Raw genomic sequence first — 72,089 nt, forward strand, 5'->3', positions numbered from 1 at the left:
TAACGACCTCTTTGGTCTGTGTGGTATATGAATCTTATATTGAAAATTAGGTACAGAAAAAATTACAGGTTAAAACAGGAAAATAGGAAAAACAGCCATTATGTGGTAAAAAACATAAGACATTTTACATCGGGCTTTACTAAAACCGATGTAAAAAGCAGTCTATTACATCGGTGTAAAATTATATCCGACGTAAAATGTGGCTTATGTTTTTCAAATAAAAAATTTCAATATTTTTCACATCAGACATTTTCCCTAAACCGATGTGAAAAGCAGTCTATTACATCGGCCACGTTTAGAAACCGATGTAAAAGGTTGCGTATTTTTTTTTTAATAAATTTTTTTATTGTTTTTCACATCAGACCTATGAAATCAACCGATGTAGTATGATGACTTTCACATCGGGCTCTGACCCGATGTAAAATGTCTCAGACTTTTTACATCGCCTGTGTTTACATCGGGCCTAGGACCGATGTAAAAAGTCATTTTCGCCCGATGTAAAAACTATTTTCTGTACTAGTGTAACTGTAGAATTTGATTTGTCTAGTTGTAAATGATAACCACTTTATTAACAATAGAAATTGATTTATCTAGTTGTAAATGATAGTCACTTTACTAACAATAGAAATTGATTTGTCTAGTTCTAAATGATAATCACTTTATTAACAATAGAAATTGATTTATGTAGTTGTAAATGATAGTCACTTTACTAACAATAGAAATTGATTTGTCTAGTTGTAAATGATAGTCACTTTATTAACGATAAAAATTGATTTGACTAGTTATAAAGTAAAAATCATTTAACTTGAAGGGACTTGGATTTGAGACCTCATAGGCAAAAATTTATGTATAGAATTTGTTAATATTAGTAGAAATAATGGAAATTACTTGTTTAAAAATTACTTTATATGAAACAATTTTGGCTTTTTTGATATTATTCATTGATAACTGTTTAAAAATGAAATTAAAATTAAAAATTAATTTAGTATTTAAAAAAAAATCCAACGTGTCAGTCCAATTACGGTTTAAAAGTATGAAAAAAAAACCGGTTTAGAAGTAGGAAAAAACCGATTTGAGAAAAATATTAGCAGAAGGACTAATATGATCTGGTTAAATTTTGTAAGGGATTAAGTTGGGTCAATTTTTTTGTGAGGGACTAATTTCACTCATGTAATATTTGTGAGGGACCAAAATGGGTCTTCACTCTATATTTTTTTGGTTATTATAAATTATTAAATTTTGTTTTTGGTTCTTATAAAAAAATGACATGTTTTGGTTCTAACAAAATTATTATACACATAATTTTAGTTTTTGCTGTTAAATCAATATGTATTTTTGAATGATTATTTTACAGACATATTTAGAACGTTATAAAAAATTATTTGAAGAAAAAAACTCAAAATTTAATTTCTAAATTGAGATTTACATTACTTTTATCATTACCTTCTAAAATTTAAAAATTCATGTTTAATTCTTTTCATTTAAAAAAAAAATCTAAAATTTGATAAATAAATATTTTGCAGTATTCTAAATATAAAGTCTCAATTCTATATTGACACTCAAGTGCACTTAAGTTCTCTAAAGCTATGTTTGGGAGTTTGGAGGGGAATGGAGGGGAGGACATTGGAAAATAGGAAGAATTTGGTGAAAAGGATAAAAAGATTTTGGGTTGGAGGGTTTTGGAGGGATTGAGTTTACCGACCAAAAACCCGATAAAATAGGGGAACTCAAAAATTATATTGAAGAAGGGTTTTGGAGGGTTTTGAAGGGCTTACATAAATTTTCCAAATATCTTTTAGGTTGTTATACTATTCTGAAAATTAAAAATTTAGTAATGATAATGACTATTTTATCATTCTAAACAAAATCATTATTTTCAAAAAATGTCAAATATTTTCCTATATTTTTTTAAAATTTCATTTTTGGAAGCCTTCCCCTCCCCTCCAAACTCCCAAACATAGCCTAGTTTGGATGGGAAGGGAGGGGAGGTTTTGGAAAATAGGTAGAATTAGGTGAAAAGGATAAAAATATTTTGGGTAGGAGGGTTTGAGTTTATTCATAACACCAAAAATCCTATAAAATGGGGGAACTCAAAAATTGTATTGAAGGAGGGTTTTAGAGGGTTTTGAAGGGCTTACATAAATTTTCCAAATATCTTTTAGGTTGTTATAGTATTCTGAAAATTAAAAATTTAGTAATGATAATGAGTCTTTTATCATTCTAACAAAATCATTTTTCCAAAAGATGTCAAATATTTTCCTATATTTTTTTAAATTTCATTTTTGGAAGCCTTCCCCTCCCTTCAAAACTCGCAAACATAGCCTAAGGGTCTGTTTGGCTGTTTAGAGGGGGAAGGGAGATCTTTTAAAAAAATGGAAGGATTGAGTTGAAAGGATTGAAGGATTTTGGAGAGTTTATTTTTATTCATAACACCAAAAAATCTCATAATTTAGAGGAACTCAAAATTTGTATTGAAAGAAGGTTTTAGAGGGCTTACATAAATTTTTCAAATATATTTTATGTTTTTAATAGTATTATGAAAATTAAAAATATAGTAATTATTAACATTCTTTTACTATTCTTTCAAAAAATGTCATATATTTTCCTTTTTTTTTTAAAATTCGTTTTCGGAAGCCTTCCTTTCTCCTTCTCTCTGAACTCCCAAACAAAGTCTACGTGTGTCACTTCCCTACCATAGGCGCGTGAAGATATATGGTGACCATCCCTGAGGCAATGTTTTAACTCCACAATATACCTTAAATGTGCATATTCCCAATACCAATTAGTCTTATTTAGTATCACAATGGATCCCCATCTCTTTCTGGAGGCATCCTCTCAACGGGCCTACCTCCTAAATGAAAATCATGTTTGGACCAATCTCAAAGACTTCTCCATTAACATTCCTCAAAGGTTCAATAATATTGAACTAATTACACGACCCAATCCAAGTAAAGCACTCCAATGAATGGCGAACATGCATATCTCCACTTTAGATCCTCGAACTAGAGCATGTCACCACCATCATTTTCATAGTTAATAAACATTTAACGACCTTCTACAATCTATGTTGAATCAATTGGGGCAGTTTGAATTGTCACCTCTATATAAGTGTGACTCTTATCACGTCCATGTATTATTCTTATTCCCACTTGCATAGTTTCACCTCTCTCAAAAATTGACTTGAGCGTTGGAGTATCAACCTTGCAGGTACCCTCTTTTTAATCACCTAAGACCTCAACTACCGTACCAAAAACTTTTTAAGATTGGTCATCTTCAATATCTCATATATTCTTATTTCAATATGGAATACAGACTATATAAATTAGTCTCAATATTATTTACACTTTATAATGTTTACTATCAGGGTGAGGCCTCGTGCATGTTTGAATTTATTATTTGAAGAGTAAAAAATGATTTAGAATAAAAATACTTTTGAGCGAGAATACGAGAATGCAAAGGTTTAGAGAGGGGGTGAAAAGACCTCCAAAAAAATAATTTGACCGATTTAAAAATTCATTTAGTTTGAAAAATCTAATTAGAGTTTAAAAAACAATTTGCATGGAAGAAGCAATATGCATGTAAAAATTGATTATGTTAATCAAACGGTATATACACAAACACCTTAATCAGTATATAATGATGATAAATTGGATCAAACAACTAACCAAATTAATGAAAATAGTATATTGAATTAAGATCAATCTACACAAGAAGTATAGATATACATAATCAAATCAATACAATTAGATTTCTAAGACCACGGTTTCTAGTCCCAATCAATCAAAAGAGAATTCGCAAAACCAATGTAACAAAACCTACACATAAACGATAAATCACTACCAAGGAAATAAACCTAAAATCATACAATTATATGAAAGCGATGAATACAATCTAAACATGCAATTCTATGAGATTAATATATATATATATATATATATATATATATATATATATATATAGAGAGAGAGAGAGAGAGAGAGAGAGAGAGAGAGAGAGAGAGAGAGAGAGGAGAGTATACTAGATATATTATGGTTCCGCGATCATCCTCGCTAAGCCAACTCCACTCTCCAATGGTTTTCCATTGAAATTTTAGGTCTTCCTCTATAATTTGTGACAAATTACAAGATGTTCAATATAATCACTATGCAAATAATGCTGAAAATATAAAAGCTCCTATTTGATTCCTCGATTAATTGTTGATAGAGTTTGAGAAGCTTTGCATTCTCATTGATTTGATGAAGATGATGATTAACAGAATTCTGTTACAAACTATACAATTGGTTACACAATGCATAAACCAAAAACTATCTTAGCTTATCCACATATATGCTATCCTATACAACAAGTGGGCCAAGAGTAAAACAGAAATGATGCAAAGCCCAATTACAAGAGTGGACCAGCCCAGTATATTCTATATACACTAATACTCCCCCTCAAGATCAAGGAGGTGACATTGACATAACCTTGAGCTTGTTTCGAATATCTGTAAATGCAGCACTTGGCAATGGCTTGGTCATAATGTCTGCAAGCTGAGCAGAAGCTGGAACATGTTGAACTTTAAGTTTATTGGCAGCTACCTTTTCCCTCACAAAGTGTATATCCAGTTCAATATGTTTTGTTCTAGCATGAAGCACTGGATTGTGACTGAGTAAAATAGCACTTAAGTTGTCACAGAGAAGAGTATGAGAGAAACATTTTACCTGTAGTTCAGCAAGTAGTGATTGCAACCATAGTAGCTCAGAAGTTGTATGTGCCAATGCTTTGTATTCAGCCTCTGCACTTGATCTAGCCACTAGAGATTGTTTCTTGGAGCTCCATGAGATAAGATTGGGACCTACAAAAATGCATGAACCAGATGTGGACCTTGTATCATTAATATCATTGGCCCAGTCAGAGTCACTATAGGCTCTAATAGAGAAGGCTTGATTCAGTTTGGCTAGAGACAACAGAAGTCCAAGGGTGGCAGTGCCACTGAGGTATCTGAGGATACGTTTGACCATGCTCCAATGACTATCCAAGGGATTATCCATAAATTGGCAGGCCTTATTCACACAGAATGCTATATCAGGTCTAGTTAGAGTAATGTATTGTAAAGCACCTACAATGGACCTGTAAAGTAAGGGATCTTCCATGATGTCAGTCCCAAATTTGCTGAGTTTGCAGTGACTAAACATAGGGGCTGCTACACCCTTGGCTTCTTCCATGTTGACTTTTCTAAGGAGATCTCTGATATACTTGGTTTGAGTGAGGATGAGTGAGCCATTAGATTGATATCTCACTTCAAGACCTAAGAAATACTCAGGTTTCCCAAGCTGTTTCAGAGCAAACTCATGGTGTAGCTTAAATATCACTTTGTGAATCAGAATAGGAGAAGAGTCTGTTACAAGTATATCATCAACATAGACTAGTGCATAAAGAGTAGTACCTTGGTAGCTGTAAATGAACAATGAGTGATCACATTTTCTTGCCACAAATCCAAACTGAAACAGTGTCTTGTGAAGCTTCTCATACCAAGATCTTGGGCCCTGCTTCAGACCATAGAGAGCCCTGTTTAATTTGCTTACTAATGTTTTGTTTTCATTCACAAAACCTGGTGGTTGGGTCATGTACACCTCTTCCTCAAGAGATCCATTCAAAAAAGAATTGTTAATATCAATTTGTTCTATTTCCCACTTGTAAGTTAGGGCAAGAGTAAAAAGTATCTTGATGGTGGCAGGTTTGATCACAGGTGCAAATGTTTCATGACAATCAAATCCAAATTGTTGATTAAAGCCTTTGGCTACTAATCTGGCTTTGTATTTGTTGATAGATCCATCAGAGTTTTCCTTTACCCTAAATACCCACTTACATCCTATAGCCTTTCTATAAGTTGGAAGAGAAGTCAATGTCCAAGTTTCTTTGGAAATAAGAGCAGTGTATTCTTGTTGCATAGCTTCATACCATTTAGGATGAGCTAATGCCTACTTGACAGCAGTAGGCTCAGTGTGAGCTAATGCCTGCCTGTTTTGCCTCTGGTAACCATAGCATGCCTATTGGTGACCATAACTGATGGTGGTATATTTTCAGAAATAGTATGAGGTATAAGAGTATTTGAAGGTGCAGTGTTTCCCAGCTGACCATGAGACTCAAGAGGACCAGAGTGAAGACTAGGTTCAGTAATATTAGGTGTATTAGTAGGATTGAGGGAAGTATCCATCAGTGGGTTGGAAGGACTGTCAGGTAATAACTGTTGGGTGTTAGTATAAATCCCAGCCTGTGTGACAGGGACATGAGTTGAAATAGGACTCTCTTGAAGGGAAGACACTGGTTGTGGTACAGATGTAGTTTGAGCACTTTGTGTACCAGTAGGAGACACATTTGTGAAATTGTCTTCTAGATAAAGCAATAATCTAGTAGTAGACACAGGATTGGCAGAGCTATTATGAATGCTTTTGGGTGAGCTATCTATGACAGATGAAAAAGGGAATTGAGTCTCATTAAAGACAACATCTTTTGAAATATATATTTTTCCTTCACTGCTAAGACACTTATGACCTTTGTGTTGAGGAGATATTCCTAAATATATGCATTCATAACTTCTTAGTTGCAATTTATGTTTGTTGAAAGGTCTAAGATGAGGAAAGCAGGAACAACCAAATGTCTTGAGTATGTTATAATTTGGTAGAGTCTTAAAAAGTGCATGAAATGGAGAAGTAAAGGTTGGAGCATTAGAAGTTGGCACTCTATTCAAAAGATAAACAACATGTGTAAAGCTATGATCCCAAAATTCCATGAACATTTTAGCATGAGCTAAGAGTGTCAGGCCCATTTCTACTATACTTCTATGCTTTCTCTCAACTGTACCATTCTGATGTGATGTATGTGGGCATGTTAACCTATGGACGATTCCTAGTTCATTCAGATACTTTGTAAATGGTCTAAACTCACCCCCAAAATCAGACTGGACAACTTTGACTCTAACATGAAATTGTGTTTGCACATAAGCAATGAACTGTTTAAAGACACTCAATGTTTCAGACTTTTGTTTCACAAAGTAAATCCAAGTGTATTTTGTAAAAGTATCAACTATGGCTATATAATATGAATAGCCTTGACTAGATAAATTTGGTTAGGGATCCCGTAGATCAACATGAACAAGTTCAAAAGCATTTGTATATACAGTATTGGACAGTGGAGCATGTAATCTGTGAGACTTGCCAATACTACAAGAACTACAAAATGTAGTACATTCTTTATTAGGTAAGGAAATGTTACAAAGTTTCAGAATAGACTTAAGAGCTACAGAGTTTATATGCCCTAGTCTATTATGCCAAATAGAAAGTTGATCGAAACAATTACTTGAAAAAGCTGAAACTTGACCTTTTGCAGAAATGCCACCATTGTTGATAACAGAAGAATCCACTGGCTGAGAGGAGAAACGATATAAGCCACTAGTATCCAGGAAACCTTCTAAAAGAATCTCCTTAGATACCTGAGATTTTACAAAATAATGATCAGCATGAAATTCAAAGAATACATTGTTGTCTTTGGCAAAATTTGAAACTGACAATAGATTTCTAGTTATACTAGGGACATGAAGTAAGTGTTTCAGGGTTAAAGTAGTGTGAGGATTCATAGCAGATGAGATTTCAGCTACTCCTACAGACCTAATTTTGAGACCTTGACCATTACCTACTAAGACTTGGTTAGACCCTTTGTAATCATGTACACTAGACAATCAATGTATAAAAGGTGTTAAGTGGTGAGATGCACCTGAGTCAGCAAACCAAGCTTGAGACTCCAAGTTGGTTGGTACTTCAAGGTCCTCTTGATGAGCTAAAAATGCAGAAGCTTGAACTGTATTAGCTTTTTGATCCTTCTTCTCTCCTTTGGAGCTTTCATTTGCTGTAGTTGATGATTGATTCTTTTGTGGAGCTGGTTCATAATCCTCATCATATCTGTGCCAACATTCCATAACTGCATGACCATACTTACCACACAATTGGCAAGTTGGTCTGTTGCCAGTGGAGTAACTTGATCTGGCTCTGCCACAGCCTCTCCCCCTAAAATTACCTCTTCCTCTCTGGTATGCTGGACCACCTCTGGTGAGTTTGTGGATGAAGTTTTCTTCAGTATGAGCTATGTTAGCAGTTGCATTAGTCACCGCGAGCTCTTGACGATATTTGTCAAGTTGTGCTTCTTGGACATAGAGTAAAGCTTCAATCTCGTATAGTGTTGGTGGCTCAATTTTCCCATTCACCATCATGATGAAGGGATTGTATTCTTTAGGAAGCCCTTGAAGAATAACATCAATCTGACCACGCTCAGAAATAGGTTCTCCTACAGCAAGTAAAGCATCAGAAATGGCACGAATTCGAAGAACAAATTCAGAAATGGAACGACTTACCTTCTTTGTGACTTTCAGCTCAGCCCTGAGTTGATGCACTCTTTCCTTCATAACAGCAGTGAAATACTTGTGAATCTGATCCCAGATTTGATAGGAGTGTTTGCACGATAGCACACGAGGAAGAACGGACTCTGAAATTGTTGAAAGCAGCCATGTGAATAGAGCTTGATCTTGGACAATCCAAGATTCATATTCTTCAGATCGAACATTGGCGCGACAATCATCTTCATTCTTGAACATTGGGGGAGTTTTAGGATTGACAACGAAGCGATGAAGCTTGTGTGCAATTATGATTCCTTCAACTTGCTGATTCCAGAGAAGAAAGTTCTTTTCTTGAAGCTTAATCGAGAGCTTTGGTCCAAACACTGTGTGATTGGACGCGTTTGCAAACGGCGAGGACTTTGCTGTCGTACGCGGTGAGTGTGGATCGGAGTTTGTTGGTGATGCATCCATGGCTGACACTTCTGAGAAGTGGAGTAAACGCTTCTTGTAACAGTTAGGTTAAAAAGGAAGAATTGGGAACGATGAGCTTCAAGATGAAGCTCAAGCACGAGTGGAAAGAAGACTTATGTTGATAGCGGAAGGTTGGTTGGATCAAGAGCGACTGATACCATGATAGAGTTTGTGAAACTTTGCATTCTCATTGATTTGATGAAGACGATGATTAACAGAATTCTATTACAAACTGTTACAATTGGTTACACAATGCATAAACCGAAAACTATCTTAGCTTATCCACATATATGCTATCCTATACAACAAGTGGGCCAAGAGTAAAACAGAAATGATGCAAAGCCCAATTACAAGAGTGAACCAGCCTAGTATATTCTATATACACTAATAATTGTACATAATATCCAAATATGAATCCTCATAAAATCTTTATTCGAAATCGTCTTAAATCTTCCATCCCAAGAAAGTTGCTCTAAAGTCACCATTATGTAACAATCTTTCTTTGATCCTACTAGTACATTGAGTCTTGACTTGTCCAATTATTGAGAAGAACTCTCACTTTGTATGTAGGCTTCCATACATCACTATTAAAGCAATTATAGAGAGAAGAACCTCCTTGTTTTTTGTTGGACTTGTCAAAACCAGCCACAACCATACACACATTGAAAACCTCTGGAAACTCGAGAAATTTTCAAAGAAACATTAACCACAATAACAAAATCTCCTAAAAAATCACACACACCTCAAAAGATGAGATTTAGATTCACACGAAAAATAGAAAAGGAATGAGGTAAAAGAAGAAAGAACTCGTTAACAAAACACTCAAAACAGATTCAAAACTCTTTTAAAAATGAGAGAACAAGTGAATTGTGAAATTTCAAATCAATAGTGGAAGTGTGTTCTTTCCAACGTTATGAAAGGTTTTGAGAGAAAAGTTATTTTTATATCTGCGGAAGATCTAACACAAAAATGATTGAAAATGGTGTTTGATTAGATTCATAAGCAAAGAGTATGATTCGAGTCAAAGGATCAGGTGATTTCAATCAAGAGCCAGGAATATATGAGAAACCTATTGTGTGATACGAGTCATACTTTATGCGATTCCAATCACATGATTCAAGTCATGGAAACATATGATTCGAATCAAGATTACATAAGCAAATTCAAAAGAAATATAGTCTTGTCTAATTCGAATCAAGCAGGCTATCATTCGAATCAAGAAGAAATTATTCAAATCATGGATGTTGTGATTAGAACAGTTTGATTTATGCCTTAAAAACATATTTAAATTTCAATCCTAAGATGCACAATTGTTGAAGAGACTCAATAAAAATATAAACAATATAAAAAACAAAAGACAAGCAATCAAAATATAAGCCCATAAAACCACGAGGCAGAGCCAATACAACTTAAAAAACAATAGGATTTGCAATAGATTTTTTATGCTAATGTAATATATTGTTTTTTAAACTTTTTAAAATTATCACACACATTTAGATATATAGACGCAACCCTCCAAAATCTTCTAATTTAACCTTTCAAAAATTAAATCCAAAGAACTTTCTAAAGTCTTCCTCATTTGTTATTCAATGCACACTTCATATAATAGATTTGCACCAACCAAATTTTAGTGAGACTAAAATTAATAGATTTTTCTGATATAACTCAAGATTGTTGTTAGTCCCTTTATCAGACATCATCAAGTCACACCATATCATTTAAGTAACAAACTACAATTTGGAAGCATTCATTCTTAAAATAATATTAGAACGTAATTTTGCTTAGACACAGAACACATGTCATAATTATTGTGTTTACACAAATCACCTTAGAAACCTTCACAATTTTCACATGTTCTCGACTTCATAATCCTATGTTTATTTATTCTTAGTCATTGTTTCAATCATAATTAGAAGGTGGAGAGGGTTTTGTCATGCCAATGTAAATTGACTAGGATATAAACTCTGACAACTGCATAGAATAATGGCATTACAAATTTGTAATGAAGAATTTCAGCATAGGTCGCTATCTAATTTATCTGATGGAAAACTATCTGACAAATATCGTCCGTAAAAACTGAGAGAGTTTTTAAGGCTTCACCAGACCAGATACCAGGCCCCCATATGTGAATAGTTGGCACTTAGCAATTTAGTGTTTCCAATACAAAAAGAGCAATGCTATTTCAACATCAAAATTTGACAAGGTATAGCCGACACCAAACAAAACACAATACAAAAATAGTGTTTTTTATAAAATGTTGAGAGAGAAAAATGTTACTAATACATTGTGTCTGTTTCTTTGATTTTGATATGTCTTTTCTTTAGGTTTATACAAAAATGACTGACAGATAACATAGATACAGGTATGGTCGAATGACCTAACATGTTTCCGTGTGCAGCAAAAAAGGTAGACTCTTGTGACCCAAAGTTGGAGAATGCCGCGTACTGTTGAGGGATTGTCTTACTGGAGTCGTGTATCTTCAGCTCATGACGAAGCACATGCTGCTCCTGTTCATACTGATGTAGAGGCGCATGATCCACATCCTGCAGCTGGACTTAATGTTGTCACACATACTAGTTTTTCAGAGGTCTGGAGACACTTCACTACTTCCTCTATATGCACATTATGTTGCGGTTTACATGTGTGTGTGTGTGAGTGTGTGAGAGAGAGAGAGAGAGAGAGAGAGAGAGAGAGAGAGAGAGAGAGAGAGAGAGAGAGAGGTAGCATAGATGTTTGATTACTCCTCTCAACATTTGTTTTAAACTAATTGAATTATCTAACATTGATGTTTTTATTTTTGCAGTAATGTGACACGTTCAAATGTATAACTCATAATAGGAAGATATCAAAGATGTCGTAGCCTGATGAACCATAGTTTCAGAAAATCTTGGAGCTATCTATATTGAAGGACTTCAGTAGGCGCAAATATGATTATATTAACTATGGTTCATTGTCTGAACTTGTTGAAAGGTGGCATGCAGAGACATCACCATTTCATCTTTCGATTGATGATATGACTATCATCCTTTATGATGTATCATGACTCATACATCTTCAATCACATGAAGATTAGTGGATCACTCTAGAATAAGTAGACCTAAGGCCCTCAACCTGGTGGTAACATAATTAGGGGTGGATTCGGATAAACCCTAAGGGGAGATAGAGGACACCAAGGGATATCATGCTAGATTTTCATTCCTATCATAAAATTATATTAATTGCCTCAATGCATTTAAGGGTATTTCGAGTGATGAAGCACATGTTGTCTATCATAGAGTATGTGCAATGAGGACATACTTCTTGATATTGGTTGACACATACATATTAATGGACGACCTATGTCGATGTTGTCTACATTAAATACTTCACGGACTTGGAGAGGATTCACGAGTACAATTGAGGGACATCTTATTTGATTTACCTCTCCTCCAAGCTAGTTTAGGGTAGTTATGGAAGACGAGACAAATGATAGGAAACAACTGTCTATTTCATGTAATTTACTTACACTCTTATTGATATTAATTTCACAATACTTGTAATACACACTATAGATATTTTATATGAACAATTTTCAAGCATGGATCTTCCTGTAATTTTCAAGAATCGTCAGTTCGAAGTGTGTTGGAGACTACTACAAAAATTTTCCACATGCGTTCTCGATTATCCCCTCAAGGATAATCTGGCGGCTAAGCCGTACGGACTTACTCTTGATCACATATTGGTGTACAATATCAATTTTACATCGTACAGTGAGCATCGTCGGACACGACTGTTGTAGGTGATATGCTTATACTTTGAATGGATAGCTTATAGGTCTCAATTTATGTATATGAATATACCTGAGAGTATTGTGTCAAAAGATGTATGTCGTGTGTCAGCTCCTAGTCCATGTAGTACGGTATATGGTTACATTCAATGATTTGATAGATGTTCCATCCTTATATGACATTGGGGCCAAAAAGGGATCCCCTAAGGCAGCTCATCACAAAATTAGAAAAGGAACTGACGTGGACAAACCAGTCGTTGATGTATTGTCGATATGTCATCGTATTGTTGCTATTGTGAGAGAGATTATAGCTCGGGAAGGGTTTTAGGAAGACATTTTGAGAAGGACACTCTACAGACAATGTTAGCAGAGGCACGACATGTATTTTGTAAACAATTCGAAAATTGTATGGTTAGTTGTATTTTATAAATGACGAATATATAGTTTACGAATGAGTTATGAAAATTTGATATTGATTATGACTTATTTTTATGTATGGTTTATTATGTGAGTAATGTATGCGATATCAAATAATATAAAAATTTCTATCTAGTTACTATCACAAGGTTCATAATACTATCACTCAATTGTTTTGAAATAAAGACCAAAGTAATTCATAAAATACTGTCAAGGGGTGTGCCCAAATTTTGAAATCCTAATTCACCCCTATAACACACAAAAGTAAGATAATATTGTTCTAAAAGTTAGTCCAAAGATTGAAATCTAGATGTATTTTATACTTTGATTGGGGTACATTTTTTATAAAGAAATTTTTATGTCTAATTAGTGTGTCCAAATTTCAATGGGGTTCAATATTCCGACGATGCACAAGGATATAATTGGATTTGCATAAAGTTAATGAACACTACATAAGGCTTATGTGGTGAACACCACCTAAAAATTAAAGGTGTATTGAACACCCCAAAAAAAATAAAAGATCTGTTTTCTTTCCGTCAGGAACAATACTTCCAGACAGGATCAGTTTTCAAACAAAGGTGGGGTACATGCAACAAAAGATATTGCCTGTGTTCCATCAATTGTGTGGGTATTGTAGAAAAGCTAACAACACACTTTATAGCATTTTTTCTTTCATGAATTGATATTTATGAGTCCCACTAAATCCATTTTCAAAATAGTGAGACAGGATTAAGTTAAACTTCAACCAATAGAAAGTTGAGTTGAAAAATTGTGTTAAAAAGTATTTTGCTAACCCTTTCTATTGGACTCTGAGTTCCCCCTAAGCCCTATTATCTTGTAACAAAAACATTGACCTGAATTCTCTGCTGTAAATGAATCATGCTGTTAGGAAATTTAAATTCATAGATTAAAGATTACAGACAGCTCATATTGTTAGAAATTGAAATTCTCAACCATATATTTTTTAATTGGTTATCTGATTGTAGTTACTTTTGATCGCACCAAATCCGTTTCCGGTGATTATGCTGCCTTCCAAATATTGAAAATTGGATTCAGGCAGTAGACTTGAAACGGACATGAAAAATTAAGAGAAAGAATTACATTATTGCTAGCTCATTTTTCCGGTTGATTACCTTACATCAATTTCATGGGTGTACCACGACTGAGGTGCAGAAGTCCTAGCCACCCATCTGTATAAAAAATGTGGGGGGAAGAATAAACAGAAAAATTAAGATGTAATTTGAATTTCATCGGAAAGATGATCAGGAGAAGTTTGGCCAAAGATGTCAGGACAAGAGTCCCAGTTTCTTTTTTCTCGAGCCTCCCAATACCCTCCCATATAGCGGTATGTCCCGCTTGCTTTATCCTTAGCAAACCACCGTGGTTTCCAACCGCTCTCTTGCATCTTCCGGGCCTGAATATCATTCAAGCAAATATATCATCAATCACTAATGAAAACTATAAAACTTGGAAAATAAGGATATGATATGGGATCTAGTTTCATTTTAGGGACTCCAATTTCCTCCCCACAAAGGCAACTAGAATTTGAAAATAGGGAATTGTCAACTTAACACAATCTACTTTGACAAATCCACAGACAAGGGGCATCATGAAGCACCAAGAAGTTTCAGATATCTCAAAGTACCAAGCAACAAATGGAACAATAAAAGCAAAGATATTAAATCACAAATGTTCTATGCACCTGCCGTTGTTGCTGCTCTAGCCGCAACTTTTCTGAATTTGCCATCTCATATTCCCCATTTTCTAAATACCGCTGGTCTGGTCTTAACCTGGAATCTGTAGGCGGCAACTTTTCCTGTGTACCACAAATAAATTACAATGAATGACCAGTAAAATGCCAAAACACAGGCAAACAAACACAGACGCAACAATACACAGAATGAAGAGGATGGATCTATTTTTTTCCTTTTGAATATTCTTGTTATTGTCAAATTATATGTACTTCACCTTTGTTACAGAAAAGGATTTGTTATTGATGAATCAAGTCAATTCCAATAATAGCACATGTATATGTACAGCACAAATTGCAAAGGAAACTTTTCTTTTTCTGGAATATTTTTTCTTAAAATGCATAAGATTGTGGCAACATATAAAACAGTATAAGTTAATAAAACAGACCTTCAATCCAGGGGTAAGTTCATTTAATGTGATTGCAAAGCGAGTGAAATTATATCTAGTGGGAAACATGGGAGGCTTGCTTCGCTTCCAGAGTAGACGGGCCTCTGACAAAGATTCATGACCTTTCCCCTTTCCAGTGTAGTCTCCATTAACATAACGCATGCTTTCATCCCATTTTCCAAACAAAGTTGATACTGTTTTTCCACTCCTATCTTGGACTATACCATGAACCTAAAATTGCAGGCATACCACAATAGTAAGAGACAACCCTCTTCCAAAAGTTTAATTGTTATTAAAATTAAATAACAAAATTTGTCACTGTGATGAAACTATAGTAAGATGTTCTTCTAGGGAAAACTATTAGATTGCCTATTTTCTTTCTTTCTTTTTTTTTCCTGAAATTGTTAGCCGAACCGAGCATGTGCATTTGAAGTCTATAAAATAAGACACTGAGCATTACACAAACCAGAGGGAAAGGCCAATTTAATATCATACATAAAGAATATATTATAACAAAAAATAAAATTTATGAAACAGAAATAAAGCACCTGATGAGGATTTCGATCAATTATAGACTGTTCCTTGAACTTCAGCTTACAAGAGTACTCTTGATTTCCCTCTATACGCATTGTACCATAGTGATCACAGTAAAGCTTTCCCAATATGAGATTGTATATTGATGTTGTAACCTGAAAGGGAAGGTCCATTTCGGTTTACTTGTTTAAAACCAAACCAGGGTATGACCGCCGCTACAGTAGTTAAAACATACCTTGCTCCACTGGAAAACCTCCCCGTCATCAAATTCCAAAGTCAAAATACCAACAGGGTCAAGCTGAATTGATCGGCCCCAAAATTTGCTTTTTAAGTTGCTATCCCCCGAAAATTTCCAACCTGTACCCTCACAGTGACATGCAACTATCATAGGGTGATGGCTGACCTGAGAGGAAGCAGAAATGTAAATAATTTCATATAGCGAACATGGACTGAATAAAGAAAAATTGCATCTCTAAATAAATAAAAAAAAATCATCATGTTAATAAGGTTGTATAAATTGATGGACTCAAATACACCATTTATTCATGAAAATCTCGTTTTGACCTCAAATGACAAAAGAAAAAGCACGCATTCATACAATAGCGGATCTATGGAAGAAACCAGGAACCCAGCCCCAGGAATTCATAAAGAAAATTCGAAGTCAAACTACCATGATTTTATTGACTTGTAAAAAAGTAATACATTTATAATATCATTGTGCAGGATTAGATTATACACCTTCTCTGAGAAAAAACGAAGGCCTTTATCTGGATAATTAGCTTCATATGTTTCCCCAAGTAATGGATTAAAAGGTTTGCAGATTCTTCCTTCTGTTGAAGCATAGGCAGATACAGCAAAAGCAGCGACATAAAGAATTCTCATGAGGCTATCACCCTGCATGAATACTCCAATTGGTTTAAAAAAGGGGAAGAACACACCAATATTACATTGAAAGAGCTAACAGGTAGAAAAATAAAATAAAGAATCATGAAACATTTTGTGAAATGTATTGAATCGCTCATATTTTCCTTAAATATGGCAGAATAATATAAATCTGTCCGCCAAATCCAGACTTACCCTTTTTCCCCATTCATATGCTTGGTCCAGCAGATATGAATACTCCATTTCTTCAAAACACTTTTGCAGGGAGGAGAGAGGCTCATTAAAGTAAACAGGCAGGCAAACTTTTGTTAGATCTTTCCCTATATTATCCTTGATCATTGACCAAAGACTGACACCTTTCTCTTTCTCTACAGGGTCTGGCAATTTCTTTCGCCTCTTAACATGAGGATGGTTGGTTCCAATATATTTATTTGAAGAATCTACATCTTCCTCTGATTCAAAGGTATCATTATCAGAAGAGAAAGATGATACTCTATAATCAGACCCATTACTTTTAAAAGAACTTGATGATAGAATATCACGGGTATCAAAAAAGACATTGTCATCTTCATCTGTTTCTTCCTCTGCAGCATCATTTCTTTCATTATCATCCTCAGATTCACTTGCACTTCCATCTGAATCAAAAATAGAAAATGTAACAAGTGTAAAAAGCACAGCAAGGTGATAACAATTGAATATAGAAGTGGAGAGTTTTCAGAAAAATAGTAGGGGAAGTTAGGGGGAGTCCGTGCATCAGAGACAGCGGCACACAAATACTTCATGTTTCAAGAAAATGAATGACCAGACCAATGACACATCTACATTAACCTTGCTGGCAATTAAGAAATATGTGAGGTCTTAACCATTTGCCAACATAAGGGGCTGCCTTAAAAACTAAGTGAAGACTACACTTAAACAAATAAGTGTACCAGAAAACTAATTCCTGATAAACAAGCCATTAAACAAAAACATACCACTAAATTTTTCTAGCATTAATCCATTGGAATTTTCTTGATCATTCCACTGTCTTTGGCTCTCATCAACTACTGTATTCTCCAGATCAACCTTGTCTGTCTGCAATAATGTAATAAGGGATAAAAGCTTATTAACATACACTACGATGAAAAGCTTATCCTTAATACGTTGAATTGAACGCACGAGGAAGCAACATGAAAAAAAATTGAAGAATAAGCAATCAATACACAAGCGAAACAATTTTGTTAAACAAGTTGAAAACCATGACAGCATTGAGTAATTTGGTCGATTTAAAGTAATGCGACAAGCCTATCGTCAACGCACGATTTAATAGGTATCTGATTTTAAAAAATAAAATAAATACAATCATCATATGTAGAATATACCGAATTCTTGACACGTTAGTCAAGATGATTCCTGGTCTGAGCAATATTGTTTGACAGGATAATAAACATTTTTTCACTTGAGAAGACAGACTTGCAAATTCCAAGACACAAATGAAGGGAGAAATAAACCTGAGTCTATTAATGTGTCTAATTGTTGAACTATTTGTTGAAGATACTAAAAAAATAGGTATAAATTTAGCATTAGTTGATCTGCGCTTTTAACTGAAAGAAAAATTTAAGGTCGTGATAAATTATACAAGAGTATGAACTGGTTTGGAGTAACTTCTAAACTTTGAAAACTTCTCAACTTAAAATGAATTTATAGGTCCCCATACGAATGTCTATAGAGAAGGTAAATGGGAGAGCTATTGATAAATCGAGATACAGAAGCTGATGTTAAAAGATATTCAGTTATTGCAAGACCCTTTTAAAATTTGATTTTCCATGTGTTTCCCGAGAGTGTACTTCAAACTGGTTCCTAGTTTGATGATAACAACTTATACAATATTGCAGAAAAGGGCAAGTTAAATGTGTAATTTGCGCCAGGGTTCTGATAATTCTAACATGGTCATTAGAAAAGAGTAAGGGAGCTTTGAAACTTCATAACAAAAACTCATTGACCATCATCGCATACCTTACAGTTTTAATATTTATATTTGGTGACACTATGATACCAAACTCCTACTTGGGCCACCTATATTAGTAACCATTGTCTCAATTCTGCACACAAACCATGAAACTGATTGTGTTCACAAAAAAGTTTTATGTAACAACTAGCGAAAACATAACAATTTACAAAAGGTTGCCCCTAAGGCTTAGACACCCAGTTGAATTTTTCAGCTTTGAATTAGATGATGTACCTCTAAGTGGCGTAAGGTATCAATGAGGACGGAGTGTTTCTGCTTAAGCAACATTAGTTGATTCTGTAACGCTGCAAATTCAGTTCTCATAATTTGTTCACTGTCTTGAATAGCTGCTTCACCCACTCCTTCTTCCAGAAGCCGATTTCTCAGTTTCTCAGTTGAAATCGTTACGTTGTCCACCGGAGCCATCAATTCACTGTTGGAAATTCGAGGAAACATATCTTTCACCGCTTGCAAAGCTTCCATCCACGCCACACGGTCTTCACGTGACTCTGCTCTCAAGTGGAGTCTCTTCATTCCCGTGAACACCGAAAATCGCTTATCATCTGATTTACTCTCCCGAATCGTTGAAACCTAACACATCAAAAATCACAGATTATTAAAATCAAAATTCAAATAATTGTGAATACTGATTCAAACAAAATTGAATTAATCAAATAGATGAAGAATTAATCAACTAACCTTGAGGTGGATTTCACCAAAGGGCTTTCGACGATTCTGATAGGGATGAGAATTGCGATTGCGATTGATCCTCCGAATCGATTCGTCACCGATAACCTTCGAACCTTTCTCCGTTTCATGGTTAACGATAATTTTATCAGGACCGTGAATTTTATAGTAGGAGAGAACGCCATCTTGAAGAACAAACCATCGAGGTCTCCATCCTTTCCCGTAATTCACCCACTTATACAGTATCCCGGAGATTCCATTCCCGACGAGATCATTAATCTTCACATCGAGAACCACCGCCGGCGACTCCCGCTGACTCCCGATACTCTGGCTCAAACTATGTCTCGGAACCGAGTCGGATCTAACGGCAACCACCGCAGACGGTGGTGGAGGAGGAACCATGGTGAAATCAGGAAAAGGAGACGGCGAGGGTTTCACCGGAGAAGCCTGATCGGAGATAGCGGATACACAGCAGAAAGGATGCATGTGGCCGGAAAAGCCGGAATAATCAGTTAATGCAAGGGAGTTAGTGTAAGATGAAGAAGCTGACGTGGCGGCGAGAGATTGCGGCGGTGATTGAGAGAAGAGGATTCATGCTATGGGCCCTTAGGGCGATCAGAGTCAGAAAAAGAAAAACGGAACGGAGGCGGGAAGCGGAATTCGCGTGAGACGATAGTTTATAAGAAAAAATAATAATAATAATAATAATAATAATAAAAACGGTTACGTCTAGGTAGGAGGAGATTTACAAGTAAAATGTAGAAATAGAAAAATAAATACAAGGAAAATGAAATGTGAAACTGAAATGGAAGAGACAAAGACAAAGTCTACGTCAGAATAATATTGTATTTATTAAACTTAATAAATGGAAGTATATGTTTTTTTAATATTTATTACTTTCGGAGAAAAAAATATAGATGGAGTGTTGGGAGAGAGAACTGATCCTGATCCTGGTCCTGATCCTGATCCTGATCGGAGTTAGTTGTAATTCCGGTGGATGAAAGAGAAAGAGGAAGGTCGTTACGGCGGTGGGAGTTAGGATTGAAAGTTTTAAAATAACAAGAGGTTGGTTTGGTTGTTTGGTGGTTTATGATGATTGATTCGTCTTACTCTGTGTGGATTTGGGAGGGTTATGATTGCCTGTGACGAGGATACAGTGGATAAGAGTTAAAAGATGCCGCCGGCACAATGAGAGAGTGACGCGTGGAGGGGGTAAAGGGTGACACGTGGAGGCTGCTGTGTAGAATGTGTTGACACTTTGACTATGATTTAGCGTTACGCTGGGTGGTGTGATATGGGTTCCACGTATTTTCAGGGGATTTAATTGAAATATTCGGATATTATATAGGAGCACAAAATTGAACGTACTCTGGCACATTGGAAGCTGCTGCTGCTGATGGTACTCATTTGCTGTTGTGTTGTTTGTTGTTGTTGTTGTTTTGTTTTATCGACCAGTTGCAGTCAAAATTTTCGAAATGGATGTTGAATTGATATTTTTATTATATTATGCGTGTGGTTATTACTTGTGAGTTTCTTATTTTTTGTTTGAGATATAAAATTTGTTTGACAAGAGAAAGTTGAATTGATCTTCTTTATATTTTGATTAAAAATAATTGTAATTTAATTTTCAACAACATAAAAATATATTTTGTATATTCACGGCACTAATTTAATCATCTACCCATCATTGTTAGAGTCGATCATGACTTGATCCACTAATTATCTTTGATCATTACAAACTACCATGAGCATTATCTAATCATTCTATATTTTTCTAACTTTGCATTTTTAATATTTTTTTAATAGTCATATTTCATTTACTCTATTTTGTTATTTTATATTTATTTTTATGAACATTGAAGAATCAAAATTAAAATAGAGGTGATCATGTCATGTGTATGGGTCGACCCACAAATCCGTTAACACAAACCGAACCAATCTATTAATTATCCGAATCTATTTATTTACGGGTATACTCAATTCAATATACAATAATTCATATAGTTTTGGTTCGAGTATTGTGTTTGAGTTTTGAAACCCGCGGACCCGTTAACAAAACTCATTGATGTGAGATTAGTAATTTCTTATTTATTATTATTATTATTATTATTATTATTATTATTATTATTATTATTATTATTATTATTATTATTATTATTATTTTAAATAAAAATTTAAAATTATTATCTTAATATTAACCATAATTTTTCCAAAAACACTGTATTCTCCATCAATAATACTACAAGATTAATAGGTTTACATAATTTTAAGACTAAATGTTGTTTCTTATTTTCTTTTGTATCATTTTCAACTTGCGTATTTTATAAAAATAATGTGTCTTGTGAATTTTTTACTATTATCCAGTGTTATGTCATGTTGATGAATATTATTAGATATTATATGATGTGTTTCATCCATTTTGTGTGTTAGGAATGAGTATAAATGTATTGAATTATGTTACAATATTTTTAAATTGAAAAAATATTATTTTTTAATTTGAAACACAACCCACGAATCCAATCCAACTCAACCCATAAATGAACGAGTCAGTTCGGGTCGGTTTTGATAATAAAATTGCGGGTTGGACGAAGAACCGAATCCATTAAAGTTTGAACGAGTTGGGTAACGGGTTAGGCCAAACCCAGTCAAACCGAACCCATGTACACTCCTAACTATATTGCACAAACAACATTAAAATTGGACCGAAAGTGATACTAAACCAAATCAAAATTGAAATCAAATCGAGCCAAAACTGAAAAATGAAAAACACTAAAAACAAATTTAAAATAAATTTTTAAAAAATTTAACAGTTTGATTTTTTAATAAATAATTCGGTTTGAGAAAAATTAACTTCTAATGGTTTGGTACAGTTCAGAATTTTGAACAATATATCAAATCAATGATTTTTATTTGGTTCGATACGGTTCAAAATTTCGAATAGTATATCAAACAAATAATTATGATTGAACCCCCAAGTGTTGGCCTAGCGGTGGAGGCTTATGTTTTTAGTCTCTATAAATACTTCAACTTTCATTTTTAGTCTCTGTTTAAAAAATAATATTTCTTAATTCCTATAAATATTTCATGCATGCAGTTTTAGTGCTTGCTATTTTCTAAAATTTTGAAAACTATTTAATTATCCTTAAACTTTTAAATTTTTGAATAATCTTTTTCATACATGTTCCGAATACAATAAAACATTTCTTTATCAAATTTTAATTTTTTTTTAAATAAGAAAAATTAAATATGAATTTTAAAATTTTTAAATGATAATGATAAAAGTAATAAAAATCTCGACTTAGAAATCAAATTTTGAGTTTATTTTTATCAGAGAAACTTTTTATAATGTTCTAAACATGTCTTCAAAATAATGATTCAAATATATATATATATATATATATATATATATATATATATATATATAGAGAGAGAGAGAGAGAGAGAGAGAGAGAGAGAGAGAGAGAGAGAGGACGTATCATATGAGAATGACATTTTTATATGAGAACATGAGAATGAATTTGAACCATTAGATTTTAAAATAAATGGTGGAGATTATATATCGATGTTTTTTTCTCTCTCATCAATCATTTATTTTAATAATAGAGGAGAGATAAAAAAAGATTTTCTCCTAATCTCCACCATTTATTTTAAAATCTAATGGTTCAGATTCATTCTCATGTTCTCATATAAAAATGTCATTCTCATATGATACGTCCTATATATATATATATATATATATATATATATATATATATATATATATATATATATATATATATATATATAATTCGCTAAAATAGTACAATGAAGAATTATTCAACACATTATTAAACATAAACCTCATATCATTACATTTGCAAATCAAAATCTTCATTAGCAACGGAATTCATCAATAACAATTATTTAACTCTTCAACATAAACTAATATCATAAGTATCCAAAATTAACATCAAACACCAAAATTTGTCCAACAAAGGGAGTTATACATAATGTTACTCCAAAACATAAATAAAACAAAAGTTGTCCCCTAGTGTATCATATCAGAGCATGACTCAACTTGACATAAGCAATAGAATGAGCAACACCTTCCAAGATACTCCGAAAGCGTACTAATACACATTACATGTACGTTACCCACATGGAGGCAACATTCAAACAGAAGGAATGAGATATCACAATTTTATAAAGGTATGCATAATAATTAGGTACAAATATATCATGCACAATCATACATTTTTTCAATCACATTGAGCAATTCACTCACAACGTCATTATATCATCAGATCAACAATTATCACTAAGGCATCATTTAATTCACCACGTTAACACAAACATCATTTAAGTCACAATGTCATCCAGACATCATTTAATAAATTATCATGCAATGACACGGAGGATGTAATGCACAACATTGACTCATGCATGTGGTACCAAACTTCACCTATGACATTAAGTAATCTACCTCCAAAGATCTCAACCAATAGAATCGGTTCCCACTTGGAACCAGATCATGTCTTATAAACGCACACTATCTTCACAATGGGATTGATGCCACCATTGGACCAGATTCCTATAAATCACCACTGAAGCAAATTCATAACATATGCCCAGAATGCATGATACACACAATGTAAAACAATACAACCCCACCTGGTCAAAGTGCATCATTATTCACGTGCTCATCGCAACATCACATTAACAAACACCATTTTTTACTTTAAATCATCATTATAATCTCCTTCCAGGTACACACACATATACATATATACATACATATATATATATACATATATATATATATATATATATATATATATATGTATCATCAAACATGTTTTTCATAAATATCATGCCTCAACATCCATCACATCCTCATAACAACACCTCCATAAATCATATTGATCATAAGAATAAGGAAACATCTCCAACCATTGGCCATACTAATTATTCACATTTTTCACAAAACGACATAACCTGAAACATACGGAAACGCGCATAACGTGTCGATGAGTTGGAATTCTAACATGAAAATAATTTTAAGTGAAATTACGTTAAATCAGCTTTCCAACAGTTCGAACGACGCTTCATTGAGACATTCCTAGCTCGAGTTATGATTTTTTAAAGTTTTCCAAAATTCGTTTCAGCATAGTGGTAACAGATATATCACATAATATCATAACACGACATAAAAATTCAGTTACTGAAACTTAAAACCATTTTTACATTAAAGAGCACATTTCAAGCTTTCGAACACTTCAAACGGCACGTCAAACGGACTTACGAATCAAAAGTTATGAATATTTCAAGTTTTCAAAAATTTGTCCAACACAGTGAATAACTGGTTACTTGAATGAAGTAACGGGTTACTTCATTCCAGAAAACCATTTTTCACAATTGCGCTCCCAGATAACTGGTTACTTCATTAAAGTAACTGGTTACTTCATTGTAACTAGCCCAGAAACCCCCAATTTTCCAAATGTTTGTCAGGTAATCGATTACTCAAATTGGTAACCGGTTACCACTGAACCAAAATTGTTTTTCTTCTATTTTTCAGATTACAAACTCATTTTCTCTCAATCCCAAAACCTCCCAATTGCACTCAAAATTATACTTTGAAATCCCAATATTTTCATGCATATGTTATTATACAACAATTCCACGCAATTCACACAACCAATTCATCCATTCAAACACAATTTTGTCAACAATTCAATATTTAGGGTCTCACATTCACAAAGCAAATTCAAGAACAAAATCATACAACAAAGACAATCAACCCCACCTAAGAACTATTTTGCAAGCCCATAGAAAACTTGAATCCCACCCTTACCTGGTGATTCCTAGCAAAAGCTTCCCTCTTCTCCAATGGAGTTCTCCCTTGAACCATATCATTCTTTTCCTTTTCTCTCCTCTCCGGTTCTCCTTTTCACGTACTAATACTTTTTAACCCAATTTTCATATATATATATATATATATATATATATATATATATATATATATATATGTATATATATATATATATGTATATATATATATATATGTATATATATATATATATATATATATATATATATATATATATATATATATATATATATATATACACACACACTACTAATCCTAATTAAATAATTAACCCAATTATCAATTAAATATTTATGGGTTAAATAAGTTTTTGATTCCTCTAAATATATCAGATTTCGTTTTTAGTCCATATAAACATTTTCTTCAAAGAATGGTCCTTCTAAAATTTTCTATCCACATTTTTGGTCCCTCTTGCTAATGTCCGTTAAAAGAGCTGTCGTGGCAGTGCTACCTGTCAAATATGCTAACATGGCATGTCACGTGGCTAAAGTCAACATGATACTTGAGCCCATAAAATTTTGTAGCTAATTCGTAGCTAATTTCTAGCAAAATTTCTGGTTTTGAAAAATACAATCTGTTCATTTTGATATTTTTTACAAAATGTTATAATAATGTTTTGTTGTATACTTATTTCATGAGATTATATAAACACTCAATAAGTTGCATTCTGGTTAGTTAAAACAATCTGTTGAGGCTCACACTCTATGAATTATTTATTTGTGATTTTTCTCTTTGGTTGCATGTAAAACCCTAGAAATTAGCCATATCATCGATCCTATTTCAATTGTGTCATGCCATAGACTAAATTTCTGTCAGTCACTCAATTATCATGTCAGAGTTACCCCACTAACTGAAGCACCCTTTTCAGAATGGTGCAATGATGCTGATAAATGTTGTTGCACATGTGTTTCATTTGCAAGACCAAGAACAACTAAAGTTGATATGCATATTAATATTGCAATTTTAGTTATTGACAATGAAATTAAGAAAATAACCATTTCTAGAAATGCTTAGTCTTACCTACTAATTTAAGATTTTACAGTTGATTGGTTGGCATAAGAAGCAAGGGGCACTCTGAGATTAGCATGCCTATTGAGTGCATTTTCCAGTTTTTAAGGTGGCAACTACAAGGGGTACCAAAAAGGTTACGATTCAACCCAACGAAACCAACTTGATGCTGTGTTAATTTGAGAATGCAGTACCTGCAACAATATTTGAAAAGAACGTGGCCTGAAGAGACTAAAGCGGAACCTTGACCTCATAATCTTCCATGTAATCCTGTGATTAAATTTAAAAAAAAAAACATGTCTTATCAACCAACACAGTAATAAAGGTAAAATAATTAGTAAAAGAACATAAAAACAAAAGAAAAACATATGAATATACCCCACAAATAAAGAGAATCTTTTTATCAAATCCACTTATGGTGTAGGTGCAGTAATGAGATTACCATCCACCACAGTTGTTGACATGGTCTCCGGCTCAACCTAATGAGCACCAGCATCAACCGGTACTGGTTTAACAGGAGGAAAAGTCGTGCACTTACGACCTTCAACTACACAACCAGTTGCCAGAATCAAATGGCCATGACAAATGCAAGCAATCTGTTTTTGAGAAATTACAAAATTGGCAACCAGCTCCACAACGGTCTCTGTATATGTCTGAAACCACAAAAAAATCTATTACTCAAAATTATCTTATGAAAATAGTTGTAGATTTATAACTATAAATTCAAGCGATTGAAGGTTAAATTTCATATCAAAAACATTTTGTAAAAAATAACAATATGAACAGATTGTATTTTTCAGAACTAGACATTCGCTAGAAATTAGCTACGATTTTAGCTACGGATTAGATACGAAATTTTATGGGCTCAAGTATCATGTTTACTTTAGCCACGTGGCATGTCACATCAGCATATTTGACAGGTGTACTGCCACATGTTAGTGCCACGTCAGCTCTGTTAACGAACGTTAGTAGGAGGGACCAAAAGTGTGGATGAAAACTTTTAGAGTGACCATTCTTTGAAGAAAATGTTTAAAGGGACTAAAAACAACATCTGATATATTTAAAGGGACCAAAAACTTATTTAACTCAATATTTATTTCATTCTATCAACACTAATATTAATTTCATTAATCCTAACTACTAAATAAATAACATAATACTAAATAATTAACTCATAATTTTAATTAAATAGGAAAATTAGTATTCTTCCTACACCCCTCATGTTCTTCACTTTTGATCACACACCCCTAAATGCCTCTATCAATAATTTTTAAGGCCAACACCCTACAACGAAGGGTATCCTAAAACACACAAATCAATAAATATCACACATAATTATATAAATAAAATTAAAATAATTAGAAATTTAAATTGGGGCGTTACAACTCTTCCTCACTTAGAATATAGTATTATCCATTTTCCTCAATAATCAACAACCAACCAACAACAACATCACAATAGCGGCAACCAAATCATTATAATGTCACATAACATCAATTCAATATCAACATATGTTATGCAATCACAACAATTCACAACGAACACCTTTAAAGTTAGGTATCACACCACACAACCTTACAATAACACAACATCATGATATCAACAATCCATCAAGCATGTTACCAACTCATCATGTAATAATTACTCCCTCCGTCTCACAATAAATGTCCTATTTGAGCAATGCGCGGTTTTTAAGAAAATGATTGGATGTATTGGTTTTAGTAAAAAAGTTAATGTCATTTACTAGAATATCCCTATTAATAGTAGTTGAATAACGTGAAAGTTACTAAATAGGGGTATAATAGTGGAAAAATAATAATGATTGATGCATTGGAATTGTAAATGGACAATTAATTTGAGACAAGCAAAAAATGCAAATGAGACACTTATTATGAGACGGAGGGAGTAATAATTGTGATGCAACATCACCACATCATAACAACACAACACAAAAGTACATGCCATTTTACACAACCACGGAGTAATTAAATCACCTACTACTAACCAAACTATTTTTATTTAGAAACCTATCGTGCTAGCTTTCTAACGCTTCGGACATCACTAAAAACAGATTCATATATGGTTTGAAAGCTATTAATTTTTGAATTTTTTCTAGTTCCTCCTCCCAAAAATCCATTTCTCTTATGAATCGAAAGGCACGTTATTTAATCAAAAATTCAGTTTCCAAAGACACAAAAACTCCAACTCTTTTCACCAAAACTACTCATATCTTCGAGTTCCGACTCTGACTCGCAATTTACAAATAATATATAAACCTTTCACTTATCACCTCCATTCTAGACCGTCTAACAATCTACATCATTCCCGTAGGCTCCTAACGTTCAACTCTCGACTCCTAACAAGTCCCACACATGACGAACAATGCCATATCACGCTTTAGCTGCGCTACTGTGATCATCTACCTTAAGGTCACCGTCTTCATTATGATTTCCAACAAGTATCAGATCTACAAGTTTCTAACTTCTGATTCTATTCAATATCCACCATAAAATCATTGTTCACTTTTGATATCCTCAACCTTCCACTCTACGGCATTAGCTCGCATACAAACTCAAGTCTCTGAATTGTTCAAAATGTCCCAACTCTTTCATATCCACTTTCCATTAGGTTCACACGAAATGGTGAACGACTATCCTCTCGATATAACGTCAATTCACTTTACACATAAAGACAAATTTATCCCATCAACATGATCCATTCTACTATCAACAAGAGATTAAGGGTGATCAGTTCCTCAATTTGTTAATAGATAGCCGACAACCATGATGGGACATAAACCATCATTACTAAACTACAATAGGGTCTCTTTATAACTTGTGCTCAATGTCACCTAAAGCACCATGGTCTAATAATCTCCTTTTTAGGTTTACAAATGCTTCCACAATTTCTTTCTCATTTGATCTCGTCGATGAGACGTGTAACACCTTAATTTACCCCGACGAATAATAATAAAATCAGAGTAAAATTTCATTTAAAATATTTATCACAAAACTAGGATGTCACATTCTTCAAAACATAAACATTTGCTCGCAATTATTAACTGATACATAACACATTTAAGTCGGATGAACCGATCAAAATAACATAGTCTTCGAAACAAATTTTACTACGCAGCGGAAAATATTCATATTTCAATTAAAACCAACATAACAACTTAATTCAACAATTGCCAACATCAATATTCAAGAAGGCTCCAATCATTTAAAATATAATAAAGAAACAAACAAGCGTTCATCCCCCTAGTGTTACGTATCGGAACAACGACGCCGACTCGAACTAACTAAAGGTAACCATCATTCACTCATGATCACCTGCACGTTACTCACATAGAGGCATCATTCAAACAGTAATGGTGACATATCATAACAATATAAAGAAACGTATGATAATAAGTATATGAGGAATAAAGTCGTACATATTTCACCAACTCCACATAATTATCATCATCCATCAATACATAAAATGCAAGTATTCGACAGCAAACAACTTATTATCACATCACTAGTTATAAAATGCAATAAGACCAACACTGACTCAGATGCATGTGGTACCAATAGGGCATAAGCCCTCAACATAATGTCAATAAATAGAGACAGCAGCAGGGCATAAGCCCATAACAACTTGCCAATCCAAGCCATCAACATAGCATAAGCCCTCAACAATGCAATGTATGCAACACCCACATGCAACAATACAGTTATACAACCATAAGGCATAAGCCTTTTATAAACGCCGATACAGGCCATCACCTCATAGTCATCACACAACCACATCACACACTTATAAACAGCAATTAGCCAATAAGGCTCATGATATCTTCCTCAAACAATCAAACGATTAAATTATGAAAAATTAACCAAAACTCATGATAAATCATTAGTATACAAGACTCAATTCAGTTTTGAACAATATAAAACTTTTTCTCCCATGTCTCGCTAAGCGCCTTTAGCTCGCTAAGCAAAATAGCGATTATGCAGAAAAAATTTGCTACGGGATAACTACTGTCCAAGCTACTTTTTACCCCAAAAACTCATCTTAAACAGTCCGGTTTTACAAAATAATCATATATTAACGTTCCTTTATTCATATAACATCAATTGGGATCATAAAAATGCAATTCTACGACGTCACTTTCGTCACTGAATTTTCGGTCAAAACATGGAATTTTGTGAAAACCAACAAGAAGACCAAATTTCATGAGATAGAAACCATACAACTCATATACATCACATAGAAACAAGGAATTGTCATCAAACATGCATCAAATTATCAATTCTATAGATTTCCCATTCAAAACCTAAGAACATCAACATAGAAATCAAAACCCCATTCCTATATACAAATCATCATACCTAACCTATTAGAGTTAGAACTCCACCCTTACCTTGGTGACTTTCTACTCTTACAATGGATTTCTTTCCCTAGCCTCTTTATGCCTCTTGTCCTCTTCTACGATAACCTCTCTTTTCACGTTCTGTCTAACTTTTCTCTTCCCAATTCTCTTTTCTCTCTTATTTTAGTTAACCCCTTACTAACTTTTATCTCACTAATGAGCTTAACAAATAATATCTCCACTATTCCTCATGCTAACACAACAAAGGCTCAATTAACTATTTAATCATTTATTTTATTATTATTATTCAACTTCTAATAAAATAGCATAAACACTATTGTCTGGCCACACCCTCACGTTTCTACACTTTTAGACACACACCCTCAACAACACAAATCCACAATTAAATCACAATTCCACCTAATAATTCACACAAAAATAATTAAATCATTGAATAAAACAAACGAGGGTTACAATTCTCCCCGAATTAAAAAAATTTCGTCCTAAAAAATTTATCTGATGCAAACATCTCCGGATGCGACTCTCACATCTTACTTTCTAATTCTCATGTCGCATTCTCTCCAGCATCTCCTCCCCAAACAACCTTTACTAGAGCAATTTCCTTTCCCCTCAGCTTCTTTATCTCACAATCCTCGATCCGTACAGATACCGTCTCAGCTGTAAGGTTATCTCTCACTTAAACATCATCCATCAGAATCACATGAGAGTGATCAGAAATATACTTTCAAAGTTGCGAAACATGAAACACATCATGAAAATTTGAATTATTAGGTGGCAAAGCCACACTATATGCAATAATCTCCACTTTTTCAGAAATCTGATATGGACTGATAAACCGAGGCATCAGCTTCCTCGACTTCAAGGCACGACCCACACCTCTCACCGGAGTGACCCTAAAAAATACATGGTCTCCTACTTGAAATTCAAGATCTTTCCTTCTCTTATCATGGTAACTTTTCTGTCTACTTTGGGAAGATTTCATCTTTTCCCGGATTAGTTTCACCTTTTCGGTAATTTGTCTAACAATTTCAGGTCCCAGAACTACACTTTCACCGGATTGATACCAACATAATGGAGTCCTACACCTCCGACCGTACAAATTTTTAACTAGTGACGATATACTTTCTCTAGTACAGTGCTTATAAATCTAGTCAAATTTTTCGAATCCAAGATATGTAGGAACTTAAATTTCCCATCTTTGAAGAGTTTTTCATACAGAAAAGTTGGTTTTAAAAATTCTTTGTTCCACAAATATTGGTTGAAGACTTTTTCTGGAGAAGATCTAGAGAAGTATGTAGAATCAAAACTAGATGATGCATATGGTGAAGAGCGAACTCTCTTTAGTGTCATTGTTGTAATTTTGAGAGAATGAGAGAAGAATTTAATGCAAGTAATAGTATAGAAATGAGTAAAAGAAAAGAAATTCAGATTAAGAATAGTTTGAAAAGAGTGTATCTTTTAAAGACAACCCATAATCGATTATGACCTAGACAGAATCCATTATCAAGCAGAAATAATGCGGTAGTACTTGATTAAGGAGTGCTCGTAGTCGATTACTAGGTTTTCAAAATTGTAATCTATTATGATGAAGGGTGTAATTGATTATGATGTGTGCCTTTTTTTGAATCAATAGGAAATTTTTATTAATTCAAAAACAGGTATACAAAAGCGATCATAATGATCCAGCTCAAAAGTTCAAAGCGACAAAAAAAACTCTCATAGCATCAATCTAGCTAAGTGTGGACGTAAATTCTTCTTAGTCCACCCTTTATACACTATCGTGTCTATAATTTTTTCCTCTATTCCTTGTGTATGTACATCTCTTTCAAAACATTTTTTATTTCTATAGTTCCGAAACTCGTAAATGCTCTCCGCTACCGCAAGTTTCAGCACTGCAGCTAGGGCCCCTTTCCCTTTGGTGTTCTTTACTATCCATCCAATTTGTTGATCCCATCCCCATGCAACATAAGGAACTTGCACCCACTTTAGTATATTTTGCAAAATTCTTCTAGTTTCCCCACAGTTAAAAAAAGGTGATTTTTTGTTTCATTTTCTGTACAGAAATAGTATGTGGAGTTCTCCACCACACCATATCGATACAATCTCGCTTTTGTTGGCAGGCGCTCTTTACATGCCATACAAAGTGTAACTTTCGCTCTTGGCCTAGCTAAATTTCCATAGAACATGGTTTTCCACAGTACGTTTGTAAGTCCTTTTGTAGCTCCTTGTACATCCTGGCCATATGGAACTTGTTTTGATGCAGCATTTCCTGCCACCCTTCACTCTGTCCAATAGTAGCCCTCTGACTCAGTACAACCTTTATGATCCAGGAGGCATTCTTCGTCACTTTCGCCTCCATAATATCTTGACGTTTGATATAGTACGTGTGCACAAAGAATAATCAATTATGAAGTAAGAGAAACCTGGTTTTTTATATTTTTGGGCTTTGAGAGCATTTGGCCCGATAATTAACTCATTATTTCTTTTTAATGGATTTTCTGCAAATACTAATTAACATACTCGACAATAAAATTAGTAATAATAGTAGAGACTAAAAAATGCATCAAATTTATTTATTTAATGGGATATAAAAACAACTCTTAGTGAGAAAATGCATTAATATTGAACAAAATATCAAACTTATGGATTAAAAAATTGATCATACCTTATTTCTTCAAAATTTTGATTTGTTTAATCATTCTTTTTCAGTTTGAGTATATTATTTAGTTAAATCTTGATGAGACAAGTAATTTTTTTTCTATAAAAGAGAGAACCTTCCATTTTTAGGAGTGAATGGTAAAAGGTTATTCTTGTCTCTGGTCATGTGCTTTGAACAACTGATGCAAAAATACCATTTTGAGTTTGAGGTTGTAAAACACACCTACAACACAGGTTGTAAAGCACACCTACAACACAATTTGAAGTCTCAATCTTAGGTACCCAAATCATTTTGGGCCATCTAAAATTAGTGTCATGCATATTGCCTTTAGGAATTCATTTCCTTGTGACATTTGATTCATGATCTTTTCTCATATAACAGAAAGAACAAGCGTGTCCATGTTTACCATATTTTCTTTGTAGTTTTTCATTAAACATTTTGACTTCTTCCTCTTTTTCTGATTCATCGGATGAGTCTGTGTCGTTATCATCCCATTTAGTGTAAGCTCCTCTTCAAGCTTTTCACCATCTTTAGCTTTATTTCTTTATGATAAGTTCTTTCTTTTTATTTTCTCATTTTTAAAGCTTCCTGAGATGATTTATTTCAAGCTCATGTTCCTGCATTATCCAAGCAGAATAGCCAAATCCATAAAAGAATAATCCTTAGATTTTTAAAATTGCAGTTTCTTTAGGTTCTCAACTAAAATTTAAACATATAAGAATTTTGTTAGTAAAAAAAAATTCTTGAAATTCTTTCCAAGTGTTTGGAGATGATTATCTTTATGGATAAACCATTTTTTTTACATATTTTGGACCCTTTCTTTTGATTTTATCCTAAATAACTAAAATTCATTAATTAAAGTGTCCATTCTAACCCTTTTGATCTCATTAGTACTTTCATGGATAGTATTAAAGGTGTAATGCGATGCTACAGTTTAATACATGAATGATCTTTTAAGTACTGAAAGCAATTGTTATTAAGTTTTTAGCTTTCAAATTACATTACATTTTTTTCATTTTCTTCTATGGTGCAGAGAAAACTTGGTTTATTCATCATTTCATTATTTACAAAGTGAGTAAGAATAAATGAACCATTTTCTACTGCATCTTATACATCAAAATTTGTAACATTAAGAAAAAATTCATTGTTTCTATCCAATGACCATACCCTTCACCATTGAAAGGTGGATGTGATCTTGCTTCTTAAGACGATTAATCTACACACAAGATTTAAGCTCAGATTTTACTTGTTGATCAGGCAACTTCAAACACAAGAGTGAGTGAATTGTGATTTTAAAAGTTTATTAAAAGCTAAAGAAAAAAAAGATTTTTAAATCAAGTCTTAATATGAGGGTAGAAGAAGGAGAAAAAGATAACTAATGAAAAAAAAAAGCTAAAAGAGATTAGAGATAAAGGAAAACACACGCCAAAATTATTCTAGTTTAACCAAAAATCACGAATCCTACTTTCAGTCCTAAGAATAACGCCTTTAGATTTTTCACTATCAACCAAGCATTTAACAATAGTTCAACTTAAAACTCTTACACCAAACTTTTAACACAGGTTTAACTCTCAGCCTTTATACCAAACTTTTAATCAATAATTACGCTTGCAATATTAATATCTTACAATGTTCAAGAAAATAAGTCATTCTTAATTTTACAATGATATCATAATAACAAAACATAGCTACACTAGATTTTATTATAGAAATTTCACACTATATATACCTATAGAAATTATAAAACTAAATAAGAGAAGAACAAAAGACTTTTGATGTTTTTTCGAATTGTTCATGTTTTCAAATGAACATAAAGATTCACTAAAAAGAAAATAATAAAAAAAGTTTAATGGTGATCCATAATCAATTATGCTAAAGAGTTTTAGAAAAATTTAGCTTAGATTCGTATCATAATCGATTATGAAGTATTCAAAATTGATTATTCGCAAGACCCACCTCACAATCAATTATACTATCATAATTAATAGAGAGTAAGAAACACTTCATAATCAATTATTTATGCAAATTAAACACTTGATTAACAAAATAAACATTTCATAATTCAACAGTGCACTAAACAAAATAAACACAACAAAATCATCTAAAATATTCAATTAATCAAAAAAAATAAAACATAGACATATTATTTAATTCAAAAACCATGTTTTCACAACTCTAAAAGTAATATTAAAATAAAATAAACAACTAAATAAATAATTTAAAATTTCCTAAAAGATATCAGAATCCTCTATATACTTGTTTTGTTACCACTCTAAGTATTATGTAGGTCACAAATGTGTAAAAGAATCCTCTAACTATGGAGTGACTTTATGTCTTCTTCCAATATTTTCTGTCCAAAGTAGCCCCTCTAGTACATCATGTGACCAAATGGTCCAAAAATAGTGCAAAGGCAAAAGGCTCAATATTTGAATTCTTTTAACAAAATATAATAGTAATGGACCCACATTTAGTAGCTTATAATTAGTGAGATTGATGATAATCATTGTTATACCAAAGTTAATTTTTGACCATCTTCTCTTTAAAGTTATCACATCTTCTTCCACTTTAGTTGCTTGCTTGGGAACATGTCTTATGCCCAAATGCAAATCCGTTATAGTAATAAAGAAAGATAAAGTATTCAAAGTAGTTGACAAAACTATAGTCTAGAACAGTTCAAGCCTACAAAATGGACACTGTGTTTAGATTTATTTATCAAACTCGTCTATGGACAATTTCTTTTTGACTAGGACAACTTTTTGAATAACAACAATTTTCGTTAGGTAACTTATAACGAAATCATTTGTTGATTATGCATTTATACTTTTTTTAAGTTTATTTTAATAAAAACTTTAAAATTGTATTTTAATAAAATAATTGAAAATTATAGAAAAATTAGAACTCTTATCCACCTTATATGCTTTCATGGAATTCTATCTTAATTTTTTAATAGTTTGAATAGTGTATTATTTTTCTTTATTTTTTTTAATTTTATTAGTCTATGTCTGTTAGTCCAGTTCGATTGATACTTCTAAAAACATTTGATTGAATAATTGCGAATTTAAAATGTGACACTTATTTAATCATTTTAAATGATAGAAATTATTAGACGAAAAATATTTTAAAAATTGTTTTGTTTTTATAAATTTTCAACAAATTAAAAAACCAATTTTCAATATTTGAAATTTTAGAAAATAATTTCAAATTAAATTATAGGGACTAATTTGAATTTTTTTTAAAATTTTGTTGATGAATTGGCAAAATTAAAAAAAAAAAACTACAACAATTAAATTTTTTATAAATATCAGGTTGATATTCACATTATATTATTGTATTAGAGTAACGAATGAATTTTAAATTATTACTTTTTAGATAATATATGAAATCCAACGATTTAGCTTAAATAAAACGATTCATAAAATCTTTTCCTTTAAAATAAATTTAAAATTTTCATTCAAAATATAAAATTTTGATGAAAGAATATAAATTCCCTAAAAAATTATTGTATCATTAAAATATTTCATTATAATACAATTTTTTTAATTAAAATGATAATTTATAATAACTTTTTAATATTAACATAAATATAAATAAATATAGTAGACAAAAATTGAATTATAAATCGATAATTTATATTTATTTAACATAACTAATATCAGTTGAGTTATCCACCTATTCATTTAATTCATTTTAAATAAGTGGAAGATCACTATTTCTTCTAATCTTATTTATAAGAAAAAAAAATATTTTAAACTCATTCAATATGCAATATATCTAATTTATATATTGCCTAAGTAAAATAAATTATTTCTTAAATTAAAACAAAAATCAAAAGGCAAACAAATATCAATATATTATCAACAAAATTCTTACAAGGATTTGAGGTAATCTTTGGATTTGGATTCTCTCCTTCGCAATTTTCTCTCCAACTATCTCCTTTACATTTATGTCACTTTCTCTCTATTATTTTCTCTCTCCTATTTTATTTATTATTTTTTCTTAATCCTTTCTATGCAATTACATGTGTTTTGGTTGAAGGAGAGGGATGGAGGGAAGGAGAGAATCTATTGTAGGTAATCTTTACCAACCGGACTAAATTACTAAATTAATAAACATCTAAGAAGTTAATCCAAGTACACCCCTAATAGTAACACTTTGATTAGCTACTGTTCTTTTGACCTTGTTTTCCAAACACTAATCTCACTTTAATGATTCACTTACTCATATACAATCATCTTCGATAATGTCAACATTATATCATTGCCTTCCACCGTACATGATATAGAATATACAATAAACAACACTAAACAAACCATGCTTAAGATCTTTTTTTCAAAAGGACCATGCTTAAGATCTTACTAAAGCAAAAGCTTGATAATTACATCACATAGAATTAATTAATTAATTAGTAGCTTATTTGTATCATAAAAGTTAGGTTATTGATAAGTGGTGATGTCTTATTCTCACAAGTAACTGGTCCCACCAAAGCCTGTCTCCCCATGTGATCATCCAAAGGATCTTTGACTAATCTTTGAATTAATCATATGAATATGTGGTTATGGTGCACAAGTTTAGTTACTGCAGGCCATGTTTTTGTGAGATGAGATCTCAAACATTATGTGTATGCTTTTTTTGTTTGTCTTTGAGTTAGATGTTCTTGAGGGTTAACTTTATTTTATCCATTTGTTCTTTAATTTGTCGTTGCTTTTGAATCATCATGCATGCATTGATGGGAGTAAAGTACTATCATAACGTGTGAGGTTCGTGCTTTATTAGGATGCAAACATGCTTTGTAAGAGATAATTGTTTTGAATTTTGTAAAGATGAATCTAGTAGTTACAATTTCTCTATCACAAAAGAAAGGTACAAATAAGAGATAAATATGCACAAGTACTAATGAGGATTAAGGCTAACAGAATAGACTAGGCTGTTCAACATGATGGAGATTGTAGAGTGTAAAATTTGTTTATTTTAGTGGATTCTAATAGTCTATAGTCGATTGCAATATAAACTTGATGGTAGTTGAACCATTTTGCATTTGAAGATGTGTTTAGTGGAGAACTTAGAATTAAATTAATATTTCTAGACAATATGTTATTACTACCTCCATTTTTATTTATAAGAAAATTTAAATTTTTTTATTTATAAGAAAATTTAAATTTTTTTATTTATTAAATAAACAATATATTTAAACTATATGTAGGATAGATATATCATTTATTTAATGAACATATAAAATTAACGTTTACTTATAAATAAAAATGAAGGAAATATAAAATAGTATTCAACAAAATAATAATCCTATACACAATAATTTGTTTATATCTACTTCGTAAAAGAGGGCTTTGAGAAAGAGTACAATTATACTTTTAAAATTTTTATTTTGGAAAAGAGTGCTATTATACTTTTAAAATTTTTTATTACAAAAGATTATAATTGAGTTAAAAAATAGTTATTTTATTTTTTAATTTTTTTAATTCTTTATATATGAATCACACAAGTATAAGATGTTTAGAAAATTTTTTTAATTCCTTTTAAATATCTTTAAAGTTTCAAATTTTAAAAACACACTAAAAATTTATCATTGTCTCTAGGCATGACAATTAGGCGGGGCGGAGGCGGGTTTAAGCACATCCAGTCCGGCCCCGGCCTCCAAACCCGGTTAGCGCTTATAATTTGTCCCCTATCCCCAACAACAAGTGGGTTTCTTCGTCCCGTTCTCAACCACATAAACTATAATTTTTTTAAATACTTATTTTTTCCTAATAGAAATAAAAGTTAATCATTAAACTAAATAATTAATTATTTCAAAAATAATCATAATATTTAATATTTTTATTTAATTTATATTTTTAAAATAATAAATAATAACTCTAACAAACATGATATTTTAACATTAAAAAAGTATAAATAAATAATAAAAATAAGGCTAATAAATTAAATTTGGAGGGGTGGGTGCGGGCGGGTACTAGCATTCCCCCGCACCCGTAATAAAAAATTGGGTTTTCCCGCACCGACCCGAATTAAATCGGGTTTTAACCGTTAAATTTAGGGCGAAGGCGGGCGGTTCTGAGCGGGGCCGGATTTATTTGTCATGTCTAAATGTCTCTCTAAGATTATCATTCGAATTTCTAAACTCTTCTCTCTCTCTTTGTCTTCAGCTCTAAAATTCTTAAGGTTGCGAAGACAAGAAATACTTATTTATAATTGTCGAAACCTAACATATCCACAACTCATGCATAAGCTAAAGTAAGACAGGGTATATGGAATGTAAGTTAATCAAAAGGAGAAGTGTCTCTAATATAAATGTGAAAGTTCAAGACCTTATCATTCAACTAGACATGTGATTTAAATATCTTAGGTTTGTAATACAAAACGATGGAGAAATAAAAGGGGATGTAAACCATCGAATTCAAGTTTGGTGGCTGAAACAGAGAAAGACTTCAAGGATTTTATGTGTCACAAAAATATCGCTCAAGTTGAAGGGAAAAGTTTATTGAGCTGCGGTATGACTTGAGACGTTGTACGAGACAAAATTTTGGGCGTTTAAGAATCATGATGAGAATGAAGTAAGTGTAGCAGGGATAAGGATGTTGTGTTAGATGTGAGGTAAGATTAGACGAGATAAAATTAAAAATGGCAATATTAGAGAGAGTGTTGGAATAACACATATAGTAGAAAAGATGGTAGAGAAGTAAACTAAGAGATGGGTGAATTGTGTAACATTGATTTAAATGATAAATTTATTATTATAATGGATACATGATATAATTTATATAATGATCATGACCGACTAACAAATCTTAACTAAAAGAATAGAAAATGCTAATTATCATATAATAAAAAGAACCAAAATTGCTAAAACACCATAAAATAAAAGCACAAATAATAAAAGACGTTTAACTATACTATATAACTAGTTAGAGACCCGTGCTGTCGCACGGGTGCATCATTTATGGTGTAGTATTTTTTTAATGATATGAAAAAAAAAAGTTTGACCAAATTGTATATATATAATGGAAATTAACCATTAGAAAAAAATTTATTAATAAGATTTTCATAGTCAATTTCATAATGCTTTGCAATTTCAACAACATATATTTTGAGGATGGTAATTTAATTATGATATTGTGTAAATAACTAAAAAAAATATGTAGTAATTTAGAATTTTAAAATAATAATCATGAATATATTTGGGGGCGACCGTTGTTGAACCGTCGCAAATTTCTTTTAAGAGCAGTTGGGCCTACAACCGTCGTAAAATGTTTCAGATTTTTAAAGATTTTGTCTCTTGAATTAAAATAATGATTGATTAACTAAAATAAATATTGTCTTGTTAGTGACCCGTGAGATAAATACATTTTTCATCATGCTAATTAAATTAAAAAAAATACATTATACAAATAAATCTAAAATGAATTAGTTATTTATTAAATAATTATACAAAGAAAAAATGATCCATGAGATGGAAAGAGAATAAAAGGAATTTTAACATTTGAAAAAATAAATAAAATATGTATTATGTTGATAGTGACCCGTAAAAAAAAGAAAGAGAATGAGGTAGCTAGTGTATTATGTTTTTAAAATTAAAAGAATACATTATACAAATAATTTTAAAATGAATTACTTAATTATTAAATAATTAAGCAAAGAAAAAAATTGATTCATGAGACGAAAAAAGAATAAAAAGAATTTTAAAATTTGAAAAAATAAATAAAATATATATTATGTTGATAGTGACCCGTAAACTACAGTCTAATATCATGTAAATTTATTTAATATTGTATAAAATATATTTAAAAATATGCAAAATTAAAATGAATGATTCAATTATAAATGAATGATAATCATAAATATGCAACTATATTATATTTTCAATTGAAATTGTACTTTATAAGGAGAGAGAAAATGAGGTAGTGTATTATGTTGTAGAAAGTTGGTGGACCAATGAGAGTGAAACACTTGGTGCAAAAGATAAAAAGGTGAAGAGTTATTTTGTTAGTTACCAAAATGTCCATTTTGTAGAGTAAATTTATTTTGAGGAAAGGGCAATTTAGAGAATTTGGTCAATCTTTTAATATATGTTAGATAGTAGATATAAGCATATAGAGAAGAAAATGTTTGTTGGGAAATCATTGAAGAGGAAGCATTCACATTAGGTCAAACACTCATCTAAAAATCAAAGACTCACCCAAACAAATGAGAGAGACACCACATAATCACCTAAAATCTTAAGCTGATAGGTGCATGGGTCCTCTCATTTATAAAGTGCTCAACCTGCACTTTTTCCAAGCAATGTGGGACTTAGAACTCACACTTGTTTCTCCACACAACTCACTTTATTCTCAACAATCTCCCCCTCAAGTGTGAGTTCATCCACTGTACTCCCCCTCAAACGAAAGCTCTTTCATCCGCATGATTGTGCCGCCATTGAGAGATAGCCTTATCTCGTCATGGACAGTTCAACGGGACACGCCGCCTGACCACCATGTCAGGTAAACTTTCGACACAAGGAGTCAGTCTGTTTCTCGAACTGGGCTCTGATATCACTATTGAGAAATCATTGAGGAGGAAACATTCACATCACGTCAAACACTCACCTAAAGATCAAAGACTCACCCATACAAATGAGAGAGACACCACATAATCACCCAAAATTTAAGGTGATAGATGTATGGGTCCTCTCATTTATAAACCGTTCAACCTCCACTTTTTCTAAATAATGTGAAACTTAAAACTCACATTTTTTTTTCTCCATACAACTCACTTTATTCTCAACAAAGTTCTCCACCATTTGATGGAAAACATTAAAGAAAATTATAAATAACTGAACAAGAATTAAATAATCATATAATCAAAATAATTGAGGTCTGCGAGAAATTTTAACAAATATATGATATCATAAATTATTTGATAAAATTAATTCAGTTAATAATGTAGAAAATGATAAAGGATTGATGATGAAAAGGGAAGAATATGGTGGAATGAGAAAAAGAAATGGAAAGAAAGAAGGGGGTGAATGGAAAAATATGTACAATTTCATGGTGGAAACTATAACCTTTGAAACCATGTTGTGAAACATAGATGAGACAAAGAAAGAGAAAAATAAAATAGGGATGAATGAATTTTTTAGTATTGATTCAAATAATAAGAGTGTCATGATACACTTACTTTATTTAGTGATCATGATCAACTAACAAATTTTATAAGAATGAAGTTTTTACTATTGGTAACAACGCTTTTGTAAAAAATATATATAATTGGTGAAATTAAAAGTCGAACTTCTAACTTTTTGTAAAAAAAAAAAATCTTTTTTTTTGTATTGATACATTTTTTTATACTATTTAACGATATGAAATTGAACGGTGTCATGACTCCCTTCCGGCTGCCATAACCTCATGGCAACATAATTTCATTTGTACTCTAAATCTCAACCAATTTCTCTTAATCTAATTTCTTAACTTCTTGTTAAGACTCTGATTTGGGAAAATATAAGTCATGTTTAAACTGCAACTAAAGAAAAATATTACTCAAATATTTTAAGGTCTTCAGTAAGGTGGTGCCATACATCGGTAAAGGTGTGGCAGCAGCGCAGATCAATAGAGGTGTGCTGACGACGCAAATCGGTTGAAGTGTGGCAATGGCGCAAAGAAAATCGACGACAGCTTGATGAAAACGAAGGCAGACATAATTCAATGTTTAGTTTTTATTTTAGTTTTCAATAAAAAAAAGTAGTCACGTGATATCATAATAATAACTCAATTCACCTAATGGATTAAAACAACTGAAAAGACATAATCAGTTTGCGCCTTTAACGTTAGAGAATCCATTTCCGATACCATTTCCCCCTTCCGCCTCAATATAAATCCTCCACTTATGGGTTGTTGAACCATTTCACATTTGAAGATGTGTTCATTGAATAACTTAGAATTCAATTAATATTTCTAGACAACTAGACTAATTTCAACCTTAATATAATTATTACTATTATAAACTTGATGAAAATTTACCATTAGAGATGAATATTTGATGTTGACATATACCAAATAATCAACCACATTCCATAAAACCAGTTCTAAAAAAAAACACTACTCTCCCATATGTGGCTCGAGACATGATGACAACAAGTAACATCTGCTTACAAATCACAAGAGCATTCACTGTCTCCTATAGAGACAGACCAACGCCTCATTAATTCACCTAATGGTTAAATTTAACCATATTTTGCGGATAGATGTGTGTGCTTGCTGGTAGATCCAATTCTAAAAAGAATACTAACAAAGAAAAAGCCTACAAACTACTCTCTTTAGCCTGTCACCAATGATCATGAGATGAAAGGTTTTATCTCTTTCCCTTTGAGAATGACTCAGCTTCCATCATTATGATGGAGACATAGGATTCCATATAGAACCTATGCATGGTTTTAACTCTTGTATCTATTCTATGACAGACGTTTTGTTGAGAATAAGGTTGTTCCGTGTATGGTGCAGATTGATTAGATTTTTTGAACATGACAAAATAGAATATTATAACAAAACAAAACAAAGTCTATAATATAGTCTTTTCAAAAAAAGTGTCTATAATATTCAAGTAAATGCAACTATTATTATGGATCTAGAACCTTAAACAGAAACGTGACAACCATAAGCCAATACAAATGTGTAACTATTGACTCTCAAGCGGATATCGAGTTTTAAATAAAGACGAATCTTTCGTTCAAGAGACTGAGTTAGCATTACGCCTAGAACATTTTTTGACAGACGTTATTTACCTCTCGGCCGAACTCTGGATTACCAGAGGTCGGTTAAGAGAAAAACGTACCTTGAATTTAAAGAATGTACATGACACCTTGGTCATGATGATGGTGAGGTAGATGGATGACAGACAATCAACAAACTGACATAATTAAGCACCTAATTAAAACTTTATTTGGAACCAAAGAAAACAAAAAATGAATCATAAAGAAAGAAACATTTTAATTTTCAAATCATTGTATAGCTGGCGAAAAAGGACCACCAAACTTCTTACAAATGATTAACTAAAGCAATCATGAGCTTGGTCTTAATAACAGAAAATAATTAATAATTTATTTTGGTTGCAACTGCATGATTATACTATATGTTGCTTGACCAGACAAGGAAAGAGCTTGATAAGTTAGAATATACAACAGCTCTAAAATTCTAATCACAAAATAAAAATGAAACATTAGATTTATTTTTAAAAAAATGCTATAAAGCTAATCCTATAGTAATAAATTATAGAAAAGTACATAAGATATGTTGCCTCTTGTCACATGAGCAATGGAATCTTTCACTCACTCAAGCTTCCTTCTGACTAGTCCTTTGAGAAAGTCAAAGCTGTGAACATAGTAAAAAATTCTCTTGAATTTTGTTTGATATATCATAATCATGTCATGCAATAATGCAATAATATAGTTTGAAATATTCAGCTGATTTATAAATGTAGCTATATGAGATGAGACAATGTCATTGTTTGTAATAACTATATGTTTGCCTCAATTTCAAAAGGCCAATTAAGTGCAATGTATTTTGCTCTAGAAATATTCTGTCATTACCTATTACCATCAGGGTGGAGCTCACACATTTGATTGTCATCACCGACGGCCAACAAGTATCCTGAGGACGTTAAACCCTACGAAGAAAAGCAATTATTGATATGATAAGTTTAATTAATTTCCTGTGATGATGACAAGTTGACAATCGAATTTCAACTATCGATAGAAACATTGAATGTGGCTGGAGACAATTTCCGTCGACCATACCTGAATAGTTACCACATGTTCAACGACTTTGTCCTCGTTCTTTTCTTGTACAATAACTCTTTGCCCACTGCATGATGTTTTGAATGTATAAGCAGAAGTATAGATAAACCATTCTACATGTATTAGTATAGTATGCAATAACAGGCTTTCTTTTTGTTTTTATAAATAAAATTACAAGTTGGTAACTAGGATGATGAATACAACGTTATGTTTAAAACTCCAGTTTAACTGCCAACTAAAACAAATGAGTATTGTGAAACTCCAGTTTTTCAGTAATTAATATTGTGAAACTATGTTCGGTGTATGAGAATAGTATCCTTTGCGATTGAGATGAAAGTACAACAATAAAAGCGTAATAAAAAGAGGAGAAACAGAGACATAATACTTGAACTATAAGTTACCTGTGCAACCATGTCTTGTAATATAGTTCTTCTAGGGTTTGAAATCCTGTATTCCGCATAATCGGTTAAGTTACAAATTTTCTTAATATTATACACAATAAGTTAGAGTATACTGTGTGTGCCTCACAGCTAAGCAGAACAAAATATAGTAAGTTTAAGAAAAGTTGAAATTTGGGAACAACTCAACATAAGATTTTAACAAAAAACAGACCATTTTGGTTGTTCAACATAAGATTTCTTATTTTAGTCGTCTCTAAATCAGAAAATTTACAAGATGATAAAAAAAACAATTAGTTTAGGGAATAAATATTCTCATGTACAACTTTTATGTTTATATATTTCTTTATAGATTAATGTAGTATCATAGTCTATCCATCAAGCCACTCACTATTTATGCTCATCCACGCACTAAGCCCCAATAATGTTAGGTGCGAGGGGTATACTGAAAAACCCAAGTTCCCACTCATAAGAGATAAGGCCTGAAATGAGTTTATAAAGAGTTTATCAAATTCACATCATGATTCTCTCCACCCTACATTTCTCTCTACTTATTTTACCAACGAACAAATTCTCATAATGATTCTTTCCCCCCTACATTTCTCCCTATTCATTTTACTAACTAAGCCCTAAGAAAGTCTTAGCAAACTAACTGTTCTGCAATTCCTTCCAATTTTTCCTCAGGCTCAATGTACATATAAGGTCCAACATTAATTGCTGTACTGAGTGATCATCAATGTTTTTATGCCATTCTGCTATATGTTGTGACACTCTTTGTATACTCCATAAATTTTAACTTGGTCCATAAATCCAAATATAAGCTTGGGTGGCAGAATTTCCCATTTAAAATTGTCTGTTTTCAGAAGTCCAATGACTGAGACCAGTTTGCGTCTGGCCCATCATGTTTCCAGTTAGACTCCAAATGTCAATTCTTTCCCACTTGGCTTTTGGGATAGCTCCGGTGGCTCTACTTCATCCCTAGCTCTTGTCGTCTCCCAAATTTTGTTGCTATTTCGGAGCAACACAATAGCACAGATCTTAGCCCTCATCACTGAAACATCAACCACCATACGAGAACTTCAGTCGTTATGCTCCCCTTTCAGCATTTTCTTAAGATCAACAAAGCTCTCCCTCGAAAGAGGTTGCAATCTATGATTGCTAGTTCCTTCTAAGAACATCCTGAAATTCTCCCTTTCTTCCCCAATAAGATATCTGACAGGTCGGACCAATAGTTAGGATACAAGAGAAATTGATAGAAAGAAAAGAAAACCACAATGCTATTGAATGAATGATAGAGGAAAGGAGAGAGAAATTTCTTCTATTGGTTTCCAATTTATAACAGATTTCTCCTTTCAGAACTACCAAATTCACATTTTCCCTCCATTTATTTAACAAACCAATCCCCTATAAGATTGGCTTGGTGGTTGGAGTGGAAAAGTTAAAGAGTGGGGTGATACGGAGGGAGATGGTTCGATCCCTACCCTCATCACAGTACTAACTATACTAACATTTATCACTCAAAAACAAAATTAACTGCTCTAACTTTCCTAACTACTTTTGCATCCTCTCCAAATGTACAATACATACTTAACCTTAACATTACTCTAAGTCTCACCCTCCAAGTCAATAGTAAAGGCCATTACAAGAAATAGCACAGCCATAAAACAGAGGAAAAGAATTCACCCTGGCAAAACGGGAAATAAAGGATAATAAAAAAATTGCATGGTAAATAACCAAACAATTTTCAATTATATACTGCACTAGTGCATCCTGTTCCCTGTGATAAATCTTTTTTTTCCCTTTCCGCAAAATATACATTTTGATCAATTTCATGAGATAATTAGCATACTACCTTGATTCGTAAATAGATCAAAAAACTTCTCAAATTTGTTAAAAAAGGCTGCCAGAACATCTTCTCTTTGAAATTGGTAAGCTCCCACAGACAATTCTCTTAGAACTGAATTCAAGGAAGTTGTTGGTTTTTCATTATTTACATTCAATCCTATCCCTGTAAAATCACAGCATTTATTATGAACTCACAAAAATGACACTAAAATAAATTAAATTCTCCGTGGTGAACAGGATTTAATATTTAAAGTTTAGTTGGTATAGTGCATGGGATGGAAATGTCATTGGTCATCATTGAAAATATTTGCTACCCAAGAATACCTTATTACCTGCACTGATATTGAACTTCTTTGATTTATATGTTGAGGTGCAAAGAATGCCTCCAACTTTAAATCCATTTAAGTATAGATCATTTGGCCACTTGATTTTGACATCAATGCACGGTAATCCCTGGAATGAAAAGTGTTCAAATAAATGTACAGGAGGAGCTCAACTCGAAAACAAAATACTGTGACAAATCACAGAAGTTGCACAAAGTAAACATTTGTTATTTAACAAATTAAAATGACAAACCAAAAATCATTCAACTTTTGAAACTCCAGGATAATGGGAGTTGTCTTCTTCTACCTTTGATCCTTTCAGAAATTTTGCTGACATTTGTTCTTTATGTTTACCGGGTTTATACACACATTCTGAATATCATGGCTGTTTAGAAGCTAGACCGACCAATCAAATTTTCATTTTAGCAGATCAAAAATGAATTTCTTACAAATAACAACATTCTAAATACTACATATAACTTCATAGTTTTTTTTTCCTTCATAATCACATGAAGAACAATTACTTTTACCAGAATATTAAACTTACGTTCGTTTATTTATTCAATAACTAACTCGTACACAATTATATTGCTTGAAAGCATATAAACTTAAGTATCAAATTTAATACTAATTTCCCAAAACAAAATCACTCACGAACCATTAATTTCAAACAAGTACTTACATTAGTGTCACAGATATCCTTGATTGCCTCTGTGATAGCCAGGGAAACCACATACTGAACTAAAGGAACGACCCGTCCATCCTCCATTTGCAGAGTAAAAGAAAACATGAGGCAACCTAATGGTGACTCCCAAACATTCTTCGACCGACCTGAGAGTTTAAGCACTCAGAGCAACTTCAAAATAAACTAAAATGCAACTTAAACGGAACAGAATCACGGTAATAATACTAAACGTCCTATCAAACCTCGTCCTTTGTTCTGAATATCAGCAACACATACAGTCCCAATCGGAAGCTCACAAAAGTTACTGCGAAAAATAACACGAAATTCAGAACAATAAGATCTTAAACATACCAAAGGATAATAGTCTTAAACACAAAGCACGGAAAAGGAACAAGCGTAAAACATACTGTGACACAACATCATGTGTTGAAGATAACATTGGAGACCATATGAGAAACCTGCCAAATTGATTGGTGGAGAGAGAATTGACATAGGAACTAAATTTGAAGGAGTGTTGTTGCACAACAGTTTTATTGAATTCTGAATGCAAAACAATGGATAAGTCTCCCTTATCAGGAAGCTTGAGAGTGTTATTGGTCTTAATGGCTATAGCAGTTTCATTCTCTGCGAGTGATTTTCCACAAAGAACCAGCAAACTGTAGTCTAGAGCTGATAAAAAACGGAACAACAAATATTTCAATTTCAAAATTCAAACTTTACTCAAAAAATTGTTCAATAACCAGTTACTGAAAATAACGGTTTATGATCTAACCTGAGGATGCCATGAAAATCCTTCTTGTGGTGGCGAATAACAACGAAGCTGTTGATGCAGGGTTCTGTAACACCATTAACCGTTCAGTGTCATCACAGTAGAGAGAGAAAGCGAAGAAGAAAATCGGGGCGGATAACCCGAGGCGGTTTTATTTCGTTGACGGGTTTGGGTTTGACCCGATCCGTATTTATCGGGTCGGATATAGAATTTTCATCCCTAGTCACTATCAATATCAATAGTCAAGTGAAGTGAACGCGAACAGAGCAAAAGGTGAAAACCGAAAATGGAGGAATTGCATAAAGCCCTAAAGGATCATAGTTTAACCGTTTCCAGCGCTCATGGAAAGGGTCGTTCTCTCTTCACTACTAGGGATTTCTACCCAGGTATCTCTCTCTAACTAGTTCTCACTTGTGATTACGTTGGATTTATTATTTTTTTTCAAATTATTATCGGTGGTGTTGAAGTGTCAGTGTCGGTGTTGTGTCTGGTGTTTGTGTCCGTGCTTCATTGGTATTTTGTAAATGAAATGCCTGAGAAATGATGTAAACAGCGTTAAAATGTGTTTTCCCTATTTGATATTTATGCTGCATTGCAGGAGAAGTGATTATTAGTCAAGAGCCTTATGTTTGTGTATCAACTCATAAAAGGTGTGATGGTTGTTTCAGAACAACTAACCTTAGCAAGTGTTCACGTTGTCAAGTTGTTTGGTATTGTGGAACATCGTGTCAGGTCATGTATATGCTTTATATATCATGAATCATGATGCTACAGATATTTGAAAAAAGCAGATACAATGTGTTTTTATAGAGTTGAGTTTTATTGGAACAACAATGATATTGATATGGTATGTTGTTGTGGTTCTTTTGATGATATTCAGAAATCGGAGTGGAAGTTGCATCGTCTTGAATGTGAAGCCCTCTCAAGGCTAGACAGCCACAAGAGAAAATCTGTTACACCGTCGATAAGGTTGATGCTCAAACTTTATCTTCGAAGGAAGTTGCAAGATGAGAAGGTAAATGTGAAGAAAGTTTAGTTGTGTAATGCATTGGTGCTATTACAGTTGAACTGTTTTTTTATTGATGATTAATATGGATATAGAACAGTCATGAAAAAGTTTTAATGTTCATTTTATTTCCAGATCATTCCAAGCACTGCAATGGACAACTACAAGCTAGTGGAGGCCTTAGTGGCTCGTATCCTTTTTACTAGTTTTTTCTTAAGCGTTAGTGCAATGAACATAGATTTTTCTGTTTTCCAACATGTTGATCATGATTGTTCTTCTTAACACTTGCTTCCGCGAAGACATGTCTGACATTACAGAGGAGCAGCTGGTGTTGTATGCACAGATGGCTAATCTTGTACACTTAATACTACAATGGCCTGAAATCAATATTAAAGAGATCGCAGAAATTTTTTCCAAGGTTTTATGCTTCAAAACTTAAACTAGTTTTTATAATCCCAATCGACTATTCTATCACACATAGCGCTCTCTATGCTTTGTTTATGAGGATTTACACATACAGTCTCTAAAGTTAAGATCTTTCTGTTCCTTTAGTTTGCATGTAATGCACATACCATTTGTGACAGTGAGTTGAGACCTTTGGGAACTGGACTGTATCCTGTTGTTTCCATTATCAATCACAGGTAACCACTTAACTTATTTTTTGCTCCGAAAATAATGTCTTATTATCCTATTTCTTTTTATTCTTCTAATCATTTCGTTTTACCATATAGCTGCTTGCCCAATTCAGTTTTGGTTTTTGAGGGAAGGATGGCATCGGTACATGCTTTGCAGCACTTACCCAAGGGGACTGAGGTATGTGTTACTTTTCTTCTTGCCTAATCTCATACCCAATAAGTAATGATTGTTGTCTCTTGTCAATTTGAAATTATTTGGAAGATAAAGTGTTGCATTACATCATTATTTTTGGTCCACATAAGGTTCAATACTTTTATTGTCTGTCTTTTTTTAAGGTATTGATAAGTTATATAGAGACAGCGGGAAGCACTGTGACTCGACAGAAGGCTCTCAAAGAGCAGTACCTATTCACTTGTGTTTGTCCTCTATGCTCTAAAGTGGTACTTGCTATATCACTTAATCTGGGATAGTTTCTTGTTGGCTTCACATCATAGTACTTGATATTTCAGTAAAATTGTCATGCTTTAATTGGCTAATTCAGTTAAGTTAGTTTTGAAGGGTCAGTACGATGATGTTCGAAAAAATGCAATTCTAGAAGGATACAGATGCAAAAATGAAACATGTGATGGTTTCTTGCTCCGTACAACTGGTATGTCACTGCCTATGGCTCTAGTAAATGTCAAGTAGCAGAAAAGGAACACTATAATCGTTTACCGGATATTGATTTTGTAGTCTAATGACATCCTCTAGTCCACCACGTGTTACTGACCTTTGTTTTTTTTTCTTTTTTTGATCTGTTTAAATTAAAGATGGAAAAGCATTCCAATGCCAAGAATGTGGGTTAATTAGGGACAAGGAAGAAATAAAGAAAATTGCAACTGAAATAAAATCGCTATCAGAAGAAGCTTCTAAGCCTTCTTCTAGTGCCGGTATCCTTAAACATTTCTGACTAGAACTTGTAACTGCAATTGCTGTCACCTGAACTATTTTTATTTTGCATTTGCATCCAATCTTTTTTCTTTCTTACCCTTTATCGAAACCTTGATCCATGTACGAAGGAAATTACCGTCAGTTTATGCCCTTGAAATTAAATCCTTGACTATATGTAGATTATGAAGAAGCTATATCTATATATAAAATGATTGAGAAACTGCAAACAAAACTATATCATCCTTTCTCAATCTACTTGATGCAAACACGAGAGACGATTTTGAAGGTAAGCTCGTCCTTGTAGTTCTCTATCTATAATTGTTACTATTCCGTTATTAATTATTAATATATATTGCTTGATGATACCAAGTACAACCTTTACACGCATGTTTTAACTTAGCAGTTCAACTACTGTGGAGAAGTGTATATAACCCATTAATGCAGTAATTGGTATTTTAACTGTGAATTAGTGAATCTTAAGACCCGACGTTGTCATCTGCAGTCATTAATGAAGCTGGAACGTTGGAGAGAAGCTTTAGCATATTGCAAACTGACCATACCAATCTATCAAAGTATGTCATCTGAAACTCCTATCCTCTATAATTGACAAAATTATAAGCTTCCTTAACACTGATTCTATTGGTAGTTTAAGCCGTTACTTTCGTTGCAGGAGTCTATCCAGCTGTTCACCCTCTACTTGGCTTGCAATATTATACTTGTGGAAAACTTGAATGGTTAGTACATGTCAACTGAAGCTCATACACATTTGATGTGAACATTAAACTCTTCTACTAATGAAGCATATATAAAGATGTTAAATATCATGCTTCTCTCTCCTTAATAGTACATTTGTGCATGTCTGTATATATTGTTTGAGTTTAATGGTCTTGATATAGGTATCTTGAAGACACAGAGGAAGCTGTTATATCATTGACTAAGGCCATGGATATACTAAGGATTACTCATGGTACAAATACTCCATTTGTTAAGGAACTTTTAATGATGTTGGAGGAAGCCCGTGCAGAATTAACGAACAAATCGTCTTCCAAATAGGTGTAGAATGACAACTTAATGAGACTAATATTGCAGCTGATGTACAAGCAAAGCAAGTCACTGGAGCTTGATCGCTGAAAATTATTATTAAAGACTGCACTTGTTAACTAATGAAATTTGCTCAGTCAGTCACATGAAATTCATTATGGTACATTATGAAATGGAGTGGTTGTCGTAGAGACCCGGTTTGCGTTATGCCTTTTTTGCTGGGTCCTTTTGTACTTTAATATACCCTTTCTCAGTCTGTCTGAAGGTTATATAATAACTGTTACTTTCCTTTTCTTAACAAGTTTAACTTTCCAGTAAATGTTAAAACGAAAGGAAAAGAGGCTATCCATTTGAGAGTTGTTCTTTTTTTACCTATCTTATTGAAAGGGCTAATCACAATTTCAAACTTTTTTAGGATGCAGTGAAACACACCAAACTCTTCTGATAGTTGAAAATTGAAATAGACTTCTAAAGTATATATATCACGTCTGTATTTATGACATTTGTTAATAGTCAATAATTAATAGGAACTGTTTTGTAAAATTGTCACACATTTAAACAAGTACTTTGAAAAGAGAGTATAATGTAATCTCGGGTTGAAAATAATACTATGATAAAATTTATGTATAAGTAGAAAAGTTATAAGATTGTTAAAAACAAAGTGTTATTTTTAATTGAGTTATATTGTGTAGGTAAAATTCAAAAAGGGAGTAATAATGTCTGAGCAACTAATAACATCATAAAATCTTGAGCAACTAATCGAGATAGAATTAAAAGATATATGGGACTTAATTCCTTTATGATCTTTTGTCTTCATTTTTGGTTAAGAAAACAAGAGGACATGAGTAAAGTTTATTATGAATCAATGACCCGTTCAGATTTGTGAAAACAAGAGGACTCAATCTCAGAAACATAAAAAATAAAAAATAAATAAATATACCTCTCTTTAGCTCGACTGAATTAGTGATTTACACAATCCTTTTTTCAAAACTATATTTAAAGATATACACCATCAAGATGCGTAATTTGATTTTTCAAATAGTTATTAAAACTAGTGTTTTTTTTTCCTGCATTAACATAGACATGTACTATATTGATTCACTAGCTACACACTAACCTACTCTAAACAATGGGAACACATATTGAACTAAAAAGCCCAAAAAAATGGATTAGCCAGCCATCAGCTACGGAATATCAGTACCCATCAAACGCTCCCGCAGCTGAATACAGAGTTCAGACAGTTTGGACAACAGTGTTCTTTGTTGTTCTCTTGAGTTTAGTGAGTGATTCACTGACTCAAGTGGATCAACCAGTATACGTTGGAGTTGATGACAAAGTTGGGATGCTTCAGGGTCATATGCACAAGGTTCAGCAACAAGTTGTACAAATTTACAGCTATGGTCTTGGGACAAAGATGGATGAGGTAGTACATGAGGTGCAAGAAAAGGATGTTGGAGTAACTGAGGAATTCTCCACCTTTGATTGCGATCCCATGCTAAACACCTCTTCATGAGATCCACTAACCATGGATTTGAAAGTGGTTCATAGGTGATTTCATGTTTGGGATCTGTAATAACTTTAAATTTGGCCCAAAATGTCTTGTATTCTGAAAAAGGGGTTCTCCCATATACCATTTGATAAAGGATGCACCCCAAAGACCAGATATCTGATGGCCGACCACACTTGATGACGTTTCCGTTCGCATCAGTCTCATTACACATAAATGCTTCTGGAGACATGTAACTCAGAGTACCCACCTACACTTTGAAAAATAATTTGGTGAAAAATTAACACTTAAGTCAGTTTGACAGTTCATGAAAATTGGGATGAAAAGTTCAAAGATGAGTTTTTCATACAACTTCACAGAAATAAGAAATCATATTCTTAAAATAAGTCTGTAAGGAAAACTAAAGAAATTATCATAATAGAGTTGTGCTAAATGCATCGCTCGACCTATGTAATTGTTCAGGACTCAAAAATTTTCAAGCATTTAGCATATAAGTTTAAGAGTACTATTGACTCGGGCCAGTATTAATCCAGATAGAGTGAAAGTGGCACTAAAGTTCTTGCAGCAAATCACCCTATTCGGTTAAAAAAAGGAGTGGTGTTTTATCTATTATGTCCTATTCAATACAGAAGAATGATGATTAAAGAATTGACACAAAAACTACTTTTCAATAACTCTAGGGAAAATTAGTCATCTCCCTTGAGGTCGAGGAAATATAAATTATCTGACTTGTAAACTTTTATAAAGCTGAACAAACCATATATTCAAAGGGAGGCTTGCTAAAATAAAACTTAACCATCCTCACCAGATCCACTTAATACAGTTCATACATCACTAATAAGCATTAGGCACCACAGTTAACAATGTGAGAAAAACTTCAGTAAGACATTGCTTTAAATCCATACCCATATTATGAACAAAAACAAGAAAGCACGGGTAAAACACAGTACACAACCACAATGTAAGGGAAACACAAGAGTCAAAGGGATTGGAGAGGTGTAAAATAAACAACACCTGTGATTCCCGTTGGATATTAGTAGTATCGCTCATTATTGCTTTGGCGATACCGAAATCAATTAATTTTAGGGAACCTTTGACGAGGAGGAAGTTAGCAGGCTTCAAGTCAGAGTGCACAATACGTTCCTCGTGAATTGTATTGACAGCTTGAAGAATTTGCTGCAAAAGACGTCAATAAAACAGTCTAAGCTAATTTAAACTGGCAGAAAAAAACAAGGAAAATACAATCGTTCTTAACCAAGGAAAATACAGCAGTTCATAATATAAGGATAAAAATGGCAACATGCATGAAATAATATCATATCATATTGATTATTATGAACAAAATAGTATGTGAATGAGATTTAAATAAAACAAGCAAAAATAAATAATTAAAATTAAAATAAAACTACATTTCTAATGCTATGTGAAGCTTGAAGAACCGAATAAACATCAAGAACACATAAAAGTAGGCATGGAAGTGTTATTTGCATTATTTTGAATAAGTCAAATGTTAGAACCTTTAATGATCAAACGAGGCAAAACTAGTTATCAACATGAAATGAAGGTTAGAGAGAACATAATATTTTCAAAGCTACATGTTTGTAGATTTTGAAACCTGCCAATAAAATCGGAGCCAATTTTCATCTATGATCTCGTTTGATTCACCCAGCTTCTTCCACTGCTGTGACAACATGTGAGCTAAATCAATTTCACCGTATTCAAGAACCATGTATATATATCCATCATCTTTGACCCGGCCATCCTTAATACAAAGAGAGCCTTTCATAACTTCTTCGAGCAAAGCCTTGTCAGTCACCTAATTAATGCAATGAGTTAAAATAAGATTTGCTGGAACATATAAAAAAATAACAATACAAACACACAACACAAACAAGTGAAAATCAACCCAAGATATTTGCTTTTATGTTTTGTATTACCAAATGTTAAAAAAAGAGAGATGTGAAACAAAAGTAACTAGAATAAACACTTCCAAGTATAACATGAAATAGACCAGTTGTTGAGCACAGTACCTCATAATCTATAAGCTGTATAATATTGTCCTTTCCTTTCAGCCTATTAAGATACTCAATCTCTTGACAAAATCCATATGCAGTAGCATAATCACGACCCCTGAGTTTGATCTTCTTAAGTGCAAATATATTACAATCTGATGAAATCACCTTGTGAACCTCACTACTTCCTCCACTTCCTATCTTGCCAAGACGTTGATAAAGCTTGCCATTGACCTTGAAAAATAAATCTGGGTCATAAGTCCTTTTCTTAGCGACTGAGGAACCTTTACTACTTGCAGCCTTCTCTCGTTTTTCTAACTTAGAATATTCAGACTTCACGTCCAAAGATGATGTTTTGGGCGCCGGTGCCTGAGACTGTACGCTGATAACATCTGCAGGCTCTTTCCCTTTGATCAACTTGTCACCATCAGAAGAAGCATATTTTGAAAAGTGAGTTTCTTTTAACATGCATTCTGGTTGCTCCTTAGATTGCTCACTCCCTTTAAATGCCAACTCAGAGTCGGCACAAGAATCAAATGTTTGCACCACAGTTGTAGCCTTATCAACTGATAATTTATTCGCTTTTTCAACACCTGTGTCTATATTTGCTGATTCCATAACTCTTTCGGCTTTCCCCAAAGGATCGGCTGCTACACTAGGGCCACTTTCCATATTCAAACGGGTAGTTGAATTCATCATAGGAGCTGAAGTTGAATTGACCGAGGTAGTTGTGGCACACGAAGGTCCAACCACCGAAGACTGTGTTGCTGGCTGACTAAGAAAGTTTCTGAACTGGTGCAAATTATCCCGTGTAACCGCACCTCTTCTCGGCAACATGGAGCAACTTACTCCTCCATCAGGCCCAGCCTCCTGAATTTTCGATTGCTTTGAATCATCATTGGTGAATCCACTCGAACCTTCATGTTGGTTGCCTTCAACATATTCCATTTCTGTGAATCCAAGTGAACTCATATAAGAAGACAAACTCTCCAACTCAATGGCCTTTTCATCATTGGCCCCTGCAATGTTAAAAACATATTTGGAATATGCACACAGGCACAAGCAAGACACAGCAAACAAGGGAAAAAAAGGATATAGGTAAAAATACAACAACAACCACCCAACCTTATCCCACTAAGTGTAATCGACTACAAGGATCAACTTTCACCATAATGTTCTATCTAAAACCATGTTACTATCCAAATTGTTAATCTCGGGATCTTTCTTAATAACCTCTTTTATAGTCTTTCTAGGTCTTCCTCTTTCTCTAGTTGTTTGACTTCTCTCCATCTAATCTACTCTCCTTACCACAAAATCTACAAATATTCTCTCTACATGTTCACACATTTAACGCAACATCCTCATGCCTGCTACCCTAATTTTATTCTAATTTCACCGCATTCCAGTAAAATTTTTACTTCAACTTGAGTGGTACCTTTGCCTCCATTTCAGTCACTCGGCTTGAATAAGATGATTTACATTCCCTTCTATTTCTCCATCATTTTGTATTACAGATCCAAGATATTTAAATAGTGTGAGTTGTGAGTTGAGAGTGTGACTTGAGGGATGCTATGGTTTCCAACTTTAATCCCTTTATGTTAGAAAAACCATGCATTTCTAAAACTCATATTCAATTCTCCTTCCTCTCATTTAAATCCTTCTTTGACTCTCCAAGTAGATAAAAATAAAAATAAAAAAATTACCTTTAGCAACTTTGCTGTCAACATTTGCATCTTGAGAAGGGTTACCAACAGTGCTAGCTTCAGAATCGTTGTTTCTTTGTGTGAGTGAATCCTGTGGTTTAACAAGAATAGTGCGTCTTGGCCTAATGATATTGGATTGCCCTGTAGCTAATAAATTGTAGTAGAAACGGTTAGTGAAAACCCTAGATAGCTCCAATTAGGGGGAAAAGGAAAATGAGAGATGAAAGGGAGTACCGATGGGACGGTGGCGCTTCAGGGCGGCCTGAAAGTTGCGGACGAAGCTCGGGGAAGAAGAATCTGGCTTGATCGGAAGGTTAGACTTCCCATCCATGGAACAAGCTCCACCGCATTTCCAATTTCAATTTCAATTTCAGTTTACCTCCATTTTTCTCATGGGCTTGCTTTACCGATATTCTTGAACATGGGGCTTTGTTTCTTCTGGGCTTTTTACTCATTCTGCAATTTCTTTTGGAAATTTCTTAATGTACCGGACAACTTTCTAGTGCATCGTGCGAAAATACTAAAATGTTCTTAAATTTTAGAGATGTATCTCTGGACGCACCAAAAATTTACTGAAACACCAATTGTTCCAAAGATGCATATCCGAAATAATGTCAGATGGCTATTTCCAAAATTTTGCATAACAGAAGGCAGAAAAACATAATTGAAAAACACACACTTTACAAAATCAAAATACCATTGCTATCATAAAATCAGCAATACATAAGAACTTTTAACATAGATCAAACATTATACTTCAATATTCAGTTGGACGTTGTAACATCTTGATAATATCATCGACTGATCTTGAACAGTCGCATCCAACTCGGTCGAAACTTTTATTTCTAAACGGAAGAAAGTTCTCCACGTAGCCCGTAAATCAGTGGTCGTCTTTAGCTCATGGTTAGTGAACTCGGGTTTCCCTTATTTATAAAATTATGGCGAGTGGTACTCGATCTTCACGATTTTGTGATTGTTGTCATACGGTAGAAGGTCCTGCAGTGTGTATTGTAGATCTTAAAGAGTGGTGTACTCGGTGATCTTAAATTCTCTTGGTGTTGCATAGCCGGTAAAGTGAACATTTCCAACATGTCAAATAATATTCATTCTAGTTTTTGGTGTTTTGGTATGAAACAATATGTCAAGTGAGCTTAATTATATAGTAGTTGGAGGCTAACATGGACCTCACAAATTCTATTTTGTGACAGAAAACGTTTCGGAAATGTAACTCCGGAAACACCCTTTATTTCAGAGATGTATTTCTAGAATCTTCCCTAGCATAGCAAACATAAACAAAATAGGCAAAAACTTGTATTGAATGCATAATTTTTTTTGACAAACTACAAAATGTATATATTAGACATCATAACACGTTAATAAAATGTCACTTACAATAAAATGATAAACAACTACTTAAATAAACCAAAAGAATTTTTTGCGGTAAAATCTATAGTTGGTACCCCCTTTGACTTTTCTTTATTTCTTTCTTTTCCAATCGGCCAAGTTTCAAATTTGATTGTATAATGAGCAGCCCACTCCTGATATGTAAGTGGTATAGTGCATCCCAGTTTCAAATACACTTCAACAAAATGTCGCGGATTTGAAACTCACCTACACAGATGATACCATCATTTGGGTTTGGTGGTGGAGCAGTGCGTAGTAGGAAAAGTTTCCGAGAAATTGTATCTTGTAAGATCAATACATACTCTCTCTCATACGCACTTGTTATGAGATGATCCATCTCATGGAAGCACATCCATTTATCCTACGGTGCATGTCCACTAATGCAAGGTACAAGAGAGTGAAAAAATTTTCAACTTTCTCTTTATTCTCGAACACATGTGTGTATAATTCTTTATTGCTCCTCAACTCTTAGATAAGAGTATGACGGACAAGTGTGTGATCCTCTTCCCCTTTACCAAGTAAAGCAGAAACAACCTGAAAATAACACTTAACGTCATCCTTGATATAACAATCCATTTAATGTAATTGTGCATAAAAATCAACATCTCCTCAATGAATGGGATTTTTAGTGGAGGTGATTTGCTAATGCGAGCTCCTTTAAAAACACTTTTCTAAGATTTCGGAGTCTATGAATCAGGAAAAGTTTGTTTAAGTCAAAGTGTTCAAAATATGATGGACTCCTCATTGTTGAATTGTCACTCGGTGTAAGTTTGACCTTCTTAGGTGCTCCTTTTGTTTTTATCGGTTAGGAGGGTGGTTTCAAGTATGTGGTCTCCAGAAATGCAATCTTCCTTAATTTCTCTTTGATGTGGATTTTTTTTGTTGTCATCGGCATTCAAAAATAATTCCTGTATCGCTTCCCATTCAATCAAAATGGAGATATTCGATTTATCGTCTTTCATAACAGCGTCATCATCAAAACTGAGCCTCTTTCAATTACTGCAGACTTCGTCCATTTATATCGGGCTATCAAGTTTCACCTTCTTAAATATAACACAAGCACATAGGAGACCATAGATTCTCACCAGTGTATAACCACACTTTGAGCTATTTGAACCTAAATTACCAGCTCATTTGCGTTCGTGAAAAATATAATTCAAAGCTTATCGAGATATGTTACTGACCAACTAAGAATATAGAGTGTTGTCTTTGAACATGTGTTACAACACTGCGATACTACGACCTAATGACGTTTGCATCTCATTATGTTGATTTTGTATCATTTGGTTCATAGATTCCCAATCCGCCCACAAATCACCCTTCCTATTTCCCAACCAATTCTTCAAATAAGCATTAGTAGACTCAACTCGGTTTGTTGTTATATTTCCAAGGTGCATAACTTGATTGGTCCAAGCACAAACAATCTTCTCATTTATCTAGTCCAAAATTTTACTTTCAATATATTTCAGTAAATCGGGATATTTCATGCACACATTCTTGTAATGTATAACAACATCAACATATAAGTCTTCTCAAGATGCATTTATTATAACATTCCATGCATACATAACTTTCTCCATGATAACGCTCACCTTGACCATTTTTCCATCTTTGACCTCTATCTTTTTTGTCCCTACCGCGAGTTTAATCCGACTTCTCACATTCTTTGTAATGTTAGGAAAAAACATTGCAACCAAATTCATTAAAGCAGTATCTCGATACATCATGAACATGTGTTTGTTGATATTACCATGGGGAGTAGTCAAAGCAAGTTCGGTACCTTCGATACATAGGGAATTCTCCACATGCATAAGTTCTAAAGACTATGTGATACCCAAATAGGGTTTAAAAGTGGCGTTGAGCCAATGTTGTAACAACCACAAAGGACCTGAAAGCAGAAGTTTCTTTGACTTCATAGTGAGAAGCCATATTTTTAAGGAAGCAATGCCTAGCGAATTATAAAGAGAGGCCATCAATAGTTTTCCCAAAGAGATCTTTCGACCATCTTGCAGCTGAAACGCCAAGTTTATGTATCCCTTGGCTATTTGAAGAGAACATGGGAAAAATAAATAATAAGAAAGCCAAAAAGTTAGAAAAACACATGCTCGATTTTGGAGACTTCTCCATTTTTTTGTGATGGCCTAGGATGTATTATTTGATGGATGGATTGTCGAAATTAAATTCAAGTTTAGTTGGCAGTATGGGGTCGAACACTTCATCCAAATGTGAGAGGCCAGTGATAACCACTACGTCAAACAGAGTGGGTGTTATCATCCCTAATAAAATATGAAAAGTATCAGTCGAACCTTCCTAGAAAAAGATCGACGTGGGTAACATACAAGGGTTAACCCTTTGCTCGTTCTTCAAAAATTTGATTACGTCGAAGATGCCTAACTCTTCCCATTGAGCTTGGCGTTTTCTCTAGACTTTGTCGAGCTACGCTAAATAATCTTTAAATCTAGGGGTAGGGACTGAGCGAAATACTCTTGTAATGGGATCCAAAAACCTCATATCAAGAGAGCGCTTTTCGAATGGAGAAGGTGAAACAGAAGCGTAGCAAGGAAATAACTTTTGAGTTTTTTCTGGTGACGATTTTGGAGCAGGATATGCCCCACAGAATGCTAACAATTATCAGCAATGAGGAAAAGAATCAACTTCTAGGTTTTCCAAATAGAAATGTTTGCTTCACTGTGTGTTGGTTGAGGGACATTTTGCAAGCCTTAAGACTCATCCTCTTCGGAGAGATTAAAATCTAAGGGATTAGTGTCTGTGTTCATGTTGGTAGAGAGGGTTGCCATGATTTGCAGGAAAAAAGGAGTGAGTTTTGTTCTATGGTTTTTCTGATAAAACAATGAAGAAGAAGAGCAAAGCTTTGAAGAGTGAAGAGTTTGTGAAAAGGTTGAAGAGAGTAGGGATTTTCTATTTATAACCTTCTAAGTTACTTAAATGAGTGACAAATGGCGAACGAGGTAATGAAGCTCTAACGTTTCAGTTCCAATTTGGTGCGAAATGTTAGTGGTAGCAGTTTAAAACCCCTTAGGGATTATATATAATCATGAGGAATAATGGCAGAATCCTCGGGAAGTGACTAAATGATAAAGTGGTAATCATCATGATCACACCACCGAAAATACATCTGCAATGTCAAAAATCAGTCAAAATTAAAAATGGCCATTTTTCTTTGTCGGAAAGTTCTCAATCGAAAATGGCAATTTTATGGGGCAATTTGTTACCTTGGATATTCGACCAGATTTTTAGGATTATAATCCTAAAAGATATGACTTACTAAAAGTCTCTACAAAAGGGAAAAGGCTTTCGACAACGTGGGTTGAAGTCTCTAATCGAGACCTAGTGTAACACCCTCTAACCCCACAGAAAATATATTGCATAATAATAGTAAGGGTTAAATAGATTTCACCCCCTACAATAGTAGCGTGTTTTGATTTCCCCCTATTAAAAAAGAAAATAGTCTCCGGCCCTTAGGAAAAAAGATTCTACCCCCTATTCCATGTTTGGCTGACTGGGCGCATGACGTGGTTGTCTTTGGAAAGCTTGGAAAAATTGCAAATTAATAAGTTGCAAAACCTAGGATTTGAACCCAGGTCACAAGGGCAACAACACTGCAAGCTTACCACCAAACCATGCATGTTTAGTTATATATATTTGCAAAGGAGTTCTATATATTAATGCTCCATTCTTTTTCAATAATATATATATATATATATATATATATATATATATATATATATATATATATATGTTCTGGACTGGGCCAAGGCTAGGCCCAACACCGCTTTCGGCCCAATAAGCCTCAGAGGCCTATGAATAGTTCATTGCCTTCCCGACACGCCTTGCTCGGCACTAACACCCTACCCGGAGCGGACGACCTTGCTCGGCGTTAACTCTCCCCCGGACGTCATCCTTGCCGAGGACCCTGCTCCGCGCAGGGCTCTTTCATATCCAATCCTCCGAATAACTCGGATCCCACGTGGCTCCTAAAAGACCGCGTCTTCCCTTGGACTTCGGAGCGGTTAACCAGGACAGAGGGCGTACACGCACCTCCGATATTTCCGCTCAGGAAACCTGGCAGTCTCCTAGTTGGGCTTGGGAATCCAACCCAATAGCGAGATCATGGCCCAGCGCTGGGGGCTATATATACCCTCTTTGACTAGAGGGTCAGGTATTCAATTCTCTTCTAACCTTAGCTAGTACTTGCTCTCCTTTGCTCATCTACTCACTTTGGCATCGGAGTACCTTGCAGGTACACCCCCCCTCTCACTTTACGAAGACCAGCATCCGAGCAGGCCTTGACGATTCTTCTGATCAGGTACGATCAGTGGCGCCGTCTGTGGGAACAAGCTTCCCCTTCTTTAAAGAAACAAAGATCAAAAGCTAATCCATCCTTCGATCGTCATGGCCGGTAACAACAACAACACTGTCCTCGTCCCGACCCCCGATCCTTTCCGTCTTACGGACATGATCGAGGAATCCAGCCAGGCTCTGCATCGACGGGGAGGTCGACGACACTCTGCTGAAAGGAATGGGAGGACAGGTCATGAGACCCCCCAATCCGTCAGAAGACCACCACCTCAGCACGTCGAGCAAGCTCAGAATGACGAGGCCGAGCAGCTCCAACCTCAGAACAACGGAGAGGACACAGCTCGGAACGATCGCAACGCCGAGTTGATCCAAACCCAGCCTGAACAACTGCTGACTCGCGTCCAACACGAGACGGACCACAGGGACGGGCAGACTGCCTCCTCCTCCACCCGTTCCCGTGAGAGACCGAGAACTCACCATCGGCAGACTCGGGATGCTACAGATGCCCATGGGGAAACCGACCCCTCGACCCTCGTCATCCTCAAAGAGCTGCAGCGGACCAACCGCCTCATCCGACTCCAGGGTGAACGGATTGAGAAACTGGAAAAGAGGCACCGTCACCGCTCTCCCCCGCGGAGACACCGTCGATCGCGTTCCTCCTCTTCGCGCTCCCCGCCTAGGAGGACTCGCCGACGCTCACCATCCTCCTCTCGGTCTCCACCGAAAAGATCCCGCCGCCAAAGGTCCTACTCGCGCTCCCCTCTGCGGAAAAGCAGGAAAAATCGGAGGCCTGAGCCCGCAGAGGAAGAGAGCCCTTCTCCCGACAGAGAGGAAAGAAGACTCGCCAGGAAGGGGAGGAAACCTCGCAAGGAGGAACCCGCCCGGCGTAACACACGCTCAATCTCTCCGAGCGCCAGCGACGAGGAGGAATTCCGCAGCCCCTTGTCTGAAAGCATTAGAAGAGCCCGCATTCCCCGAGGAATGGAAAAACCCCCGACTTTGGATGCATACGACGGGACTACAGATCCCGACGACCACATCAGGAACCTGGAGGCCGTCATGGAGTATCACGTCGTCCAAGGCTCCATCAAATGTCGGATCTTCCCGACCACGCTCCGGAAGGGGGCAATGACCTGGTACAGGAATCTCCCTCCCAACTCCATCAAGTCTTGGGCCGAGCTCAAGGAACTCTTTCTGAGTCACTTCACTGCTTCCCGCCGTCAACCGAAATCAGAGGCAAACCTCGAAGCTGTAGTCCAAGGGACCAACGAGCCTCTCCGAGACTACCTCGACAGATTCAACAAGGAGGCCGTCCAAGTGGAGACAACCGACTACATGAAAAGGTATCTCCTCGAGCGAGGGCTCCTCCCCGGCAGCGAATTCAGGAAAGCGATAAAGATCGAAAAAATGCGATCTATGAACGCCATCTTGAAAAGGGCGCAGGCTTTCATCTCCTTCGAGGAAGGCGAAGCGGCCGCAGTCAAAGCATCAAGGGGAAATGGCGTTACTCGGAGCTCGAGCCAAGACCCGTCCGCCGCGCCCCGAGCAAACGAAAGAAAGAGGGACGACAGGTCCCGCGACACAAAGGAGCGCAGAGGGCCAGCAGGGCGCTTCAACGACTATACCCCCCTGAAAGTTTCACGGGAGAAGATCCTGGCCGAGTGCATAAACGCCGAGTTCAGAAACTCCAACATCAGGCCCCCGAAGCCGAATCCCTCCCGGCCGGGGACCGACAAGTCCAAATACTGCAAGTATCACAAGAGCCACGGGCACCTGACGGACGAGTGCATACACCTGAAGGACGCCATCGAGACACTGATCAAAGAGGGTCACCTTTCTAAGTACACAAAGAGAGGAGACCCTCCCAGAAGGAAGGACCGTCGGAGCTCCGACGAGGGCAACTCACCGAATGCCAGGCCGCTGCAGGTGGCATTATCCGTCACCCGACCAGAAGACTTCATACCCTCGGTCGGAGTGACATCTGCCCTTAGCGTCTGGGAAGGGTTCCCGACAGCAATGCTGATATCCAACGGCGGGGACCCTGGCTCCCTCACAATCGGCTCCGTGAAAAGGAAGTTCGACGAGTTGATCAGCGCCACCACGGACCTGACCCCGACCCTGAGGAGGTTCAAAGGGAGGTCAGAACCGATCACTTTCTACTTGGAGGAGCTACCCGGCGGCGCTCCGAACGCCACAATCCCACTGCTCGTGCGAGCAAGGATGGCGAACTTCGACGTCCGACGGGTCCTGGTCGACGAGGGAAGCTCGGTCGACATCATGTACTCCCACCTCTTCCAAACCCTACAGCTGGACGACTCACATCTCACTCCTTACGTGGGATCCGACCTCCAAGGATTCAACGGGACAACCATGAAGCCGTGGGGTTACGTCGAACTGCTCGTCTCCTTCGGGGAGGGGGAAGCTTCCAGGCAGGTCAAGACACGGTTCTTGGTGATAGACTGCAAGACCCTCTACAACTGCATCATCGGGCGCCCCACTTTGGCTGAACTCACTGCCGTCCCCTCAACCGTTCACTTGAAGATGAAGTTCTATACGAAGAGAGGACGAGTAGTCACAGTCAATGCCGACATCGAAGCTGCTAGGAGGATATTCGACGCATCAGTAAAGGGACTGGAGCTGATCTCCCCACCCTCCAGCTCCAACAAAAAACCAAGGGCTGAAGACAAATCCCCTCCTGAAGATCGGCAGACGACAACAGACGTCAGCTCAGTCGACCTCGACGCTCGTTTCACAGAAGAGGAGCTGAAGAATGGCGAAGAACCGCAGCCGAAGACAGCTCACCCTATCCGGCCCATTCCAGACGGGGACTTCGAGCTCGTTCCTCTGGGTGACAACCCCGACAAGGCTGTGAAGATCGGCAAGAACATCCCGGATACACCGAGGAAGCAACTCATAGCTTGCCTGAGGAACAACGCCGACTTGTTCGCCTGGAGCGCAGCAGAGATGCCCGGACTCGACCCTGAGGTCGCCTGCCACACACTCTCCATCAATCCGACCGCAAAAGCAGTAGTTCAACGTAGGCGTCGGCAGTCCCTCGAGAAAGCGGAGGCTGCCGAGAAAGCTGTAAAAGACCTCTTAGAGGCAAATTTTATTTCCGAGGCCAAGTATTCAACTTGGCTCTCAAACGTTGTACTAGTCAAAAAATCTAATGGAAAATGGAGAATGTGCGTTGATTATACTGATGTTAACCGGGCATGCCCCAAAGATGCATACCCATTGCCTAATATTGATAGGCTGGTCGACAACTCGGCCGGCTATAAATTATTATCGTTTATGGATGCTTATTCAGGTTACAATCAAATCCCCATGGCGAGAAGCGACAAGCAATGCACGGCATTCATGACCGAGTCAGGCAATTATTACTACAACGTAATGCCCTTCGGACTCAAGAACGCCGGAGCCACGTACCAGCGGATGATGAACAAGGTTTTCCGGGGAGAGATCGGCGACACCCTCGAGGTATATATGGACGACATGATCGTCAAATCTCGAGAAGACGACGACCACACGGCACATCTTGAACGGGTGTTCGAGCAGGCCAGATCCTGCAAGATGCGTTTTAACCCAGAGAAGTGCACTTTCGGAGTACGGGCGGGCAAGTTCCTCGGATTCTACCTAACCGAACGAGGAATAGAAGCCAACCCGGATAAATGCCGAGCGTTCTCGGAACTTCCTACCCCTAACAATAAAAAATCTATCCAAGTACTAAACGGGATGCTCACAGCACTATCCCGCTTCGTCGCAAAATCCGCCCAGCATGCCCTCCCATTCTTTAAGTTGCTTCGGAAAGAGGCGACCTTCGAATGGTCCGAGGAGTGCGAACGGGCATTATCTCACCTCAAACAGGTACTTTCCAAACCGCCCGTCTTATCCCGACCGGATGGCAACGAGACCCTATATCTCTACCTGGCTGTCTCGAACGAGGCAGTCAGCGCGGCCTTAATCCGAGAAACGGAAGACGGACAGAAGCCCGTATACTTCACGAGCAAAGCCCTACAAGGGCCCGAGGCCCGATATCAGCAGATAGAGAAAGTTGCGTTGGCCCTAATAACGGCCGCGAGGAGGCTGAGATACTATTTCCTCGCCCACACCATTGTCGTCCGGACAGACCAACCCATTAAGCAACTCCTCAGCCGACCAGACATGGCCGGGAGGATGCTAAGATGGTCCCTCGAGCTATCCGAATTCGATATCCAATACGAGGGAAGAAAGGCGCTTAAAGCTCAGGCGCTCGCCGATTTCATTGCCGAGATGACCTCAATTTCTAGCGGCCCGGCTCCCACCGAAAACAAATGGACCATCTTCGTAGATGGAGCCTCAAGCAACTCGGGGAGCGGGGCCGGAATAATCCTAGAAAACGACGAGGGGCTCGTCATCGAAGTATCCTTGGTCTTGTCCTTCGCCACGTCAAACAACCAGGCCGAATACGAGGCTCTCCTGGCAGGCCTACGCCTTGCCGAGGACGTGGGCGCTCGCGAAGTCATGATCTATACCGACTCCCAACTCGTCGCGTCTCAAGTTAGCGGCGATTACCAAGCAAAGAACGACACACTGGCCGAATATCTCACTCTCGTCAGGGAGAAAATGAAAAAATTCTCAAAAGTAAACGTCGAGCACATTCCCCGGGAGCATAACTCGCGAGCCGACATATTATCTAAACTCGCGAGTACAAGAAAGAAAGGTGGAAACAAGTCGGTAATCCAGGAAATCTTACCCAGACCGAGCATAAGCAAAAACGCGCAAGCTCTGCAAGTGTTCGCTATCGGGGACGACCATTGCTGGATGACCCCGGTATATAACTTCCTCACCAAAGACGAACTACCCGCCGACGCGAAGGAAGCTTCAATTATCAAGAGACGAGCCTGCTCGTACACGGTCATCGAGGACAAACTATACCGGCGAGGCTTCTCCATCCCTCTCCTTAAGTGTGTCGACGCCTCGCAAGCATCTGAGATACTCCAAGAGCTCCACGGGGGGATCAATGGCCAGCATCTCGGCGGCCGATCACTAGCGAGGAAAGCCCTCCGAGCCGGATACTATTGGCCGACCATGCAACAAGACGCCAAAGAACATGTCCGTAAATGCGACAAATGCCAGCGTCACGCCGACATGCACTTGGCTCCCCCTAACGAACTTAAATCTCTATCGTCACCTTGGCCTTTCTCCACCTGGGGAATGGACCTCCTCGGACCGTTCCCGGTCGGCTCGTACCAAAATAAATATCTCGTGGTCGCCGTCGATTACTTCACGAAATGGATAGAAGCCGAGGCGCTCGCCAAGATCACGTCTCAAAACGTGCTCCGTTTCTACAAACGAAACATACTCGCCCTGTTCGGGGTGCCTCAAGCCATAATCACCGACAATGGCACCCAGTTCACTGATAGAAAGTTCCAAGAGTTTGTGACCAAGCTCGGCACGAAGCAACACTTCACCTCAGTCGAGCATCCTCAGACGAACGGGCAAGCCGAGGCAGCCAACCGAGTCATCCTCCGAGGACTAAAAAGAAGACTCGGCGAAGCCAAGAAAGCTTGGGTCGAGGAACTACATAGTGTACTTTGGGCATATAGGACAACCCCCCACTCGAGCACGGGCGAAACTCCGTTTAGACTAACCTACGGCACCGAGGCCGTAATTCCAGTAGAAATCCGAGAGCCTTCTCGGCGCACCGAATCTCCCCTCGACGAAGAGCTCAACGACGAAGCAATGAGGGAGGAGCTCGACATGGTCGAGGAGATCCGCACAGGATCTTCCCTCCGAGAAGCAAAACTGAAACAACAAATAGCCCTCCGCTATAACACCAAAGTTATCAAGCGCGAATTCGAAGTCGGCGCCCTAGTGCTCCGCAGGAACATGAAGGATTCACGCGAAGGCAAACTAGCCCCAAACTGGGAAGGCCCATACCGAGTTTATGACAAAACCGAGAATGGCGCCTACTACCTCGAGGATCTCCTCGGAGTAAAACTTGCTCGGCCTTGGAACGCTGAAAAGCTCAGACGTTATTACAGTTAGACCCGACCTAACACCCCCGGACATCCGTATCCATCACAGGTGCTAACCGGGCATGGAACCGCGTCATCGGTACGAACGCGGGAACTCCACGACAGCGACGGTCGGATCCGACCACCAGATGGGAGAACCGACCACACGGAAGAATCTACACCTAGACCCTCCGTGGAAGTACCTGCACGGCAGAACCCCAGCTCGCGATGGGATCGTTCACGCCGCGAGAACTTGGCCATGATCATGGTCTCGTACTCGCTAACAGCGCACACCTGCTCTGCGCACCCGGACCGTAGTCAACACACCCGGACAATCATTCTTAGCCGAGCATAGTTCACAAAAACGAAAATTGTGGAGGTAACTCCTCGGAGCATACAAATATATACCAGCGGTTACCTAACACAAAAACCTCCCCGGCATACCCGAGCGTAGCCGGATGCAAACGAAAAATATCCTAAGTATGGAGGAAACACCTCGTCTTCCGAGCACTGCAGAAATGTTATCAAATACGAGCAGGCAACGATAGTACTTTAAGGATGCGAATAAACGAATATAAGCAGACAAAGCTATAAAACATTAAAGATGCCGACCAGATCGGCCGACGATATCCAAAAGTTACAAACAAATGACGGGCACGCAGGCCCCCAAAAGATAATCCGGGCATTACCCAACAAAAGAGAAAGTGGCGCGCAGGCCGAAGAATACAGGCACGCAGGCCCGGGATCACCCTATCTACTCGTCACTCTCAGGAGACTCGGGCACCAGCACACCGTCCACAATCTTCGAAGAAAGGCCGATGTTGTCCTCCTTCAGGCCGGGGTTCAGAAGCCTCAACTGATGAACGGCGCGTTCGAACCCAACTTCAGCCATGTCGGCCAAGCTTATCTTCAGGCCGTCCACTTTCTCCACAAACTCAGCCCTGGATTGCAGAGCAGCCACATCCGGCGACTCATCTGCCGAAGAAGCCCACTTAAGCTCAGAGTCGGCAAGCTTTTTCTTCAACTCCGCAATCTCCCCGTCCCTCTGCTTCAGAGCCAAGTCAATCTTCTTCTTCAGCTCCTTGCGGTCCGTCTCCATGACTTTCATCTTCTCCTCGGCAACCTTCTTAGCCGCTTCTGCCTTCTTCACGGCCTCGGCCGAGCCCGAACCACCAGCGGCTAACGCCTGAGCCATTTCCAAAACCCTCATCACGGCGGCACTGTCGCACGCTAGCTGCTTCTGAAGTGACGGGGAGTCCATTTCACCAATCCGACGAGCTTCGTCCGGAGCGATGGCCAGGGGGAACTTCTCAAAGTAGCCTCCATCCTTATAGCAGGGAGGCAATACAAAGGCCCGCTCGGGACCCAGATGTGACGGCTCGTGGCGTCCTCTCTTGGGAGACGGCTCATCTACGTTCACCCGAGGAGAACCTGCCGAGGCAGAATGCTCCCCGGCACCAGCACTCCGACCCTTCTTCTTTTGATTCTTCTTCGCATCCAGAGCCATCTTCAGGATCGCCTCATCCTTCTCCGGCATAGCATCTGCGAAGAAAAAGTAAAACAAGTTAGCAAAAACACAGGGCAGAAGAAGAAATGCAGAGCGAAGGGACACGACCTAACAACGCCCGAGTCTCCTCGGGAGTCCGACAAGATAACAAAGCCTTAGTATTAATGGACCGCTGCTCCGCGACCTACACACCGTTCTCGTCCAATACGGGAGCCCCGGTCTTCGTCACCCATTGGGACATAGTGAAGCTCTCTACATACTTACACAAGACCGAATAAGACTCCGCATCTTGCTCGTCCAGCTCCCCGTCCTCCCAAACATAATGTTTAGGAGGAGAAGAGAAATGACCCTTCCACCAGAAAAACGGGAACCTTGTGCAGAATTCCCTCGCCACCTGTCCATCCTCGCCCCTTAACACCTCCCCGTCTTCATCGCGCATAACCACGAGGTCCGATACCTCCGAGTAGGCCAGTCGGCTGATCGGCTGGACGATAAAATACCGATCCTTGAAGCCTTTCACGGAGTCAGTATACATCCCGAAGAGTTTTCGCTCGGCGTTCCTGAATGAGACCCAGCTATATCGGCCGTTTGCCGCCTGCCTTTGGACGCGGAAACACCGGCCGAACAATGCGGTCGTGGCACCAATCCCCAAATAATTACAAACAATCTCGAACGCTCGCATGAAAGCAAAGGCATTCGGATGCAGTTGGGATGGCGCCAAATTTAGAAATGCCATCATCGATTTCTGAAAGTCGGAGAAGGGTAATCGGAAGCCGAGTTCCTTGAACACGTATTCATACATTGCAAAACCATCCACGTTAAATCGAGAGCATATGCGCTCGTCTTGGGATGGGCGAACCACTCGGTAATTCGGCGCTTCACCCTCCCCCAAGGTCTCAATTTCTCTGAACGCTCCATCCAAAGACTCAGTATACCGAGAAGCGACCGTCAAGGCTTCGTCGGCTATCCAGTCGAGCGCAACCGTACACTCGTAGCTAAACAAAGGCATGGGGGAAACCCCTCCCTCGGCATCCGGACCCGGGGAATCGACATGGTCAGGGTCTGC

The 72,089-nt window shown here is 36.0% G+C and overlaps 4 protein-coding genes across 5 annotated transcripts; 1 reads left to right on the forward strand and 3 right to left on the reverse strand.

Annotated features, from left to right (window-relative positions):
* Positions 1-13,881: 13,881 nt before the first annotated feature.
* On the reverse strand, positions 13,882-20,383 carry LOC131641728 (oxysterol-binding protein-related protein 1C-like). The gene is made up of 10 exons (XM_058912031.1): positions 19,264-20,383; positions 18,799-19,155; positions 17,552-17,651; positions 16,773-17,212; positions 16,434-16,589; positions 15,931-16,098; positions 15,710-15,850; positions 15,162-15,392; positions 14,725-14,838; positions 13,882-14,436 (listed from the first exon to the last, which is right to left on the reverse strand). Exons 1-10 carry the CDS (start codon positions 19,735-19,737, stop codon positions 14,251-14,253), a joined length of 2,367 nt encoding a protein of 788 aa, XP_058768014.1. The 5' UTR covers positions 19,738-20,383; the 3' UTR covers positions 13,882-14,250.
* Positions 20,384-44,345: 23,962 nt separating this feature from the next.
* On the reverse strand, positions 44,346-49,095 carry LOC131641727 (biotin--protein ligase 2-like). The gene is made up of 10 exons (XM_058912029.1): positions 48,962-49,095; positions 48,597-48,858; positions 48,432-48,493; positions 48,187-48,335; positions 47,514-47,634; positions 47,189-47,344; positions 45,340-45,385; positions 44,939-45,005; positions 44,732-44,808; positions 44,346-44,513 (listed from the first exon to the last, which is right to left on the reverse strand). Exons 1-10 carry the CDS (start codon positions 49,035-49,037, stop codon positions 44,471-44,473), a joined length of 1,059 nt encoding a protein of 352 aa, XP_058768012.1. The 5' UTR covers positions 49,038-49,095; the 3' UTR covers positions 44,346-44,470.
* A 109-nt stretch (positions 49,096-49,204) lies between these two features.
* On the forward strand, positions 49,205-52,872 carry LOC131641726 (histone-lysine N-methyltransferase ASHR1-like). Its single transcript, XM_058912028.1, has 14 exons — positions 49,205-49,344; positions 49,557-49,690; positions 49,839-49,973; positions 50,100-50,154; positions 50,264-50,382; positions 50,517-50,605; positions 50,696-50,777; positions 50,936-51,040; positions 51,159-51,249; positions 51,410-51,529; positions 51,710-51,816; positions 52,033-52,102; positions 52,201-52,264; positions 52,427-52,872. The coding sequence occupies exons 1-14, from the start codon at positions 49,245-49,247 to the stop codon at positions 52,581-52,583; spliced, it is 1,428 nt and encodes a 475-aa protein (XP_058768011.1). The 5' UTR covers positions 49,205-49,244; the 3' UTR covers positions 52,584-52,872.
* Positions 52,873-53,484: 612 nt separating this feature from the next.
* On the reverse strand, positions 53,485-58,246 carry LOC131641725 (serine/threonine-protein kinase MPS1-like). 2 transcript variants are annotated; one of them, XM_058912027.1, is made up of 6 exons: positions 58,028-58,246; positions 57,794-57,940; positions 56,109-57,040; positions 55,694-55,894; positions 55,093-55,254; positions 53,485-54,328 (listed from the first exon to the last, which is right to left on the reverse strand). In XM_058912027.1, the coding sequence occupies exons 1-6, from the start codon at positions 58,122-58,124 to the stop codon at positions 53,756-53,758; spliced, it is 2,112 nt and encodes a 703-aa protein (XP_058768010.1). In that variant the 5' UTR covers positions 58,125-58,246; the 3' UTR covers positions 53,485-53,755. The 2 variants fall into 2 exon arrangements, with proteins under 2 accessions (XP_058768010.1, XP_058768009.1); XM_058912026.1 differs by having other exon boundaries at positions 56,109-57,109.
* Between the last annotated feature and the right edge of the window lie 13,843 nt (positions 58,247-72,089).

The sequence above is a fragment of the Vicia villosa genome, unplaced genomic scaffold (assembly GCF_029867415.1).
Source record: "Vicia villosa cultivar HV-30 ecotype Madison, WI unplaced genomic scaffold, Vvil1.0 ctg.003998F_1_1, whole genome shotgun sequence".
Lineage (NCBI taxonomy): Eukaryota > Viridiplantae > Streptophyta > Magnoliopsida > Fabales > Fabaceae > Vicia > Vicia villosa.

Coding starts and splice junctions, on each gene's coding strand:
- LOC131641728 (XM_058912031.1), bottom strand. CDS start 19,737: ATGCATCCTTTCTGCTGTGTATCCGCTATCTCCGATCAGGCTTCTCCG. Junction 17,213..17,551: donor AATGCTAGAAAAATTTAGTG/GTATGTTTTTGT, acceptor TTTTTGATTCAG/ATGGAAGTGCAAGTGAATCT. Junction 16,099..16,433: donor TTCGTTTTTTCTCAGAGAAG/GTGTATAATCTA, acceptor GCTTCCTCTCAG/GTCAGCCATCACCCTATGAT.
- LOC131641727 (XM_058912029.1), bottom strand. CDS start 49,037: ATGGTGTTACAGAACCCTGCATCAACAGCTTCGTTGTTATTCGCCACC. Junction 45,006..45,339: donor TACAAGACATGGTTGCACAG/GTAACTTATAGT, acceptor AACATCATGCAG/TGGGCAAAGAGTTATTGTAC. Junction 44,514..44,731: donor CTCCACCCTGATGGTAATAG/GTAATGACAGAA, acceptor CTATGTTCACAG/CTTTGACTTTCTCAAAGGAC.
- LOC131641726 (XM_058912028.1), top strand. CDS start 49,245: ATGGAGGAATTGCATAAAGCCCTAAAGGATCATAGTTTAACCGTTTCC. Junction 50,155..50,263: donor AGTGGAGGCCTTAGTGGCTC/GTATCCTTTTTA, acceptor GCTTCCGCGAAG/ACATGTCTGACATTACAGAG. Junction 52,103..52,200: donor GACCATACCAATCTATCAAA/GTATGTCATCTG, acceptor CTTTCGTTGCAG/GAGTCTATCCAGCTGTTCAC.
- LOC131641725 (XM_058912026.1), bottom strand. CDS start 58,124: ATGGATGGGAAGTCTAACCTTCCGATCAAGCCAGATTCTTCTTCCCCG. Junction 57,941..58,027: donor GAAGCGCCACCGTCCCATCG/GTACTCCCTTTC, acceptor ACAATTTATTAG/CTACAGGGCAATCCAATATC. Junction 55,255..55,693: donor GGCTCCGATTTTATTGGCAG/GTTTCAAAATCT, acceptor CGTCTTTTGCAG/CAAATTCTTCAAGCTGTCAA.